This window comes from Helianthus annuus, chromosome 8 (genome assembly GCF_002127325.2).
Source record: "Helianthus annuus cultivar XRQ/B chromosome 8, HanXRQr2.0-SUNRISE, whole genome shotgun sequence".
Taxonomy (NCBI): Eukaryota; Viridiplantae; Streptophyta; class Magnoliopsida; order Asterales; family Asteraceae; genus Helianthus; species Helianthus annuus.
Genome location: NC_035440.2, coordinates 88,489,449 through 88,561,537, shown reverse-complemented (window position 1 = coordinate 88,561,537; position 72,089 = coordinate 88,489,449). Strand labels below are relative to the sequence as shown.

The 72,089-nt window shown below is 38.4% G+C and overlaps 1 protein-coding gene and 1 long non-coding RNA gene across 2 annotated transcripts; one reads left to right on the top strand and one right to left on the bottom strand.

The window, feature by feature from the left end:
• Nucleotides 1–42,528: 42,528 nt before the first annotated feature.
• LOC110873342 lies at nt 42,529–45,919 on the bottom strand. The gene is made up of 4 exons (XR_002555074.2): nt 45,630–45,919; nt 43,536–43,628; nt 43,189–43,330; nt 42,529–42,924 (listed from the first exon to the last, which is right to left on the bottom strand). It is a non-coding gene; the product is annotated as an uncharacterized LOC110873342 (long non-coding RNA).
• An 8,442-nt stretch (nt 45,920–54,361) lies between these two features.
• On the top strand, nt 54,362–60,129 carry LOC110873341 (calcium-transporting ATPase 4, endoplasmic reticulum-type). The gene is made up of 8 exons (XM_022122266.2): nt 54,362–55,818; nt 56,136–56,190; nt 56,290–56,411; nt 56,792–57,073; nt 57,408–57,785; nt 57,912–58,021; nt 58,677–58,905; nt 59,345–60,129. Exons 1-8 carry the CDS (start codon nt 54,430–54,432, stop codon nt 59,921–59,923), a joined length of 3,144 nt encoding a protein of 1,047 aa, XP_021977958.1. The 5' UTR covers nt 54,362–54,429; the 3' UTR covers nt 59,924–60,129.
• The last annotated feature ends 11,960 nt before the right edge of the window (nt 60,130–72,089 follow it).

Genomic DNA, 72,089 nt, shown 5'->3' with positions numbered 1-72,089 from the left:
AAGCATGGCCAAGATCACCACAACCATACTCCATCATTTCGCACTCCCTCACTTCACTCTCTCTCCCTCTCTCGGCCACCCACAACCGGCCACCATACACCACCCACACACCACCCATCTTCTTGCAACTTCAATCCAATCCAAGGTGATAACAAGGTGCTAGGAGGTGAAGTAGGAAGCCCGGTGTGCTTGGAACTCGAAAGACCTCTCTAGATTGCTTTTATCCACCACTTTTACGCCTTTGATCTTCCCTAGCCTCGAGCTAGTAGTAAGTGACTCTAAACCTCTTCTTGATCTTGTCTAGAGTGGTTAATAAGCGTTTTGTCGGATGAATCGTGAACACTAAAAATCAAAACTAAAAAGTCTTGCTAGAGTGATGAACTTGTTGGTTAAAGAGTAAATAATGATGAAACATGGTAATACAAGATAAATCTAAAATATATGAGTATTAGTTTGCTGTAAATAACTTATAACCTGTTGTCAATCATTATTAGAATGAATGGTAATCATATGTGTGCGTTTTAGTAGCCTTTAGACTGATAACAGCTTGCTAATGTGTATTTTCAGCCGCCTTTAACAGGCTGTAAACAGGGCATAAATTCAACAAAAAACCGATATTTTGAATCTAAAATATGTTATTATGAAATACGGTTCTAATGGCACCGGAATCATAATTTTTGGATTCCGTTTACTATTTTTAAAGTGTTAATTTGTAACAGCAACTTAAGCTGAATTTTGACAGCAATAAATGGGTGTTATACTTTCGGTCATAACCTGAGTTTTGTGATGAATCGGACCATGAAATTTGTACAGTAGATGTAACCAATGCATGTGTAATTACCCCACTGGAATTTCGTAAATCGGACACTCGATGAATTTTTAATAAATTGTTCCGTGGACTGTGGTCAGAAATTCATAAATCTGAGTTCAGTCTGGAATATGATTTTTATGGAATATTGGTAGTGAAACGGACCCCGATATTTTTACACAATAAAATATGGAACGTTTAAGACATTCTGTAAAAATTTGGGAATTTTTGGAATAGTTTAACAATTTTATTTAAATGCCCAAAAACAGCCGGTTTTGAATATTAATGCTGAATTGATATAAGTTGTGACTTGCGTGTCTAAATGTCGAGTATGCTATCCGTGAATGATCTAACATATTATATATGTTATGTGCATTATCGTATGTTTGATTTTGAGTGGGGAATGGATGGGAAACTTAGATGGGCATAAACCGTTAAAACGATGCATGGTGTGTGATAGATACGTGTAGGAACTTTGTGTTCTATTTGAAAGCCACTAAATGACTAACTGGTAAATTATATTAGGACGTGATTGACCGACCTTGACTGTTAGCTATATTTGAGAATCTAACCGAGCAAACCGAGGTGAGTTCACACACTTTCTAAGGCATGGGATTCCCGGTGGTTTGGGAATGGGTTAAAGAATTAAAACGGAATCTACATATCTTACTTAGGTAGGATATGTACGGCCATCCTCCTCGGGTAGGATGCCAATATTAATCCTGCGTATTCTCTTTGGGAGAACTACGTATGTTCGTCCTCCTTGTGTAGGACAACAACCTTAAACTTACTAGACAAAACTCTATCATAAGTCCCTCATTTTATATCGACTTAATCGCCGAGGCCAATGGCGAGCGGGTCATTAGTTAATAGCGCTATTAGGTTTAACAAACCTCACACCGTGCCAGTCGGACGGGCGTGTACTAATGGACTATGGCAAACCATCAGTGATGATAGACACTGATGTAGGGCACAACTTACTTGCGTAGTAGTCGATATCATACGGTCTAGTGGTTCACATGGGGAAGCCCCCACTAATCATGAACAGGGTATGGGTAATAAAGAATGAACTGGTTAAACTTTCTTTCAACTACGGGGTAACCCTCACGGCAATTACGCCAACGAAAGACAAACCACGTTTTTTTTTGGAAAACAACTAAAAACTAAACAACCAAACGTGAACTCACTCAACTTTGTTGTTGACTCGTTGTTACGTGCCTTACAGGTCGCTAACTGCTTGGAGCTTGCACGAGGAAGGAGTCGTTGTGGTGTACGGACGGTTATGTCCCGTGTTTAATATATAATCCCTTATGAACTTATTAAACCTATCTGTCGGACTTTAAACTTATGAACTGCGAACTTATGTTTTGTGTTTTATGCTTCCGCTGTCTAAATTAAAACTTGGTTAAATAGCTTTTGGTCACCAATCGTATTGTGGTTGGCTTGATTTACTTAAATACGCTGTTCAGTATGATTGGTGGCTCGATCCTGGTCACGTCACGCCTCCAAGCGGTGGTACTCCAAATGGTGGATTTTGGGGGTATGACAGAAAGATAATTAATTAAGTTATTAATGCATAATGTGGTAGGCCCCTCTTTTGAAGGTAACGTTACCCTCGATTAAGTAGTATGAGTCAGCAGGGATACATTCCTAAGTAGCCGGGTTAAAGTTTTAATAGTAGTTTAACTTATGAGGGGATCAAAGAGTTTGGACCCCCGCCATCCAATACCGTTGGGTATTGAAGGAGGTCCTACTAAATTTGACCCAGGTCCTTTGCAGGATCTATACACTGAACAATGGCAAGACTCTTACCAAACCGTTCCCTTAACCCCCGACCAGGTAGCCAACATACCTCCATATAGACCGTGGAGATATGAATGGTGAAAATCTTTTATTTTATATAGACAGTAAAATAATGCCAAGACACCACGGACAAACGATAAGGAAGAATCACCTTCAACATAAGAAACTAGTAATTAAAGTCATTAATACAAAACCAATTAAAAAGTGCAAAAGATTAAAAATAAAAAGTATTACACTAAACACTTGTCTTCACCAAGTGATGTAGCGTAATGGTGTCCGTGTCACGTCTGGGCGGCATCTTCTTCTGTCAAAAGTTAAGGGGTAGGTTAGACAACATTCCATAATTGTCTATGAGGTACATATTACCACTGGCAAACATGTAATCACCCAATATCACATGCATATATAATCAACAATGTATAAGTAAGAAAACAACCAGTGAGCTTTCATATATGTTTGACAACTCGACTTATTGTTTGTATAAGGGAAAACAAAATGAACTCGAGGTTACACCACCTCGGTCATACAAGTTTCATAATATGAAAGTAGTAGTTATTTTCCTTCTACATTGGTTTTCTTAGGTCTTTAGCTTCACAAGACGGGTATACTTCCCATGAGATGGGGGTTGTACATATAGGGGTGATCGAGAGTGTAACGTCACTGAATCTTTCTCGGGTGTTAGCCATCTTCACTTGCTTAGATATCGGTTCCCAACCAATTCGTATGGGTAGAAGTGTCAAGACACGTAGTGGGTAAAGACAGGTTTCCAACTTTGTGGAGGGTTGATGCGTGTGTAGCGTTATATATATTTAAGTATATTTTTAGCCCTTTTTAACACTTTAGTCAAGTTTTAAATTTATAAAACACGATATTTTACTAACACTAAACACACATATGGGCAAGTGCACCCATCGTGAGCGTAGTATAGCGTTGGTAAGATACCGAGGTCGTCCAAGGACACAAGAGCTTTTAGTACCGGTTTATCCTCAACGTCTAATCACATCAAAAATTTAGGAAAAGGTTTTAAACAAGAAAATGAAAACTAACTAAAAATGCTGAAAATAAAAATAAAAATAAAACAGATAGACAAGATGAATCACTTGGATCCGACTCGCCTTTAGTGTAACCTTTGATGTTTTCCGCACTTTTGCACTTTTTAAGAGATTATCTTAGTTATAGTAGAAGGCCCCTCTTTTGAAGGTGACGTTACCCTCAACCCAGTAGTTTGAGTCAGCAAGGATACAATCCTAAAGGGTTGGATTATTGAAAGATAATTAATTAAGTTATTAATGCGTAATGTGGTAGGCCCCTCTTTTGAAGGTGACGTTACCCTCGGCTAAGTAGTTTTAGTCAGCAAGGATACAATCCTAAGTAGCCGGGTTAATGTATTAATAGTAGTTTACATATGAGGGGATCAAGAAATTCGCACCCCCGCCATCCAATACCAGTGGGTATTGAACGAGGTCCTACTAAGCTTGACCCAGGTCCTTGCAGGATCTATACACTGAACAAGGCAAGAACCTTACCAAACCATTCCCTTAACCCCCGACCAGGTAGCCAACATATCTCCATATAGACCGTGAAAATATGAATGGTGTAAATCTTTTATTTTATATAGACAGTAAAATAACGCCAAGACACCACGGACAAATGATAAGGAAGTTTCACCTTCAACATAAGAAACTAGTTATTAAAGTCATTAATACAAAACCAAATAAAAAGTGCGAAAAGATTAAAAAACAAAAGTATTACACTAAATGCTTGTCTTCACCAAGTGATGTAAGAGACTTAGGCAAACATAGCCTTTGATTGTGAAGAACTCTTACTATCAATCTAGGATCCCGAGACTACTACACACACTCTATGATGGATGGTGGATGATGGTGGTGGATGTGGGTTGTGATGGTGGTGGAGGGTGGGTGAAGTGTGAGAGAGGTGGTTTGTCAAGGGATGCATTTACAATGAACCAAGCACCCCTATTTATAACCTGCACAGAAGCATATCTGTACTATCAAGATTTGCTTGGATTCTTCGAATCTTAGCATTGACCACGGCCCCGTGTCCGCTGGGCGGTGTTGGGAAATAGAAGCTTCTACCACTTTGTCTTTTCTGCAGACACTTGGGCACGCCCCCGTGTTCAATGAGCATGGGGCGTGTTCAGCCTTCTGATGTCTTGTTTTTGCTTGGGAAGATGCTGTCGAGGGGTCGGGCATGCCGCGTTTATTCCTTTTCTTGTATTATTGTTAGATTTGGCTACCTTTTTGCTTCTTTTGTTCATTTATGCTCATTTATCCCTGAAAATACAAAAGGAAGACAAAAGCACACTTTTTCCAACATTAGTACTAAAAAAGGGTTAGTTTTATGCCTCATTTGATGTAATTTATATGTTGCCTTTTACACACATCAAGTGCTAAGGCAACTGTCTAGGTATTGTTCTACCAGATGAAGGTGTGAACACCTAAAGATTATTTTTGGATAGGTGGTGAATATTAGCTTGACCCGTAGAGTCCACCGGGATTTCCATGCACTACAAGTCGTTATTACGTGGGCCCCTGTAATAATAAATTGTCTTGCACAGTCACCTCAACTTTCCCTCGTTCAAAGCAGATGATCCCCCAGAGAGGGGACACTACTATCCTTATACCTCCGACATAGGAAGGACCATTGCGGTGGTCCACGTGCTAACATCCGTTATCGTTACGCGTGAATAGGCACGATGATTAAACGTAATAGGAATAAGGAGAACCTCCTAGTAGTTGGAGGGGCACCTTTAAGGTGAGTACTTCATCTTCCTTGTTTGGTCAAGTGTGTCGTCAATCTGGCTTCACAAAAGCCACAGGGACCTCGTCCTGCTGATAAGGTTGTTATCCAAGGTAGCCTCCTCCGCCTCGCCGTCACTACCGTAGTCAGGCACCTTCGCATTCGAGAGGGAAGAACAACCATCTTCTACGGAAACAGGCTCAGGATCTCGCTTGGCAATCACTCCAGTCATGAGCTTTGCAATAAACGCGAGGTCGATAGTCTCATCGTGCGAGTCAAGAGCAATAATAGGACTCAAAGTCGAAGGTATCTCATTCACGTCAATAATTATTCCGTACACTTATACGCATATATATATATATATATATATATATGTATGTATCAATGGATAAATATGTTACTTAGCATAAACAGGAAAATAAATGTATCATATCACATATAACTCTCGTTTATCCTTTCGGGGGGGGGGGTCATTTTGTCTTTGGCAATTCTATCCCACGTACACTACGCCCAAATTGGCACCTTAATTTGGGGTATCATCCTCCCTACTATTGTTCTTGCCTTGTCTTTTCTTTGAAAAAAAATGTTTGAATCATGGATCTTGACGCTTTCGTGAATGCAATGAAAAACCTTTTGTAAAATGTTTTTGTGAGAGAGTCCTACTGATTGTAGTCTAGACTCGAGAAGGAATCCTAGTTCACTACAATCGAGGCTCTGATACCAAACTGTCACACCCTGACTTTTACGGAAGCGTATGATGTGTGACATGTTTAATACCATTGCATTCAATCATAATTGTTGGTGCACTTGTGTCTGTACTTTGTCTGTATTTTGTAATGATATAAAACGATGTCTTTTGTTAGTCTTGTTTACGTCTTTTGTTGGTTTGTATATGTGTTTTGATGTAAGTTTGACCAAGTCAACCATCCTCCTGGTTTGACTTGGCCAAACAGTTAACACATGGTTTGTAAGTTGTTTGTGTCGAAGGATGAGTCATCGAAGGATTGTTTATATCCTTCGATGAGCTCGAAGGATAACCTTCGATGGATGTAGATGGACCTCGAAGGATATACCATCCTTCGAGGTATATGTGGATCCTTTGGTAGGTGTCTGGTCGATAGATGATCCTTCGATCAGTCTTTCTGATCCTTCGACCAGACAATCTGTTGTGAGTATATATAGTCTTGTAATGGGTTCACTTCACAGATAGACAGTTAGACAGAAAGATAGAAAGTGTGTGTGTGAGTGAACTAAGTCTTGTAGAGAGCATTTTCAGTTTGGTCAAGGGCTGTAACCGTGTCCACTGAAATACAAGAGAAAACTTTGATATCTCGTGTGTCTACCTTTCTCTTTGTAGCTTGTGTTCTCATATAAACTACTGGTTTGCACTCTAGCTTGGATTCCGCACCTGCTAGTGTGTTAAACATAACAAGGATAAGGTTTAACCTCGACCTCCGGGGGACCTACAAGTGGTATCACATTTTATATACGTTAAAAACGGATGATAAATGGTATACTCGCCAGTAAGAGGAACTCTCGTGCATACCTTGATACGGGAATGTGTCGTGAGTGGATGAACACCGGTCGGTAAGTATAAATCATACCTTAAATGTATCTCAATGTATTATGATTACACTTGATCGTTGAGTTTAAGTGGATAACAATATCGGTAATTGTGGTAGAATACTTATCCGCTTCTGTAAAAGAATCTTAAAAGGAAATGTGTTTTGACAAAAGACCGCGAACTGATATGATTCTCTTCGCCAGAAACTCGCAAAAATATTGTTGTGTTTGTACATATTTATTTACTGCTTAACTTTTATTGTCTTATTTTAAACAGTTTTGTCGTTTGGTGCATATCAGCACGACATTAGCGGTGATGTCGTTTGATAACATTCAAAGGATATTAAAATTGTTGTCTTTTATTTTATCAAAATCCAAAAAGATTTTCAATTTAATCTTATTTTTGATTAACTGATGTTGGTGCTCGATACGATACCTGGCAAGCCGAAATACTTCATAAAACTGACCTTTGCAGAACTTCATAACGGGCAATTTTTCAAAATGGTCGTTTCTGAAAACTTTTAAGAATTTGAAGGGTTTGAATTGCAAATTTCCAAAATCCAAAGTGTTGGTGAAAATCTGATCCTTCGAGGAAGCAATGGCCCTCGAAAGATCAGATGGTCAATGAAAGTCAATCCTCATGGTCGAAAGATGAATTGGTCAACGAAGGATTTGACCAATTAGATCCTTCGAGCTGATCAGACTTTTCGAAAGATGGATCAGGTCGAAGGATATCCTTCGAGGATTCCCACAAATATCTGGTATCTTTCGATCCAGATCCACAAATATCTGGTATCTTTCGATCCAGATCTGGATCCTTCGACCCAAAGTCTCATCTTTCGAAACATCTTTTCATCTTTCGAAAGGTCATTGATCCTTCGAGACGGTTCGAGTTTCGAGGTCAGAGTATAAAAGTGGGTCATCTTCTTCATTTCAACATAACAGTTCAAAATTTCATCATACAAAATCCTCTGATCCTACCAAAACTCTGCCAAAATCGAAACAAAAGTTAGGATTCATGGTAGGTTAATCCTAATACCGTTAACAAACACAACATAAACATTTCATGAACATTTCATCTGATCATGTGATCTTATCTTTCTTGTTCTCATTCTTATGAAAATGATGGATGAACTGTGTTATATATGTAATGTGAATGTAGTGTAAGTATGTTAGTGGTAGGTTTTGATGATCATAAGATTTTTATCTTGACTGATGTTAGTGTGTTCTTGGGGTTGATCGGTACATGTGTATGTGTTTAGTTTCCGGGTTAAGATTAGTGTCCGGGGTTGGTTTTGATGTTGATGTTATAAACTGGTTTTGATGTTTGATGTTAAATGGTTTGGAAACCACTTAAAACACAATTAAAAACAACCACCGGAAAACACACCGATGAACAGTGTCACCGGAAAACACGCCGATCTCGAAAGATGATGTTCTTAACCTCGATAGATGGACTGCAAATTATCCTTCAAACTGAGACTCGAAGGATACTAAACTTTTCTAAGGATCATCCTTCGATTGGTCAAATCTTTCGATTGACCAAAATATCTTTCAAAATTTATGATCTTTCGTAAGTTGATCTTTCGATAAGGTCTTTCATCTTTCGAGGAAAATAACATATTTCGATCAAAGTGTCAATCCTTCGATGTCTAAATGGAATCCTTCAAGGAATCAACACTTAGAAATTTTTCAAGAAATTGAAATTTTTCTAAGTGTGAAATCCTTGTTGACTGTTTGACTATTTTCTTATTACGTGTCATTGTTTTCATAAACAGAAATGGCACCGAAAGAGAAGAAGGAACGGGCAAAACCAACTAAGAAAGAAAAGACTGAAGTTGAATCTATGTCCGAGCCAAGACACAACATGGCCGCGTATCTGCAACCGGTAGACAAAGTTAGTCCGGAATACAAGGGGATAATGGAGTATCTTCATCGAGCACGAATCAACTATGCAATTACTACACAACACACCGCTTACCAGTCCCAGATCAAGGAATTCTGGAATTCTGCTGTGGTTGAGACAGTGAATAATCAAGAAGTGATTAGAGGATTCGTTACTGAGAAACCCGTGGTGATCACCGAGAACACCATCAGAGCGCGTTTGCAATTGGGAGTTCAACCAGAAGATTCGACTTCTATTGATTTACAGTGTCAGCGTGGTTTATTGATGAGGCTACGTTATAGCGATAATGTGCTAGCAAATCAGATAAACAAAGGGTTTATGCCGTTACGATACAAGTTCTTATTGCATATTCTTATTCACTGTCTGAGCAACAAACGGTCTGGATACGATTTGTCACCTATTGAATTGACGGGATTGTTTACGGCTTTAATTCTGAACAAGCCGTTCAACATATCACGTTACATCTTTGACAATCTGAAAGAGAATGCCCGCAGGCCACTTCCATCAGCAAATCAACGGACGTCAACCAAGTTCTGGTTATATCCAAGATTCTTGCAAATGATGATAGATGATCAGATTCCGGATCTTCCCAAGGTTGAAGCAGATGTTCTACCAGTTAATCCGATGAACGAGCGTACATTGCTGATCTTCAAGTCTATGTCTAAGTATAAGGAATCCGATCCAGTCAGAAAGCTTATTGGTCACCTCGATGTTCCGACCTACGAGACACCACAGAACAACAAATGGCGTCGAGATGCAAGTGATTCTGATGACGAAGAGCCCAGGTTAATCGCGTTAGCTAACACACAACTCGGGGCTAAGCACGGAATTAAAGCATCGAGCAAGAAGTCTGCTGGAAGTTCCAGTGCTGGAACACATGTTGAAGTTGATGTAAATGTTGCTGCGGAAGAAGTTCAAGGAGTGTTCATCGAATCTGATGTCCGTAGTGATATTGGTGGTACTGTAGTTGGAGATACAGGTGGTGGTGCAGGTGGAGATGGTGGTACTGCAAGTCGGTTAGGCGATGATACGACCGACAAAGGTAAAGGTAAGGTGGACGAGCCGAGGAAGTTGGTGGATGAAAGCAGTTCATCTTCTGATGATGAAGGAGGTTCTGGTAATGATGATTCGTCTTCTGAAGATGATAATCCTCCTCCACCAGGGATGCAAAAGGTTTATGATCAGCGCGGGAATTTTCGTGGCTTTGAACGTATAGAGAAACCGGTTAGAACCGCAGAATCTGACAAAGATGAGGATTATATTCCTGCTGCTCCTGGTTTGATTAGAAAGAGGAAAGCAAGAAGACAGGGTACTCGTACTTCAAAGAAATCAAAGGACGGATCAGGGTCAATGGGTGAAACTGCTGGTGATGCCCCTATACCTGATTCGATCCAGCATTCAACGCCTCCAGAGCATCAGCTACCTCCTGTCAGTGATCAATTAACTACATCAGAGATGCTAGCACTGGTCTCTTCTCCTCAGACGTCTTCTGGGACACGCACGGCGACTGTTGATCAACAGCCGCCTGCAAGTCCCGTCTCAGGTACACACGTACGTCCTCCTCTTGTTATTACTGGTCCAACAGGTACTTCCGGTCCATCTGTTCAGTCTGGCTCCTCAGGACCTGAGCCTTCACGGCCGACTCTAGCAGAAACATTGTCTAGTTTGTCTCAAGCTGAGAAAATTCACTTCCTGATCGAACAAATCAGTGAATTGGGTAACTTAGTCGTTCGGAATACTAGAAAGATTGAAGAGTATCGTGTACAGCGAACTCAGGATGTGGAGGTACACAACAAGCTAGTCTCAATTGTTAGGGCACAGAATCTTAAGATAAAAGAACAAGCTCTAGAGATTGAAAGGCTAAAAGAAGCAAACAGGGCTCGTGATAGGGAAGCTGAGATAATGAAAGGGCGGAGTGATGTGTTAGAGCTTGAGGAAAAAGTGTTAAAGCAGAAGCATGAAGAGCTGTCGGAGCGTTATAAAAATCGTGATGATCGCTTAATAGAAGCCTTCAAGCCTGTTCATGCAAACTTCAAGAAAATTGATCACAAAGTAGGTACGCTTTGGAATGAAAGGTGCAAAGCATTAGGCATCGTTCCCTCAAAGCGTGGCGATGACAAAGACGATGATGCAGCAAATCCTGATCAACCAGCTGCCTCAGGTTCCGGTGCAACTGCATCCGGTGCTGCAGGTGGGTCTGGTACATCTCAAGATGCTCCTACTGCTCCTCCAACAGCTACTACTGGTCCGTCTGAGCAGACTGAAATGTTGGAAGCTTCGGCAGGGCTTGAACATGTTAGTCTTGAACCGGAAGCGTTTGCAGATCTCCCTGAATCCTCAATTGTTCAACAGTATCATCCAGTCACGGGTGAACTATTAGAAGAGGGAGAACATGTTACAGAGATGTCTGATGAACGTGTATTAGCTCTGAAGGAATTGGATGAAGTTGATTTGAAGATGATCGATGCTACTCCGTTAGTTCCGGACGAAACCGATTTCTCTACGATTGAAGAAATCTTCATCGGTTCGGATCCGGAACGTCCTGTTTATGTTGGTCAAGATAATGCGGAGTTTAATGCTCTTGATGATGAGTTTGTGGCAGCAAAGACAACAGAATTTGCTAATCTTTCTTCAGATTCTCCTACAGCTCAAGAAAACCGTGAGAAGACCGTGAACGAATGGCGAGCGGATTTCCTAGCTAGGAATCCTCCTCCGCTCCCTTCGTTGGATCAAGTCAACTACATGAATCTGGAAAAGAATCCGGCTCGGGGTCGTATTATCAGTTGGATGTTCATCAAGGAGCTTCACTGCATGGTTGTGAAGCGAGAATGCGGCCTTCAGTACTTCAGGACTCTTCTCAGCATTCTTTCACTTCCTTATTATGATGTTGCGGTTTTGGCTCAGCTGAATGTTATTAATCGAGTCGAAGACAAGATGGTGGATCTGTTCGCCAAGAAGATCAGGTTGGAATGAAGAAGGGGTTGGAAGGATCCGCTATACAAGCCGCAGTTTCCTCGATACGAGCAGATCAGGTTTACGCTTGATCCAGACACAAATACTGCTCGTTATCGTTTGGTTTATGATCCTCCAAAGTTGATGAAGAAGATACCGTTGTTGAAGATGAAGACAGATTTTCTGGGTAACTTCCGTTGCTGGGTTTATGATGCAGATACTGGAGAAGCGGTGATCGTATTCCAAGACAGTCAGGAGAACTTTTGAATGATAGATCCAATGTGGATTACTAACATGTCCAGGTCGGATATTATTGTTCTTAAGGATCACGAGATCAACTACTTGGTTAGGGATCGGGAACAAGCAATGAAGTTTCAGAAGATGGCTTTGTATTGCTTCAACCTACTTATGAATGCGGGAAGTGCATGGTCAACGCATCACTTAACGGTTGAAAGGACGTCAGAGACGTGAAGACACGAAGATCGAGACAAAGCTACAGCCAAGGGGGAGTTTGTTGGTGCACTTGTGTCTGTACTTTGTCTGTATTTTGTAATGATATAAAACGATGTCTTTTGTTAGTCTTGTTTACGTCTTTTGTTGGTTTGTATATGTGTTTTGATGTAAGTTTGACCAAGTCAACCATCCTCCTGGTTTGACTTGGCCAAACAGTTAACACATGGTTTGTAAGTAGTTTGTGTCGAAGGATGAGTCATCGAAGGATTGTTTATATCCTTCGATGAGCTCGAAGGATAACCTTCGATGGATGTAGATGGACCTCGAAGGATATACCATCCTTCGAGGTATATGTGGATCCTTCGGTAGGTGTCTGGTCGATAGATGATCCTTCGATCAGTCTTTCTGATCCTTCGACCAGACAATCTGTTGTGAGTATATATAGTCTTGTAATGGGTTCACTTCACAGATAGACAGTTAGACAGAAAGATAGAAAGTGTGTGTGTGAGTGAACTAAGTCTTGTAGAGAGCATTTTCAGTTTGGTCAAGGGCTGTAACCGTGTCCACTGAAATACAAGAGAAAACTTTGATATCTCGTGTGTCTACCTTTCTCTTTGTAGCTTGTGTTCTCATATAAACTACCGGTTTGCACTCTAGCTTGGATTCCGCACTTGCTAGTGTGTTAAACATAACAAGGATAAGGTTTAACCTCGACCTCCGGGGGACCTACAATAATAAACAACTATATGATCAAAACGACGTTCATCCATTCATTAAGTTTAAAGTATTACAAACACCATTTATTTAAGTTTCAAACAGCACAACCTTCGACTAAGTTACAGATCAACAAAAGTGGATGACATCTAAACTTGGAATTTACTTCTAGAAACAACACCCGCACCCAAGATCCAACTTGTTACCTGAAATACATGTAATTTTGGAAAACATCAACAAAAGTTGAGCGAATTCATGCGTTTTGTATAAATACTGATAAACTTGTAAACGTTGAGAGACTCCTTTGAAAACAGGTATGAAAAGCATCTATGAACAGATCAAATTAATGTTTTGCAAGGACATTAACGTATGTGAAGGCATAGGGAGCACTCGAAATGAGTAGGCTTATACCCTCGTCGATTCCCTCGACTATGTCGAATTCCCCTTCGACTATGTCAATTTACCTTGACTTTGTCAATTTACATTGACTATGTCAGTTTTACCCTTGACCGTTGTCGATTTACCTTGCTGGGACACCGAAGCACTAAAGTGGTCATATAAGGACCATAATTAAGAGTTAATGGCATTTCAATTTCAAGCTATGCTCACATGATCTATAATTCATTTCATAGCCAATTCATACCATTTAAACGTATGCAACATGTATTCCACCCCCGAGAGTTATAAATCCGAAAACAGTTAAGAGAAAAGGGGGACATGAACTCACGGTTTTGCGTTCTTCAATCCGACGTAACTCAAGCTGCTACTAGTGTGCACGACTGCCTACAACGTACTATGGTCTATTAGACGAGCGGGTCGTGCCTTGACTTAGTATTCATTAGTGTCTTTGAGTTACGTTCCTTTGTGCCCTTAATATTATTCCAAGTTATATAATTATTTGTTAAAATAATAAATATTTTAACTTAAATTATATTTATTAAATTTTGGAATAATTGTTAAAACAATATAATTTAACTTGATACTTTTCAAGTATTTATACGTGTATTTCCTTCCCAAGGATGGGTGTATTTGTATTCGTATCCTTATACTTGTATATTTTTTCCATGTGTTGGGGTCGTATTCTGGAGTGTACTTATACGTACGTGAATACGTATTTTCTTGTGATTGTTAAGTATTCTTATACTTAATTTTGTATTAATTTTTCCGGAATAGTATTTCTAGTAAGAATACATCAATATATTTCCAAAAATATATATTTTGAGGAATATTACTTAAAAAAATTATTTGTAATTTTTCCCTTGGCAAAAATATTTATAATTTCATACAAGTCTCAAAGAAAAAATAATAATATATTTCCATGTCTAACTTAGAAAATATATATAAATCCATCTTTGACCCAAAAATAATATGTCCAAAGTTTATTTAAGAAAATATATATTTTCTCCCCAAAAGTAATATATCTTCTAATAATTCCAAGAAAATATATCTACTTTTACTTACCAAAAATAATATATTTTCTCCTTGTCAAAAATATGATTTATTTTATAATACTCACGAAAATCATATTTTTGTTCTCTTGGTTTCCAAAATACCGTTAGCAAAATATACTTATGACTTTGATTCTGGAATATTTATATAGGTTATATTCCTTGTTCGGTTTCTTCCAATATTTGGATATATTTTGTTTATTCATTCTCTTGGAATTTTGGTAACATTTTAGATTGGAATTTCTTGGTATTTCGGTGAGTTATATTATTTCAAGTCCTAAAATAATATAACTAACACACATAATATACAATTAATCACACATATGGTGACATCTAAATATAAATTTCCTAAATACATATTTAGTCACTTTTATTTATAAAAACCATCCTCCAATATTTATAATCTTGTGACAAAAATTATGGCAAACTTTATATATAAATTCATGGTTAAAAGTATACTTGTGAATATTTGTTTAAAAATATTTTTCTAAGTGTTTAATTTCTAGAAAAAATGTGTCATAGTTTCCCCTTAAAAATTGAGGTTTCTATGCTTTCAAAGCATATCATTTTCTTTTTAAAATCATCATCAATCATTAACAAATCATTCAACACTTACCATGTGCCAAAAATATGAAATTTACACTATGTCATGAACTTGAAACTTTGTAAAAATTTGTAGTAACTTACTAGTGTACTTAGTAAGCTTAGTTACCCTTTAAAGTGTGGTTATTTATTTAAAAATATCATTCTTGAAGAATTTAGATCTTCACAACTTGTGAAGTGATTTTCTAAAAATATTTCTTCTTGAGTTTTTCTTGTTAAATATATATTTCTACACTTGATTAACCACTAAAAATGTGGTTAATTTCTTTAAGAACCAAGTTTATGTAAATCTTGTATTTTTAACTTGGTTTCTTGAAAAAATATCTCTTGTATTCATATGTTTATAAGATTCACATCATACTTTGATCATCATACTTCAAGAAAACATTAAATCATTCAAGTTCATGCTTTACATAAGGATGATCATTATGATTTTCTCAAGATCTATCCTTATACTTGCTAGATCATGTGTTTAATCATCATCTAGGAAGGTCCTTATGATGATCAACATCACAAACACAAGAAATCAACAATCAAGTATACTACATACACTTAAAACAACTTGTTCTTCATGTATTTAAGCTTTATGTTTATGTTCATGATTATTTTTCTTCATGGTCTTCATGTTTAACAACTTATATCATCTTTTAACCAACATAATATGAAGTAGAATGAGACTAGGAAGGTCTTACTACTAGCACAAGTCTAGGGATGATGTTCAAGAAGATGAAGATGACAAATGGGGTGGATAAAATCACTAGAGAGAGGTCCTTCAAGTTCCGTTGCTTGCAACCTTCTTAACTATGCTTGTTACACCTTTGTATAAGCTTAGAATGTGTAGAAGTGAGCTAGAAAATGATGGTTATGGAAGGGTGTTTGAGGTCGTAGCCATGGGAGGAAGAAAAAGAAATTTTTGTGTTGTTTGAAGTGTTGAGATGATGATGAGTTTTAGTCTTGTGGTTTATAAATAAAATCCTCCAACATCTACTAATCCCATGGTTTTTATGTTTCTAAAGTGTATGGCGTATCTAATAAACAATGAAGAAAAATCATGGGTGGGTCCCACTTGTCCATAACTGGTTAGGGGGGGGGGTGTTGTGCTAGTTTGGTTCCAAATATTAGTTAAGTAATTTGGTTGGAAAGTAATGGTATTAGTTAGTGTTTTATGTGTTTAGGGTGTTTAGAGTGTGTTATGACGTTCGGTGACCATTGTCGCACCCAACCGATGGCGGAAACACCAGGGCGTGGCACTGAGCGAAACAGATTGTCTAGAAGTTTCCATAACAACTATAATTACCAATTATTTAAAGCAACATCTCTCATACCATGTCATAAAAGATAAAATAATTATTACAGACAAGATCTAGTTAACTTGTTCTGTTCCGACAACTCAGATTTCAAATACAGACAATTGTTTATTTGTTTCTAGACCTTTCCTAGCCTCGATTTCACAGTAAGCCAAGCATATAAACATCCTAAGCACCTGTCACATACGTTAAAGTAAAAGTCAATACACATAGTGTAAAGGTGAGCATACAAGTTTGATAATAGCATATAGAGTTCGAAATCGTTACGCATAACCAGCACGTACACCGTGTGAAATGAAGCATGTAAGTTATGGATATGAACCTATCAATACCAATGACTGCGGGTTGACTGCCCAAGGCAGCTCGTAATACACACTCACCATTGTGAGCCATGTAACAAATAGTCCTTAACAACCCCTGAGTGAACATGTGCTGAATCCAAACTATCGTACTATCGTTGCTAAGGCAGGTAAACAACATTCTATGTGTAAACATAACAAACAAGCATTCATTAAGTCACTTATAACATGCGGTAACGGTTAGCGTTAAAGTATTGCGTAGTGTGTTCGAGTATACTTACAGCGATTGATGGATTGAAGGGAGCGCTAGAGAGTGAAATTAGCCTGATCAGAATGATAGCATAAACGATAAGCAGCGCGTAAAATGATACAAAGTGTCAGTGGGTCGAACAACAATCCGATCGGGTGGCAATCCGATCGGGTGGCCGGTCGATCGGTTAACAATCCGTTCGAGTGGTCACTCGATTAGATAGTCACCTCGTTTGGGATGGATGTGTTTGTGTATGATGGCTTGTCTTTTGAAGTTTTTGTTGTAGCATTTTGAAAATGTTGAAGTATCTCTACCTTTCAGGTCGGTCGATCGGACGGCAGTCCGATCGAACAGCAATCCGATTAGCGAGGCCTCTCAGGTTTGAGAACAAGTTCACAACAGGATGGTAACTCGATCGGATGGCTATCCGATCGGGTGGCAATCCGTTTGGAGTGAACATGTTGAAAATTGTTAAGTCTCTAAACGTCACATGATCGGACGGCTACTCGATCGGATGGCAATCCGATCGGGGGGTAGTCCATTTCATCATTCAGATCCTTCAATAGATTGAGAAACTGGTTTAAGTGTAAAACCAAGTGCAGCCCAATCGGACAGCCGGTCGATCGGGTGGCAATCCGATCGGACGGTAGTCCATTCCAACGGTCTGATCGTTCTAACACTGGTTTCTGTTTGTAGTGTTGTAGTTCTGAATGAGGCGCTTTGATGTCTTGTTTGTACAACGGAACCCTTATCTCGTCCCAAGTGAGCTGACCGGGCAGGAATCACCCTGGTCCGAACAGTTCCGGTTCGAGTTGGTTGTTCATATTCAAACCCGAAATCAACATCTCGTGGATAGAATCCAGATCTTGAACCAACACATCGACATGAAAGTGTAGAAGGTTAGAACAGGCTCCGATTCTATCGGTTTTAAGTGCATTGAGTGTAAAAGAGCTGAAAGAAAGTTGGAAAACCATCTTTCAATCCTTTTCACCATGAATATGTTCAAATCTATGAAAGATCTTTGTTTATTTGTGTGGAAATCGTTCAGATCTAAGTTGTTTTTGGTGGTTTGAAGCCAAAACATGAAGTTCATAAGAACACCATGATGACATCATCCTAGAACACCTCAAATCTTGTGATTTCTCGGTTAAGAGTTAAGATTCAAAAGATAGAAAGGTGTAGGAGTGCGTGTAGATTAAGAAAGTACAAGATTTAGGTTGAAAACTTACAAGAATCGCGAGAAATATGAAGAAAAGTGGGCAAAAGCACTGGTCGGATGAGAGGTGCAGAAAAAGGTAAGTTTGTGATGTTGACAGGGTATTTATACAGTTTCCATAAAAGGAAAGGGGAGGAGAGGGCTGGTCGATCGGGTGGTAACCCGATCGGGTGACTGCTCGATCGAGTGGCACCTCGATCGAGTGGCAACTCGATCAGCTGGCCACTCGATTGGAGTGAACGGCACGATGGGTTTTGCGATTTCGATTAGATTGATGAGCGTTGCGATGCGATAGAGTTTCCTATTCAAATTACTTATAATCCCAACTACTATATCAACATACAATCATCCTTATTTAACATTCGTTTAGCGTTTGCGATTCGATTGCGATTGAGTTTCGATTGCGTTTTGATTAACACCCCACATAAACATAATTAAACATGCACAAGTAACACATAAGGCACACACATACATTGAATAATATCCGGAACGCGTAATTCGAGTTGCGAGTTCGATTGCGATCAGCGATAAAGCGATAAAACATGCGATAAATATCGAATAGACCTCGATTATTAATAAGTACTCCACATAATACAACTAACGTAAAGCATAAAAGACTATATACAAGTCAAAGAAGTCAAAACAGGATTTGAGCCAGGAGTGACAGATCGCAATCAGCAATCTTGTCTCCCTTTGACTTCAATCTTGACTTTAACTTTGACTTTCGAAACACGTGGTGTTACAGCCTCCCCTAGTTGAGGGAATTTCGTCCCGAAATTAGGCCGAAGCCGTAACAAACAACTGCGGGTACTTCGCCTTCATGTCGCTTTCGAGTTCCCAAGTGAACTTTGCGCCTCGTTTGCCTTCCCATCGGACCTTCACAGCGGGAATGCGCGAGCGCCTGAGCTGCTTGGTTTGGCAATCCATGATTTTAACAGGCTTCTCCACAAAGTGTAATGTTTCGTTTACCTGGAGATCTTCTAGAGGTACAATTAAATCATGCTCAGCCAGGTACTTTCGAAGGTTCGAAACGTGGAAAGTCGGGTGGATGTTATTAAGTTCCTCCGGTAGTTCGAGTCTGTAGGCGACTTTTCCGATCCTTTCCAGAATCTTAAAAGGTCCAACATATCGAGGCGCTAGTTTCTCTTTCTTGCCGAATCTGACCACACCCTTCCAAGGTGATACCTTTAGGAGTACGTAGTCACCAACGTCAAATTCAAGGGGCTTATATCGTCTATCTGCGTAACTTTTCTGACGACTCCGAGCTTTCAGCAGATTGTCTCAAATTTGGAGGACTTTGTCAGTCGTTTCTTGCAATAGCTCAGGACCGGTTAATTGCGAGTGCCCGATCTCGTGCAATACAATAGGCGATCCACATTTTCTTCCATATAAAGCCTCAAACGGTGTCATTTGAATGCTGGAATGATAATTGTTATTATCCGAGAATTCGACTAACGGCAGGTAAGCGTCCCAATTACTAATGAAATCTATGACACATGAACGGAGCATGTCTTCAAGAGTACGAATCGTTCTCTCAGTCTGACCGTCGGTTTGGGGGTGGAATGCGGTACTTATATTTAGCGTAGTACCGAGAGCCGTTTGAAATGTCTCCCACAGGCACGAGGTAAACCGAGCATCACAGTCAGAGATGATGTCGCGAGGCGTCCCATGTCGACAAATGATCTCATCGGTGTAGATTCGGGCTAATCTTTCTACCTTGTAGTCTTCCCGTATTGGCAAAAAGTGAGCAGATTTGGTCAAACGGTCAACGACAACCCAGATGCTATCGTGACTTGATGGCGTGCGCGGAAGTTTCGTTATGAAGTCCATAGCTATACTCTCCCACTTCCACATAGGGATCGGGGGTTGTTCGAGTAAGCCAGAGGGTCTTTGGTGTTCAGCCTTGACTTTCGAGCAAGTCAGGCACTTCCCAACGTAGAGAGCGATATCCCTCTTCATGCCCGGCCACCAATACTTGTAGCGAAGGTCCTGGTACATTTTATCGGCATCGAGATGAATAGAGTACTGGGATTTGTGGGCTTCGTCCATCAATATCTGTCGCAAATTGGTCCGCTTAGGGATCCAAATTCGGTCCAGAAAGTGGAATATCCCATTCGACTTATTCACAAGCTGGGCTCCATCGTGGTAGATTATTTCCTTCTTCAGAGTGCGCTCATTAAAACAGGCATGCTGGGCTTCACGGATGAGGGTTTCGAGATTGTATTGGGCTTGGATATTTCGAATGCTGAGCAGATATCTCTGTCTGCTGAGGGCGTCAGCAACGACATTTGCTTTGCCTGGGTGATAACGGATCTCACAGTCGTAATCATTGAGAGGTTCTACTCATCGGCGTTGACGCATATTAAGTTCCTTCTGGTCAAAGATATGTTGTAGGCTCCTATGATCGGTGAACATCATACACTTGGTACCATACAAGTAGTGTCGTCAAATCTTTAACGCAAAAGCAACTGCGCCTAGCTCGAGATCATGGGTTGTATAGTGCTTCTCGTGGATTTTGAGCTGACGAGATGCGTAAGCAATGACCTTGTCCCGTTGCATGAGGACACAACCAAGACCGAGGTTCGAGGCATCACAATAGACAATAAAGTCGTCGTTTCCGTCAGGTAAAGTGAGAACGGGAGCATTGCAAAGCATATGCTTGAGGGTTTGGAAAGCAGACTCTTGTTCAGTTCCCCAAACAAAAGGCTTGTCTTTATGTGTGAGAGCGGTAAGCGGCAAAGCGATTTTTGAGAACCCTTCGATAAATCGACGATAATAGCCCGCTAGTCCGAGGAAAGAACAAACTTCAGACGGGTTCTTAGGTGTAATCCAACTCTTAACTGCCTCAATCTTCGTGGGATCGACGTGAATACCTTGACTATTGACAATGTGACCGAGGAATTGAACCTCATCCAGCCAGAATTCGCACTTGGAGAACTTGGCATAGAGTCGATTTCCCTGGAGTAGCTCGAGAACCAAACGTAGATGTTGCGCGTGTTCGGCTTTCGATTTAGAATAGATCAAGACATCATCGATGAGCACAATGACGAAGCAGTCGAGATAAGGTTTACACACGCGATTCATCAGATCCATGAAAACCGCAGGTGCATTGGTTAAACCAAAAGGCATAACAACGAACTCATAGTGGCCGTATCGGATGCGAAAAGCGGTTTTGGGTATATCTTTCTCTTGAATGCGCAGATGGTGATAGCCTGAGCGTAGATCGATCTTCGAGAAACATGTAGCACCTTGTAGCTGGTCAAACAAATCATCGATGTGAGGCAGGCGGTAACGATTCTTGATTGTCAACTTATTCAATTCCCGATAGTCGATGCACATCCTGAACCACCCATCCTTCTTTTTGACGAAAAGGACTGGTGCGCCCCATGGAGAGGTGCTCGGGCGAATGAAGCCTTTATCAAGCAGTTCCTGGAGCTGACTCGAGAGTTCACACATTTCGGACGGAGCGAGTCGATAAGGAGCTTTAGCAATGGGGTTTGCTCCAGGAATGAGGTCGATACGAAAGTCGATATCACGACTTGGTGGGAGTCCGGGGAGATCATCAGGAAAGACGTTGGGGAATTCGCAAACAACAGGTACTTGGCTTACCGCCATTTCTTTCTTTTCCTTCTCCGCTACTACGATGTTAGCCAAAAAAGCTCTGTATTCCTTGCGGAGATACTTGCTAGCTTGGACATATGACATGAGCTTGAGACCTTTCGAAGCAGTTTCGCCATAAACACATAGTACATCCCCGTTTGCGAGAGAGAATCGAATCATTTTATCGAAGTACACAACTCAGCATGGTTTTCACGAAGAAAGTTCATGCCTACTATGACGTCAAAACTTCCAAGTTGCATTGGAATAAGGTCGATTGGGAAGATGTAATTGTTGAGCTCAAGTGTACAATCACAAAGAACAGAATTGACGGCGACGGTTCTTTCGGTGGCGGCTTCGACATCGAACGTCGAGGGGAGATGGGAGCGCTTACGGTTAAGGAGCTTCTCGAATTCGAACGACACAAAATAATTATCGGCTCCAGTATCAAACAAACATGAAGCATAAATACCATTCACATGGAACATACCGTTGACCACGTTGTTGTCAGCCTGGGCTTGGCGTGCATTGATGTTGAAAGTTCTCGCGCGGGCGGCCTGTTGAGGCTGTTGCTGCTGTTGTTGCTGTTGCTGAGGCTCTTGTTTCACAACCTTGTTTGGGCACACGTTTGCGAAGTGGGACCGCAGGTGCCTGAGCCGCTTGTTGGCCTTGAGGAGCTGGAAGTAGAGCTTGATGACCAGTAGCTTGAGCTGGTGCTTGTCGAGGACCAGTACGGCAATTAGCAGTGAAGTGGCCGTACATATTGCAGTGCACGCAGAATCGGCAGGCGATACCTACCGGGTGATGATAAGTACATGTCGGGCAGGCAGGGTGGGGACCAGTGTATGCACGCTTTGCAGGCGGTGCATAGGTAACTGGTGCTGGTCGGTGCTGAGACTGCTGCTGAGCCGGTACGGCTTGAAGTGGAGCAGCAGTAGTAGTGACAACATAGTTCTTGTTGCTGGAGCTGCTGTTGTTGTTCTTCTTCTTGCGTCGAGAGGACTTTGATGATTGAGCGGTGGCGGGTTCAGGGGTTGGTGCGGCGGTAGCTTGATGCAAGTTCTTGGTAACTTTATCCCAAAATCCAGCTTTAACTCGTTTGTCGTTGATTTCCGCGGCAAGCAAGTAGGTTTCTTCGATCGTTGCTGGCTTGGCAACATGCACGAAATCTGCAACACAATCTGGCAGAGCTCGGATGTACTTCTTGATGGTCAAGTCAGCAGTCTTGACTTGGTCGGGGGCAGATGATACTGAGCTGCTTGAAGCGAGCAGTCAGGGCAGCGTTTTCACCATCTTTCTGCTTGATGTGCCAGAATTCGTCCTCTAATTTCTGGCGCTCAAGGGGAGGGCAGAACTCTTCAAGCATAACATTCTTCAACTCATCCCATGACAGACCATAAGCTGCGTCATTTCCGCGTTTGTTTCTTTCGGCCGTCCACCAGTCTAGAGCGCGGGACTGGAAGACGCCGGTAGCATTCAAAGTGCGGAGACTGTCAGGACATCCATTCTGACGCAGGGTGACCTTGATCGAGTTGAACCATTGACACAGAGCCGTAGGGCCATCTTCGCCAGTGAACTCTTTCGGTCTGCATGCCTTGAACTATTTGAAGCTGAAAGCAGCTTTAGGAGTCTCGGTCCTGGATTCTTCGGACGATTTGCTCATGTTCTCGTATAGTTCACTCACGATCTGAGGAACAGCCTTTGCCATTTGCTTGGCGACGAGTGTGGCAAGGCATTTGTCTTTCTGGTTTTGGCGAGCAGTGCGCGTGTGATGGGATCCAGATGACGACATTCTCTACAACAGACATCGTCATAGGACTCAGACACAACATAGTCGAATCTCACCTCACATGTCTAATACTACTAAAGCTCATAAACACGTATAATCACGTAGACACATAGGCACATAATCACATATTCACATAAGCACAGAAGCTTGTGAGCACGTAAGGCATAGAAACACAGAAGCACGTAGGCTTGTAATTCACTTAAAAGCACATAGAAGCAGTCAGAATACAGAAACCTATCATTCAAAGTCCACGAGCGTTCGAGATTAGCATCCGCGATTATCATAGCGAGTAGTATAGTATAAGCGAGTATCATAGCAAGCAACATAACGTACGGTGGTTCCTCATGGTAGCAACGATTTGTTAGCAGTTTGAGGTAAGTGAGCAGTGCGAGTCATGTGTGTCGATTAACAATAGCGAAATTCAAATAAATCACCAAAAATTAAAACATATAAACAGGTAAATACACACATAAACACATAAAATCGACGAGTATCAGAGTCAGCAGTTTGCGGGCTCAGAATCGAAACACATATAAATCAAGAATAGATTGTCTGCGGCTGTTTAGACATCGACTAACCAAAGTGGTTCGATTATTTACAAGGACTCTTGGTACACACTTTGGCCTTCGGGACTATGCTCTCGCCTCGAATTTGGGCGATCGGCACGCATCCTTTTAGTCATATCGTGACTTCGAGTCGTTGGAGTCCGTCGAGACTTTGGTGAGAGTTTTGTAAAACCCATAATGAGATTGGAACAAGTCGCCAAGGTTCGGGTTTCATCCCTGACTTAGCAACTTCGTTCCGGTTTTGATAAAAATAAAGAGGATTTATGAGCCAAAGTATGGATTTCACTCCTGATTTGGCACAATGCCTCCGGTTTGTGAAAAAATACGGGTTGAACAAGTAATTTAGTCGAGAGTTTGCGGTTTTCGCACCTAATCTCGACCTAATCGCTCGTTCATTTTCAAAAATTAAAGTGTAGCAATAGTGTAGCGTAGGCTAGAATAGCGAGAAGTAGCAGGTAAGCTCGTACATAATCCCAGGATATGCACAAGTCGGTCTGTTGGTTACTAACTATAGACTAGGTCGTTTCTAACACATCGACCCGGACTAGGTCGAGTCTTGCCTAATTCCCTATAGTAATGGCTCTTATACCAATCTGTCATACCCCAACCGATAGCATAAACATCGGGGCGTGGCACTGAGCGAAATAGATTGTCCAGAAGTTTCCATAACAACTATAATTACCAATTATTTAAAGCAACATGTCCCATACCATGTCATAAAAGATAACATAATTATTACAGACAAGATCTAGTCAAATTGTTCTGTTCCGACAACTCAGATTTCAAACACAGACAATTGTTTATTTGTTTCTAGACCTTTCCTAGCCTCGATTTCACAGCAAGCCAAGCATATAAACATCCTAAGCGCCTGTCATATACTAAAAGTCAATACACATAGTGTAAAGGTAAGCATACAAGTTTGATAATAGCATATAGAGTTCGAAATCGTTACGCATAACCAGCACGTATACAATGTGAAATGAAGCACGTAAGTTATCGACATGAACCTATCAATACCAATGACTGCGGGTTGATTGCCCATGGCAGTTCGTAATACACACTCACCACTGTGAGCCATGTAACAAATTGTCCTTAACAACCCTTGAGTGAACAGGTGTTGAGTCCAAACTATAGTACTATCATTGCTAAGGTAGGTAGACAGCATTCCATGTGTAAACATAATAAACAAGCATTCATTAAGTCACGTATAACATGCGGTAACGGTTAGCGTTAAAGTATTGTGTAGTGTGTGACACTTGTGCACCGTAAACACACATGATGTAGGACACTATCTTTTATCAAAGAAACAATGTGTTCTGGTCTCAAAAATTTGTCTATTTGTGTTTTACACTTTCACATTTTAATTCTAGTTCATTTTCAAGCCTTAAATCGCTTTCTGGAAAGTTAAATGCGAACTGATACGTAAATGTATCCAGTTTAATGCGGCAAACACTATGGAACAGTGACATAGGCTTAACATACCTTAGATAACTTTTATATAACTTAGAAATAGGTTTTGAAAGCTTTGGTGTGTCAAAAACAAGTTTATTCACACTCAGGGACTATTTGCATCAAACTGTGAAAGTCTGCTGATTCACATAGTATCGAACATTTCGGAACTTGATCATAAGTTAAACATGCCCTAAATATTCTTTACATGGCTTAGAAATAGGCTTTGAGGTGTTTAGTGCGCAAAAATAAACTTATTTGATCAATAGGGACTAAAAGTGTCAAAAAGTGCATAAGTTTGCATTTTCGCGCATAACTTACGTTCTAAATACATCCGGACATCCAACAATTTATGTAATCATTAAAATATTTTATTTTAGTGATTGGCTTGATAAAATCTCGTTCGTCGCGTATTTTGGATCGTTTTTCGCAATCGTTCGTATTTCATCGTAATTAACCGAACAACGAGACCGTACGACCAAACAAACCGACATCCGAGATATTTTTGAGCATTTTTCATGTCCCCTATGTTTAGGCATCATTATAGAGCCTTGAAAATGGCTTAACGGGCCTCAAACGCATCGAAAAAGGCCTTAAAAGCATGCAGGGACTGAAATTGTAATTTCTGAAACTTGTTACTAAACTGTGGAGTTCAGGCGGGGTGCGTAAGCCCAAAGGCTTGCCTTACGCGGCCCGTGTAAGCATCTCAGATCAGCAAAACTCAATTTCCAGCTTGTTCCCAGCTGTTCCAGCTGTTTTGTTCACTTGCAGATGGTATTTTAACATTCTATGGGCGCAAGTGTATGGTTGAAAATGAAGCTCGGTTTACGAGGAACGATCTTAACGGTTCTAAAAATCCTATATATACCCATGCTCTTCATTGTTGCAACTCACACAATATGATCTATTTGCTCTAAGTTGGGGCCTAGCACCTTATACCTCAGCAAGTTGGATCTAGATTTCCATTCTTGGACCCGTTGTAAGTATTCCTTCATTCTTTTACGCGCTTTTGGCGTGAAAGTCAAACTTTGTTTGACTTTCTGCATTGACCAGTTTATTGTCAACACGAAGTCCGTTTGAACTTCGCAACGTGAGCGTAATCACGATGGTCATAGTCCCTTGTGACGATACCTACTGATTACCACGTTGATAGGTGTAGTGACGAGTCATAGTTTCGGTCAAAATACGCTTTAGCACGTATTTTGTAACCAAACTACTCTTGGGTATCAAAACCCTTTGTTTTGATACCAAAACTGTTTTCTAACCTCGTTAAACATGTTTTAACATGTTTAGCTCGTCACTTTAGGTTTAGTGCTTATATAGGGTCGTAAGGTAAGCGGTCTAAACAACCGCTTAGACTTTCGAACCCGACCCCTTTGGTCGATCATTAGGATCCGACCAAACATATAATGTGATCATAGTTGTATAGGGAATAACCTTCTGAGGTTATACCTTATGGTCACCTCGTTTAGTTAGTCGTATGATAGATAGTTTATATGCCTTAGGAAAATGACCAAAATGCCCTTTTGAGCATAATTTCATTTTAAACATATGTAACCAATATTTTGACATCTAAACTAATTATATAATATAATTAGATATGTTAAGGCATATAATACTTGTCATAGGACTAGTTAGGCGTCTCAAACGCGTTTTCGCGCGAACTGTGACAACCCTCACCAAATCAGGTATCCATACGGTTTAATTAATAATTGATTACTGCTTAATTACTGTGCTTGCTTGAAATTGCTGATAAACTGCTACTTGATTTCTGATACTTGTACATACCTGCATCATACTTTAATTACCGTCACTACATTATTTACACGCTGAACCTTAGTGACAAACATGATGCACAAAAGCACAGTAGCACTATGAACGGATAACCTATTGAACATGCTGATAAGCCAGCATCAGGCAGATATTGCCTCTAAGGCCTGTATGAGCCAGAAATGATTACTACACTAGTGGTGAGTGTAGGGATACAAGGGTTGTAGAACTGCGTCTCTAGGGATAAGTTACAGTGACTGGATGTGCCTAAAACGTACACTAAGCACAAAATTCAGCACATTAACCAAAAATTCAGCATTTGGTTAGCTAATAAAGTGCCAAAACATGAGAAAAATATTACTAGACACTTTGCAAAGTGTCGGGAATAAGTTGTGTCACTAAAAATGGTATTAACGACACTCTAAAGCTTTGTTAAGCGCTTTAACGGATTACTATCCAACCGAACAACCGGACTATACCCGGAACATGAAAATATTGTCATTAACATTATTTGTCTTTTTCTGAGCCAGTTAGGGTCCCTGAATACCCTAACACCCGCCATAAAGCACAACGCACAACTAACCGGGTTAATACTTAACTAACCTATATTAACCTAACTTTACACTAACTAATAGTTGAAAATGAACTAGACCCCCCCCCCTGGCTGATTTCGGTCACTATGTGACCATAACTTGTACGATTTTTTATTATTATATTATCTTGTGTCCCATATCTAAGTGACATAGAAACCATTGGATCTTAATCTCATCTTTGCCTATAAGTAACTAAAGATTCCACAACATGATCATTACATCCACAACTCAACTCAAATACACCTCTCTCTCTCTCTTAAAAGCTCACGGCCAAGCACCCCTCTTTCAACCCTCCATCATTCAATTTTCTTCTTCACATTCCAAGTCCATTCAAGGGTCAAGGATCCCGTATAAGGAGGCTTGGTGCAAACGGAAGGCGAAGGACCTCACTCTCTTGCTTTTATCCACCCTTTTCGCGTCTAGATTCTTCCCTAGCCTCGAGCTAGTGGTATGTTGCTTAAATCACCTTCTTGAACTATCTTAAAGTGGTTAAAACGATTTGTAATGGTTAAAACTAGTAATCCTACAAGTTGATGCATTAAAGTCTACTAAAAACACTAATAATAATGGATAAAAGCTCATATGTTGTGTAAATGTTGTAGTAATTGATTTGTGTGGTTATTTGGACCCGATCTATGTTGTGGTAGCTCGGATCATCATTTAACCCGGTTTGGTCATGATCATGGATCATGACATAAGGTTGTTTTGAATGTAACAAGGGTTAAAGGGTGAGACTCTACCACACACGAATCATGAACTTGTGTAAAAGCGTTTTTACTTGTGAAATAGTGTTTAGAACTAGCAGATCTACGGATCTACAAGCGGTATTTTCAAGGAACCAAGTATCAAAGAAATCATGTTTTCTAAAAACGGATCTTACACTAACAAGTATGATTTTTAGAAACCACAAGTGTGTAAACACTTGTGTAGCACAAAGTTTCGACAAAATAACAATTTTTGTAAAAGATGACGAGAAGTTGTAAAGACGGAATTTCTTTAAAAGCAAGGTTTTTACGAAACCGGACTAATTTATATAAAGATCCGCTAAAAGTAATGGGATTTACATCATAGTTTTGGAAAAACTACAAGTTCATGAGATTTTTGCGATTTACATATTTATTAACTAGTTGGTTGTGTTGGACGTTGTTTTGATTGAATAAGAAAATTGTTGAATAGATTTGTAAAAGAAAATGATAAGCTTGAAAGCGTGGCCACCTCCAGTTACAGAGGAAACTCTGGCGAAATTTTTCCAAAAACCTAACACTTAGAATTATTTTCACTACAAGTGTTAGAAATACTTTTCGACATGTTTTCAAAATATAAGTTTCGCCACGACTTTATTTACAAATATCGGAGGTGGGATTTTCACAAAATTAAACGTGATAAATATATATTTGGTAAATATATTTTTCACAACGTCACTTATCAACTATTTTGTGAAGTGAATAAATATTATTTTTAGGGTAAAAATAATATTATCGAACGTTAACGAATCCAAAATAATACGAACGCTTTCACGATAAATATATAAGTTACACCGGTAATTATTATTACCACTCGATCGTTAAAACGTAACTTACGCATTTTACGGAAACATTTATGAACGCGTATTTTTGTTAAAGTATTATTTTGGGAAGATTATGTGAAATAAAAATATAATACTTTTGAGAAAAATAATTATATTTTGGAGTTAGGAATAAATATATATTAAGTGAGACTTAATAATATATTTCAAAGATATACGAACGCACATGTATTAAATCCCCCATCCTTGGGAAGGAAAATAACTACCAAGTATATACAGAAAGTAAACACGACATAGTTGTCTAACTATTTCCCGAAGAATTAAACCATAAAGCTAAAGCACGGCCGTCCGTCTAATAGAGTTAGTACATGTAGGTCGTCGCACAGCTGCTTGATTGGAGGTATACTTGGTAGAAACGCACCACTGTGAGTTCATGTCCCCCTTTTCTCTTAACTGTTTTCAGTTTTCTAAGCTGCGGGGGTGAAATACATGTTACTATGATTACAAGTACTTTTTACATGGTATGGATAGCGTAAGGAGGGTTATTACCTAGATCATGTGAATGGGTAGGCTATTATCGTAAGGCCATTAATCCTTGTATAAGGACCGAGAGGCGTGAGTGATAGATCTATCGGGTGTTGCGAGCCCTACGCATGAGCCAGCGTGTGGCTGCATGTGGTGACTATGTCGTTCCGCCGGAAGGACCAGTATGAAATTCGCGTTACAGGTTTGAGTGCTTCCTAGGCCATTTCACTTATTAATGTATTAGCTACACATTAATTGATCTCTTTTTCCTTGTTGCTACATACCAGGAATTTTCATACATACAGACATTTTACAAAGGTTTTACTTACTCACTACACATGAACTCGCTCAACAATTTTTGTTGATTTTTCCAACTTACATGTATTTCAGGGAGCTAAGGATTCTGGCACGGTATGCTATGTTTTCCGCTGCATAAGAGTTTCGAGGTCATCCAAGTTTAGGGGATGTGACTTTTACCTGGACGAGTCATAGTCCTTAAACTGCGTTTATTTCATGTTGGTGTTGTGACTTTCAAACAATGTTTTATGTTATCAGGTTGTAGTGTCCGTTGCATGAGTCAACGCCATAAGACAATGTGGTGTTACTTATATTTTAAAACTTAAATCAATGGATGATCTTGCATGGTTTTATTTTCATATAGCTTGTTATGATTAAGCTATGGTATTAAGAAGTCACACCAAATTAACCACGCTTCCGCAAAGCCAGGGTGTGACACGAACGACGCGTGAAAGTGGCATAAGCTACCTTAGTGGGTCATAATGGGTTGTAAGAACTTAGGATAGGTTTCGTTCTAGAATATAGGCTTTGTTAAACCATATCACATGAGTTCTAACACTCATTTGGTTTACAAGACCTCATTCTACCCGATCTTCCGATTTAGGTATCGATTCCCTAATATAGTATCTGTTACCCTAGGAATCGCTTCAACACTTGAACTCTTGGTCTTTTGAGCTTTGTTATTACCTTTGAACCGGGACTATACGCAACCCCAGGCGAGTACATAGCCCCCCTCTTTTACTGTTTTCAAATGTTTTGGGGTGATTCATATGTGTAATCGATTTGTTTTCAAAATGTGTGGCATATGTGTGTTCACTAAGTGCTTTTATGTGTATTATTCCGATTATGCAAATGTAATGTTTTATCCTTAAGTGATCTACCTATCTTCATAGTTAGATTCATATAGGATATTTGAAGTACAGTCTTAGATCTTCCTATCTTCATAGTGAGATTTTTAAGAAGTACTTTACAACTCAATGGTTGGTTTTTGTGTAGTTTGTTGGTGATTTAGATAAGGAAAGTAGATGATACAATAAGCACATGGTGGATACGCCGCTGGTAGTTCCTATATATAAGTGTGCTTATTGTATTACCTATCGTGGCGTTATCCCGAATCACCATTAGGATTTAGGATTGTTTTGATTCAATAATTCAATATGTCAAGAACCCAAAATCCCTGCAGTATCTATCTATCTTCATAGTTAGACTTATATGGGATGTTTAGAGTACTAATAATGGAGTCCATGTTTGGATTTATTATGTTCTTTAATGCATGTTAGATTAGACAATGTGATAGAACCCGAATCGTTATAGCATCTACCTATCTTCATAGGTTGATTCTTGTAGGATGTTTAAAGTACTGATATTGGAATCCTTTATTGGATTCATTGTGTGCTTTAATGCGTGTTTGCAAGTTGGTACAAGTTGGTTAGTTTATGTGTTATGTGGTAGTTGTGATTTAAATAACGAAACGGGTATAATAAAATAAGAACATGGTGGATACGCCGCTGGTACTTCCTATATATAAGTGTTCTTATTTTATGATTCTTGCAGCGTTATCTGGATCACTTTAGGATTTTGTGTACAATTGTTTCAATGTCTGATTATCATAATCTTTGTAGAATCTCCCATATTTTTGTATGTTAGATTCCTAGAAAGATATATGAAGTATTAGCATAACTCATTGATTTGATTTATATAATACTTATATAAGTTTTAATTTATTTCAAAACAGTTATTATTAATCCTTGATTGGATTCCTAATAACACATTAACAAGTTTTACAATGGTTTAATCGAGATTTCAATATAAGGCATAAAATGACTTAGTAAATATCATATTGCCATATACAAACCTATTTTGTCACGAATTTTCACAATTAAGATTAATACCAAATGTTTTGTCATTTACTTGGCTAATAAAACCTATGTATTTGCCGGCATTTTTATGCTGACTGTTTTCACATATGTTTCAGGTTTTCGACTGTTCAAGCATGCAACTAATAGGACTGCATACGGGCCTTAGACTTCTAAAAAGAACAATTACATGTATTCTTTAATTGTAAAACGATGTTAATGAAATTGAAACAATTTAGTACCAGTAGTTGTGAGCAATTTGTAACGTGACTCCCCGATATTTCCGCCGCGTGTTGTTATATTACGCGATTGGGGTGTTACAGATTGGTATCAGGGCACTGGTTATAGGGAATTAGGTCATTAGCATGCCTTGAACCTAGTCTATAACCTTCCTAGGACCCAAACGTGAGTAGACTTAGGAACTCACTCCTAATCCTCATCCTTATTCGTGCCACAACTGCTCTATGAATTACGAATCATCTAACCTTAGATGATTTATCCTGAAACCCCTAGGTTTTATGCCTTAAGGTATTCCTCAAAAAGTTTTTTTCTCAAAACGTTTTCATTAAAATATTTCGCAAACATGTTTTATCTCAAACGATTTGTATCAAAAGATTTCTTAAATGTTTTCTTCAAACGTTTTTCATCGAAATCTAGGGTTTTAATAATGTGAACACATGCAATCTGGAAGCGTGGATGCCTGTACCCCGAGTTTTCTGTCTAAGTCTAGAGTGTTCGTACAAATTCGCATTTTCGGACCAGTCAATCTTACCTAGGAACTCTTAGGGTGAGTGTCCACTTATAGGCTAAAGCATGTCTTCATGAATCAGTATAAAGACCTATCCATCTTGACCCTACCGATCGATTTCTAAACGACCTTTGTAACCCTACTCATTCATGTTACCCTCGGTAATGTGTTTGCTCTTCATGACAATCGAAGCATCCTTCCTTTCCCAATACCATTTCATCATATTACCTTTGGTGATATGTTTGATTCAATATAGTTGAAATGAATCTCATTTCATTTCACGACTCTACGAGATCCTATTTTATTTTCAAGATACTACCTTTGTCTTTTAAAATTTCAAATTTTTACCATCTGGATGAGAATTTTCAAAATTTCAACACAAAGTTTCTTTATTTTAAAATTTTAATTTAAAAACATTTTGTCTTAAAAGTAATAAAATTTTAAACAGATAAAAGAATTTATGATATAAACCATTAACCCGGTTTGTATTCTCTCATCCAAAAATATTACAAAAATTCATTTTCAGACAACTCTTGATAATGTTACAAACTCATAACAAATTGAATGAATCTAACTTAATTGGTTTTCTCTATAGCTGAATTTTCAAAATGCCTCCTCGATGAGATGCACAACCTCAAACCAATGAAGAAGTCGCAGCCCTTGTCGCTCAGCAAATGGATGCAGTGCTTCCCCGGCGTGGTAACCCAGATTCATCAGATATATAACAACAATGCCCAGTGTAATTTCAAGACCTTTAATTCAGCCAAACCGCTAAAATTTTCTGGGTCTAAAGGAGCAACCGCACTTTTACAATGGTTCGAAAGTATAGAAAGCACATTCCGCCATGTTCAGTGTCCTAATGAGCGAAAGGTAGATTTCGCTTCGAGTGTCTTTCAAAGGAGAGCACTCACTTGGTGGAATGGTATTATGAGGGACCAAGGTGCCAAGGTAGCAATGGAACTGACGTGGGAAGAATTTAAGGATCTTATGAAGAAGGAATTTTGCCCACGAAGTGAAATAAGGGCACTGGAAAATGAGTTCTACTATTTAAAACAGGATAGTGGGGAAAATCGTGCCTACACTGACCGATTTGAATAGTTAAGCCTACTTTGCCCCACTATGGTCACACCTTTGGATCGGGCCATTGAAAAATACATCATTGGTTTACCTGACCCTGTCCAAGACATTGTCACTGGTAACCAACCTGCAACGTTCAGGGAGGCTAAGGAATTAGCTGCTATCTTGACTGACTCGCAGGTTAGAAAAGGTAAGTTATTTCGACAGAAGACAAGAGAAAAGACACCGAATCAGTTAACGAGAATTCAAGAAAATCAAAGGCCGAATCTTCTAAAAGTTCTAGGAAGCGCAAGGCTTCAAAGAATTTTGCAATTCCTGCACCTGCCCCACTGAACTCAGTACCCTTCAAGGGATTTTATCATGGAAAGCAGCCTCGGTGCAATCATTGCAATTATCATCATGCATCAAATTACCCTTGTCGCCAGTGTACAATTTGTGGTTTATTTGGACATCTAGCGGTGACCTGTCGTATCCAGAATCGAGCAGCCCCTACTCAGACTCGCCCAAGAGCATGTTTCAATTGTGGTGACTTAAATCATTTCAAGCGAAACTGCCCCAAGCTTGCCAATGCTAAGGACGAGCATTCAACATCAATGAGGCTCAAGCTAATGATCAAGCGCTTATGATCATTTGAACCTTTAAATTCCTGTTTATTTTCAAGATCAATGTACATATTTTAATTATGTTTGTAATGACAATATAAATTTCAAGAAGTTTATCTTTATCTTTGTTATTCAATTTTCAATTTCAAATTCTATTGTGATTGCACTATGTGTGATTTCAAATTTATGCTGATTTTTGAAGATTCCGTTCTTTAGGAACTAGATCTTATAATTTAGTATAATGTGATTGCACTCTAGTGCATTTGTACAAATTTGGTAACACGTTCAATACAAGTTAATAATGTTTTATGATCATAGCATTATATACATGATTTGTTTATCTAATATGTATAGCACATGATTATAAATTCAATTTGCTTTGTATGTTGATTTAACGTACTTAGTTTGTTAACTTAGCATACCTAGCACATGAATTGAGAACATTTTCTTGATATGCTTACATTATGATGATAATGTATGATTAGTATATGTTGCATTCTACCTGTTTGGTTAATATGAAACATATATATTTGTACTAGAATAAAATACATACTACTAAATTTGTCGTAGGCAAAATAAGTAGTGTTATCATTGCTAGTATGAAATACAATTCAATTTGACGGATGTTATGTTGTGACAATGTTTATTTGATTTAGACGATAGTTCGACCTTGTTACTTGTTTACCCTTGCTTAACAAGACGAGCTATGTGGACCATGTGACGAAACGAGTAATTATGGGTGCACACTTAATTATGAGTTTCGACGCATCAGAATCATAGTATGCCTTGTTAAGTATGGTGGCATAAAATCTAGAATGATTAAGGTAACGAGAGGGGTATGATGCGATAAGAACACGATGGATACGCCGATGGTACTTCCTATATATAAGTGTTCTTATTGTGTTATTCTTCAGAACGTTGTTGAGGTCATTTGGTGATTTTATGTTATCTTGGACCATTATGTGATTATGTGTTTGTTTGTTATTTGAGTGTTCGTTTCTGATAGATAATAGCAAGTACATTCATTAACTCAAATCGAGCTGACCGGGAGTATGATATGGTGTTAAAGGTGACGATCTTGATGCCATAGGTATGTTGACCCGTCTCCTATGCATGAGATGCTCATGGTGCATTGGATGTACCTCGTGGGACGTTAGAAACCGTGTACGTGAAGGGCTTGAATGTACACCCCCTTTGTTTGCTAGGAATTACACTAGGAGATTAGTATAACATAGTGCCATACTTAAATGATTTTTGAACACTAGTCGACTATCACAAGTTTCAAAAGGATTGGATACCTTGAGATACTTTGAATATCCCAAATCACATCTTGAATTCCCTTCCAAATGATGCTCTGCATCTTTGGGATCTAGCAATCTGCTTATCCATTAGTCGTTTCAATTCCACTCGACGGACTCCTTTGAATAAATTTCAGGAGGAAATTTCCTGAAGTAGGGGAGACTATGACACTTGTGCTCCGTAAACACACACGATGTAGGAAACTATCTTTCATCAAAGAAACAATGTGTTTTGGTCTCAAAAATTTGTCTATTTGTGTTTTACACTTTCACATTTTAATTCTAGTTCATTTTTAAGCCTTAAATCGCTTTCTGGAAAGTTAAACGCGAACTGATACGTAAATGTAACCAGTTTAATGCGGAAAACACTCTAGAACAGTGACATAGGCTTAACATACCTTAAATAACTTTTATATAACTTAGAAAAAGGTTTTGAAAGCTTTGGTGTGTCAACAACAAGTCTATTCACACTCAGGGACTATTTGCGTCAACCTGCGAAAGTCAGCTGATTCACATAGTATCGAACATTCCGGAACTTGATCATAAGTTAAACATGCCCTAAATATCCTTTACATAGCTTAGAAATAGGCTTTGAGGTGTTTAGTGCGCAAAAATAAACTTATTTGATCAATAGGGACTAAAAGCGTCAAAAGTGCATAAGTTTGCATTTTCGCGCATAACTTACATTCTGAATACATCCGGACATCCAACAATTTATGTAATCATTAAAATATTTTATTTTAGTGATTAGCTTGATAAAATCTCATTCGTCGCGTAATTTGGATCGTTTTTCGCAACCGTTCGTGTTTCGTCGTCATTAATCGAACAACGCGACCGTACGACCAAACGAACCGACATCCGAGATATTTTTAAGCATGTTTCATGTCTCCTATGTTTAGGCATCATTATAGAACCTTGAAAATGGCTTAACGGGCCTTAAACGCATCGAAAATGGCCTTAAAAGCATGCACAGACTGAAACTGTAATTTCTGAAACTTGTTGCTGAACTGTGGAGTTCAGGCGGGGCGCGTAAGCCCAAAGGCTTACCTTACGCGGCCTGTGTAAGCATGTCAGATCAGTAAAACTCAATTTCCAGCTTGTTCCCAGCTGTTTTGTTCACTTGCACATGGTATTCTAACATTCTATGGGTCATTTTTAGGTGCCCATGGTTTTGCAAAACCATGGGTGCAAGTGTATGGTTGAGATTGATGCTCGGTTTACGAGGAACGATCTTAACGGTTCTAGAAATCCTATATATACCCATGCTCTTCATTGTTGCAACTCACACAATCTGATCTATTTGCTCTAAGTTGGGGCTTAGCACCTCATACCTGAGCAAGTTGGATCTAGATTTCCATTCTTGGACCCGTTGTAAGTATTCCTTCGTTCTTTTACGCGTTTTTAGCGTGAAAGTCAAACTTTGTTTGACTTTCTGCATTGACCAGTTTATGGTCAACACGAAGTTCGTTTGAACTTCGCAACGTGAGCGTAATCACGATGGTCATAGTCACTTGTGACTATACCTACTGATTACCACGTTGATTAGGTGTAGTGACGAGTCGTAGTTTCGGTCAAAATACGCTTTAGCGCATATTTTGTAACCAAACCACTCTTAGGTATCAAAACCCTTTGTTTTGATACCAAACCTGTTTTCTAACCTCGTTAAACATGTTTTAACATGTTTAGCTCGTCACTTTAGGTTTAGTGCTTGTATAGGGTCGTAAGGTAAGTGGTCTAAACAACCGCTTAGACTTTCGAACCCGACCCGTTTGGTCGATCATTAGGATCCGACCAAACATACAATGTGATCATAGTTGTATAGGGAATAACCTTCTGAGGTTATACCTTATGGTCACCTCGTTTAGTTAGTCGTATGATAGATAGTTTATATGCCTTAGGAAAATGACCAAAATGCCCTTTTGCGCATAATTTCATTTTAAACATATGTAACCAATATTTTGACATCTAAACTAATTATATAACATAATTAGATATGTTAAGGCATATAATACTTGTCATAGGACTAGTTAGGCGTCTCGAACGCGTTTTCGCGCGAACGACGCGTTAAAGTGGCGTAAGCTACCTTAGTGGGTCATAATGGGTTGTAAGCACTTAGGATAGGTTTCGTTCTAGAATATAGGCTTTGTTAAACCATATCACATGAGTTCCAACACTCATTTGGTTTACAAGACCTCATTCTACCCGATCTTCCGAGTTAGGTATCGATTCCCTGATATAGTATCTGTTACCTTAGGAATCGCTTCAAAACTTGAACTCTTGGTCTTTTGAGCTTTGTTATAACCTTTGAACCGGGACTATACGCAACCCCAGGCGAGTACATAGCCCCCCTCGTTTACTGTTTTCAAATGTTTTGGGGTGATTCATATGTGTAATCGATCTGTTTTCAAAATGTGTGGCATATGTGTGTTCACTAAGTGCTTTTATGTGTATTATTCCGATTATGCAAATGTAATGTTTTATCCTTAAGTGATCTACCTATCTTCATAGTTAGATTCAAATAGGATATTTGAAGTACAGTCTTAGATCTTCCTATCTTCATAGTGAGATTTTTAAGAAGTACTTTACAACTCAATGGTTGGTTTTTGTGTAGTTTGTTGGTGATTTAGATAAGGAAAGTAGATGATACAATAAGCACATGGTGTATACGCCGCTGGTACTTCCTATATATAAGTGTGCTTATTGTATTACCTTTCGTGGCGTTATCCCGAATCACCATTAGGATTTAGGATTGTTTTGATTCAATAATTCAATATGTCAAGAACCCAAAATCCCTGCAGTATTTATCTATCTTCATAGTTAGACTTATATGGGATGTTTAGAGTACTAATAATGGAGTCCATGTTTGGATTTATTATGTTCTTTAATGTATGTTAGATTAGACAATGTGATAGAACCCGAATCCTTATAGCATCTACCTATCTTCATAGGTTGATTCTTGTAGGATGTTTAAAGTACTGATATTGGAATCCTTGATTGGATTCATTGTGTGCTTTAATGCGTGTTTGCAAGTTGGTACAATTTGGTTAGTTTATGTGTTATGTGGTAGTTGTGATTTCAATAACGAAATGGGTATAATAAAATAAGAACATGGTGGATACGCCGCTGGTACTTCCTATATATAAGTGTTCTTATTTTATTATTCTTGTAGCGTTATCTGGATCACTTTAGGTTTTTGTGTACAATTGTTTTAATGTCTGATTATAACAATCTTTGTAGAATCTCCCATATTTTTGTATGTTAGATTCCTACAAAGATATCTGAAGTATTATCATAACTCATTGATTTGATTTATATAATACTTATATAAGTTTTGATTTATTTCAAAACAGTTATTATTAATCCTTGATTGGATTCCTAATAACACATTAACAAGTTTTTACAATGGTTTAATCGAGATTTCAATATAAGGCATAAAATGACTTAGTAAACATTATATTGCCATATACAAACCTATTTTGTCACGAATTTTCACAATTAAGATTAATACCAAATGTTTTGCCATTTATTTGGCTAATAAAACCTATGTATTCGCTGGCATTTTTATGCTGACTGTTTTCGCATATGTTTCAGGTTTTCGACTGTTCAAGCGTGCAACGCATAGGACTGCATACGGGCATTAGACTTCTAAAAAGAACAATTACATGTATTCTTTGTTTGTAAAACGATGTTAATGAAATTGAAACAATTTAGTACCAGTAGTTGTGAGCAATTTGTAACGTGACTCCCTGATATTTCCGCCTCGTGTTGTTATATTACGCGATTGGGGTGTTACATAGTGTGTTCGATGTGATTTAGTATAAATAACGTATGTAACACCCAAAAGTGCATAAAGCAAAAAGGGGTTCAGTATACTCACAGCGATTGATGGATTGAAGGGAGCGCTAGAGAGTGAGATTAGCCTGATCTGAATGATACCATAAACGATAAGCGGCGCGTAAAACGATACAAAGTGTCAGTGGGTCGAACAGCAATCCGATCGGGTGGCCGGTCGATCGGTTGACAATCCGTTCGGGTGGTCACTCGATTGGATAGTCACCTCGTTTGGGATGGATGTGTTTGTGTATGATGGCTTGTCTTTTGAAGTTTTCGTTGTAGCATTTTGAAAATGGAGAAGTATCTCTACCTTTCACGTCGGTCGATCGGACGGCAGTCCGATCGGACAACAATCCAATTGGCGAGGCTTCTCAGGTTTGAGAACAAATTCACAGCAGGACGGTCACTCGATCGGATGGCTATTCGATCGGGTGGCAATCCGTTCGGAGTGAACATGTTGAAAATTGTTAAGTCTCTAAACGTCACACAATCGGACGGCTACTCGATCGGATGGCAATCCGATCGGGTGGTAGTCCGTTTCAGCGTTCAGATCCTTCAATAAATTGAGAAAATGGTTTAAGTGTAGAACCAAGTGCAGCCCGATCGGAAAGCCGGTCGATCGGGTGGCAATCCGATCGAACGGACTTGTACAACGGAACCCCTATCTCGTCCCAAGTGAGCTGACCGGACACGAATCACCCTGGTCTGAACAGTTCCCGGTTCTAGTTGGTTGTTCATATTCAAACCTGAAATCAACATCTCGTGGATAGAATCTAGATCTTGAACCAACGCATCGACATGAAAGTGTAGAAGGTTAGAACAGGCTCCGATTCTATCGGTTTTGAGTGCATTGAGTGTAAAAGAGTTGAAAGAAAGTTGGAAAACCATCTTTCAATCCTTTTCACCATGAATATGTTCAGATCTATGAAAGATCTTTGTTTATTTGTGTGGAAATCGTTCAGATCTAAGTTGTTCTTGGTGGTTTGAAGCCAAAACATGAAGTTCATAGGAACACCATGATGACATCATCCTAGAACACCTCAAATCTAGTGATTTCTCGGTTAAAAGTTAAGATTCAAAAGATAGAAAGGTGTAGGAGTGCGTGTAGATTAAGAAAGTACAAGATTTAGGTTGAAAACTTACAAGAATCGCGAGAAATCTGAAGAAAGTGGGCAAAAGCGCTGGTCGGACGAGAGGTGCAGAAAAAGGTAAGTTTGTGACGTTGACAGAGGTGCATAAAAGGAAAGGGGAGGAGAGGGCTGGTCGATCGGGGGGTAACCCGATCGGGTGACTACTCGATCGAGTGGCACCTCGATCGAGTGGCAACTCGATCGGTTGGCCACTCGATTGGAGTGAACGGCGCGATGGGTTTTGCGATTTCGATTCGATTGCTGAGCGTTGCGATGTGATAGAGTTTCCTATTCAAATTACTTTTAATCCCAACTACTATATCAACATACAATCATCCTTATTTAACATTCGTTTAGCGTTTGCGATTCGACTGCGATTGAGTTTCAATTGCGTTTTGATTAATCACCCCACATAAACATAATTAAACATGCACAAGTAACACATAAGGCATACACACACATAGAATAATATCCGGAATGCGTAATTCGAGTTGCGAGTGCGATTGCGATCAGCGATAAAGCGATAAAACATGCGATAAATATCGAATAGACCTTGATTATTAATAAGTACTCCACATAATACAACTAACATAAAGCATAAAAGACTATATACAAGTCAAAGAAGTCAAAACAGGATTTAAGCAAGGAGTGACAGATCGCAATCAGCAATCTTGTCTCCCTTTGACTTCAATCTTGACTTTGACTTTGACTTTCGAAACACGGGGTGTTACAACCACAACTAGCTTTGTAACACTAAAACAATGCTTCTAGTGAAAATTTGGTATTTCGGGTATTGTCCGGTTGTTCGGTTGGTTACCGGTTCGTTAAAGTGCTAAATTGCGCAGTTTAGTGTGCTTTATGTAGTCTTTTATGACAGTTTTGATTCCCGACACTTAGGAAGGTATTCTGGACCATTAAACCACTTTTCTGCATTATATTTAGATGTTAAAAGCTGATTTATTGCTGAATTTGTTTATTTTCTGCAGAATTCTGCAGTTTCAGTGTGTTTCTGGCACTTTCCGGTACCTATGTCTTCACTAGGAAGGCAGTTTTGTAATCCCTACTTTCCTACACACTATCTTAGTGTATCACTTGGTTCTGGGGCTCATTCTGTGTCTTAATATCACGTCTGTCTAAGTACTGAACTCCCGTCAGTGCTTCTAGTTTGTCTGATAACTGTGCTAACTTTGTTTTGTGCATTAATAGAACTATATTGTGTTGCATGTAGTGATGATAAAAGTCTTGCAACATGAAATGCCATTGTAAATAACAGTAATCAGAATTTCATTCGTCCTGTAAACTAAATCATGCACGGTTATTAAAGCACAGATCACTATTTAATTATTGTACGGAATGCATGGAAAAATGACAGTTGTCACAATAAATTAGTTGGTGCATAGATAGGTTTAATATTTATATATCTTTAGTATATAATAATAAATAATAGATTGACAATGATAATTAAATTGCAAGTCTAAATAAGTAAATAACAAAAATTAAAGGAGTTAGTACTTTTATATATTTTTAGTATGTAATAATAACTAGGTTTATATCCGCCCGCGCGTTGCGGCGGGAAAACCGTATGTACAAAAAGCGTTCGATAAACCACATCCGACATCGTTTGGTATTGCTGAAGAAAAAAACATGCAGCTATGCTTGAGTTGTTCACATTGTTTAAGTTTATTGGATATCTTATTCATAATTAATTTAAAAAAAAATCTGGTCTCATGCTTTGGACCTATAAGTTTGCGCAATAAAAAATAAAGCAAAGCGCCAAACACACTTACAGAGACGGTAAAATTGTGCTTTTAACACCATTTTTTTGGTCATTTGAAACAACATAAGAATTGGACCACTTTAGTAAAAGGAAATGAGTTGTTGATTGATTCTACAAACATATGATCCCCTCAAAACTCCCTTTCTTCCTTACAAAACATCCTAAAACAACAATAAAGAATACCTCTTGCTCCTCGATGTCGGCGTGCACGCCTTTGTTTCCTCAGCATTCGTCGAACGACAAACGACTCTATGATGTATCCAAACGCCTGTTATCACTATCTTTGTCCTTGCTAGAAAACATCTTGATAAATATTGGTTTTGATATCACCGCCCCTTCGCTTTATTGTATTTTCGCCATCTTTCTCCACCTCTCTTTTCAATGCCTTGAGCTCCTCACCTGTAGCAAACTTTAACAATGAAGTATTCAGTTCGTTTGCGATTTCAGCAAGGTAACCATTGATGATCTTGGACACGCTGACTTTCGCATCTGTGTCAACAGGCGTGACTTCCAAGAACTCATTGTGTCACCAAACCAATTCATGTAATACATATATTACTCAACATAGCTAACAATTTTCATATGAGCATTATTACACATACATAACACACACCAAAATCAGCGGCAATTCTATAAATCAATCAAACTAATAGAAAAAACCAAAGAAATGTACCATTTGTTCAGGTGGAGTAATTGTGCTTTGACCTGGAATGCATAATTCCCAGCAGCAACAACAGAAGTGGTTATCACCTCTGGTACTATTTTAAAGAAATCGGATCCAATAATCTTCATTAATTTCTCTCTTAACGAAGCATCTGTAAAGATAAAGAGCCAGTAAGTATCAAGTCACTTACAAAGCCCGAGTAATTGGTCAAATTATAATTCATTCTTACAGTAGAATTCAAATCAATAAGTTTTTCAGAATCGGCAAGCTACAACGCATTCTGATGCAACTATTTTTTCATTAAAAACTAATAATTTGTCATTTTTTTATTGAAGAGATGTAATAAATTTTAGTACCTGGCAGGTGATGTACTCTTCTATCGGGGCACGTTTTTTAAAGCCACGTGTATACCTTATGTCAGTCACACTTGCCACATGTCTGCAACGTGTCTACACTACTGTAGAATTAGAATTATATAACAAATCCTATTTCAGAAAGCAAAAAAGAAGATAAAAAAGCATATGAAAATCCTATTTCCCTTCATAGTTTCGTCACCACTACGCTGTAATCAGATCTACTGTTACAAATAAGGCAATTTAGAAAGCAAAAAGGATATCAAAAAGCATATAATGAATCATATCGCTCTTCTCGAAAACATGATAACCAAATCAAGACCGGCCGAACCAAATGGTTAAACCGAGATTGTTGTTGATTCAGTTATCAGCTAACGACCCAGGCGGCCTCTAATCTAAACAAAGCGGTGAAAAGTAAAATAAAACCGATGCAAAACCACGCATGCATTACACATGTCGATTGCTCAGTTTCAAACTGACAATGAACAAACTGGCCCGTTTTTAAAACATTGGTCATAACATTGTATTCATAGAATCTCAACTGCATAAGTATATATTACTCTTGTAATCCAATGAAATCATTTGGGCCCTACCTATGAGAGTAATTGAGTTCAAGAGCAACGGTTTCAATATTATTTTATGACATGTAATTGATGCCATGGTAGTCTTCGGCATTAGCATGTTACCAGCTTCACAAGATTTCTCATCGCTTTCACTTGTAATGTATATACTTGTAGTATAATTGACCCGCATGTGTAAAGTGGGTTCTCGGTCCCTTCCACTCTTGGTTTTAAAAAGCGAGAGGCGCACAAAAGCGACGAGGTCTAAAATTGAGGCGTGAAGCGCAAAGCGCAAAAGCGGTGGGCTTTTAGTACTCGAGGCGCAAGATGTTTATATAATTTTTTTATATATCCCATACATATCCCATAGATTTTTAGCTTCCTTTAACCAAGATATAGCTATAAGTAAGGCTTTTATCCCATTTTCATAACATGTACAAGTCAAAAAACCCAAGGTACAACATTTTTATGCAGTAAAACGCCAAAGTTACATGAGGCGCGCCTCAGGCCAAAAAGCCCACAAAAAAACATCAAAAAATGCGCCTTTTGGTCGCTTCCTGTAATTACACAAGGCGAGAAGCAAAAAAGCCCCAGGCCCTACGCCTTGTTGCGCCTTGCGCCCTGACTCATTATTTTGAGTTAGCAAATATAACTAATCCAAATTCAATTTATATCAAAGGAAAAATATTTTTCAAAGGATATAAAACAATTTCTCTACATTGTTATGTAGATACAGGGGCAAGTCTTTGTTTGGCAAGCAAACATGTAATTCCTGATGATCTATGGGAAAATGCTCCCAAAGATATTAAGGCAATTATTGCCAACAGCCTAGGGCGCACTTTTTAAAACCAAGCTTCCACCTGTCAATCTTTTTCATTCATGTATATGTTGATACTTGATAGCAATCTCAAATATGGTTATCTTTAACAATTAAGAATCTTCTATCTTAAATGAGAATACATGCTCACTGGGTAAAGATCCTACTGATCATAATTTTTTTTCCCAGTAGTAGTAACTTTGCTAGTTTTTAAGCATTACTTCAACTTTTATGGGCCCAATGAGTGATGTAGTTGGTTTCAGATTTACAGTTTCTTCTTGTAAGGCTTTATATTTAGAAACCTTGTCGAGTTTGAATGGCATATTTTTACAAATAACTTAGACACCAGAACATATCAATTATTCAAACCCAAAAGTCACCCTATAGTAGCAATGTTTTAAGCTTAATTGATACATACAACTTAGAGAGAACACCCAAAAGCATATTACAACCACACCATCAACAATGAGAAGACCAAGTTGAAAAAAAAAAAGATAGACAAACTATCAAACACCTGGCGTGCAGAATTTAAACAACCCTAAAAACATGGTTAAAGACCACCCAATCTCAAAAATCATCATTCTAATTTACTGTGGAGGAAAACCAAATCACTAATGAACACAACACATTATAGATAGTAAATACACATGCAATCAATCTAAACCAAACAATTCACCTAGAATTAGCCCAAAACATTTAGCTCTAAAGAAAAGATAATACCTAGGGTTTTCAGCATACACTACGAACGGACGTAGCCGGAAACAACCGTCGTCGGCACCTCACCGAAACCCTAGCGAGGGTGGTGGCTGAGTAAACCGTCGTGTTGATCTGAGAGGGTTGCGGCGGTAAGGCGATGACTGGTGAGAGAAAAAGAAGAGACGTTGATGAGATATGCCCCTCTTTTGGAACACGTGGTTGAAGATTGCTGATGAGGCCATCACCCCCAAAAGAGCCCAATAACTCCTCTCCACCACACTTTCGTCCATTGAATAGGTGCCAGACACCAGTTTGGCACTATTCATTTTGTTTCTCTTTTATCATATATAGATAAATTAAAAAATTGGTAATAATGATCTAATTGTAGGACTAAATAAGTAAATGACAAAATTAAAAGAGTTAGTAGTTTTATATATTTTTAATATGTAATAATAATTAATGAATTGGTAATAATGACGTAGTTGTAAGACTATATAATTAAATGGAAAAAATCAAAAGAGTTAATAGTATGATTAGAAGAGCTAGTAGTTAATAGAATGATTAAAAGAGTTAGTATGAGTTAGTAATGTTAGACATGATAATAATATGTTAGTTAATAATATTATGTAGGTTAGGCATGAATAATAATAATAATAATAATAATAATAATAATAATAATAATAATAATAATAAGTTAGATAATATAAGAGTAATTAGTAATGGGTTAGTAATATAATGACCATGATCATGTTATAGAGGTAGGATAAATGTTATCCATTGTCCCCCTTTGTTACACCAAGAATCATCTAACTTAGGTGATAATCTTGGTTGGTCATGTATAATGAAAGATTAAAAGTTACAAAATAAAACCCAAGATTGGTCCTTATTTTGATGATGCACCACCTTTGTTCACCATGGTGAATATTGGGTGACATTCAATGGAGGTTTTTCCAATGTGAGTGAAGTATGGAAAACAAAAGAAAAACAAGGAAGAAGGTGAAAGGAGATGAGTCTCACTTTCAAAAGTAGGAGAATTCTTGAGAAGATGCAAAAGAAAAAAAAAAAGATAGTGGAATGAGTGTGGTATTTATAGGTGATAGATTAGGGTTAGAAGTGGTGGAAAAGATGGAAACTTGGAGAAAATTGGCCCATTAATATATTTTTTTTGTTATTTTTGGCCCCCCGAGATTGTTTTTTCTATTCATTTCTCTTTTATTATTTGTATAAATTTAAGTTTCTAACATAATGTATAAGAACAATATAACACAATAGTTGGTTGATTGTGTCTCGAATATCGAATTTACATAACGTAAGTCGGTTTTTGAATGATTTAAACGTGTCTTGATAATTACATAAGTAACACATATATTTGTTTGAACAATTATTAAAATAAAATAAATTCCATTATAATCATAAGTCTCGGATTAAAATCACTGGATACTAAATACACGAAAACGATGAATGTTACAAAATATCTGTCTCATATGCATTTTGTGATGGAAGGAGACAAAATGTTTTTTTAGATAATATTTAAATTGTTATAAACCAGACATTTTAGGCCCAACCCATTACTTATGGGCTTTAGGGTTTCTAGCTATATTTATCTCTATATATTGTAATGTTGAATATTGTCAAGAATTGAATAAAGTTTATCCCTATTTCACTTTGGTTTTTATCACGTTATCAGCACGAGACTCTAACCAACTGAGATTTATCGAAAATCTGAGATCAATCACAAGAATTTGTAGTTGTTTCCGTCGCCAGTCAACAACACATATTCATCACTCTGTTTCTGTTTTGTGATTCTGAACATCTTCTGCTCATACATCCAGGTACACGTCATCATAATTTTCAATGTGTTTTCCAAGTTTTTATACCGTAAATATCCAAAAGATGCAAATAAATTGAGGTTTTACAAACCGGTAATCGGTAAAGGATTTTTTTTTTTCATATATTGCAACATTCTTTTTCACATACAAACAGAAAGAGACAGAAAGGATACTAACATTTTTTTAAGATGATTTTCGAATTAAATTATAAATCTAATCCTTTGGAACAAAAGACTTACGTTTTTTCGATATGGGTTTTTCGAATACCCAGAACATGTGTTTTTTTTCTTTCAACCACAACTGTCATTCTGGACTTTAGAACAAAATTGGTATAAGTTTTTCCTTTGATCCGTTCTTACCAATACAAATTTAGACTAACAAGTGGTCACTGCCGCCATAAACAACACAACTGAAAAGTAAAAACCAACATCCCATGATACATAAAACTTCTGACCTGAAAATCTCTCTCCGGCGATTATCCTCAACCGCCAACTGTTAAAATAAAATCAAAGACGACAGTGCGGAAGAGAACGGTTTACCGGCGGCGTGGTTCGGAACGGTTTAAAGGCGGTGTTTTCCCTCGATGACGGAGTCGCCGGAAATCCGGTGGTTCGGAACGGTGTTTTCCCCCGATATAGCAGTGTTTTCCCCCGATGACGGAGTCGCCGGAAATCCGGTGGTTCGGAACGGTTTAACGGCGGTTGCGGTTCCTCCGATCTCCGACTGTGATGACAGTTTTTTATAGAGGGCGATAAAGCATAAAATAGAATCGTCGGAGTCACCCGGCGGTTGATGTAACATCAATATTTTTTTCATTCCTCTTAATTATAGAATAGGGAACAGCTGTACTATAACATATAATATTGCATAAATATACTACCTCCGTCCCACTAAAAGTGTCCTATTTTGAATTTTCAAAGTCTTTATTTATAAACTTTGACCTTAATTATATATTTTTGTGTTATATAAAACTTGATGAAAATTAACCCGATAAAAACACTTGTAAATGACACTCAAATCATATAACTTTCATCAAGTATTATCTAACACAAATAAAATTATTTAGGGTCAAAGTTTATAAATAAAGACTTTGAAAATTCAAAATAGGACACTTTTAGTGGGACGGAGGAAGTAATTTATATTTAATATAATATAACAAATGGAATACAGCTGTTGACGTAAATTTAATATATTTTAATAATTCCTTTTCAAGCAATACAGATTAATATCCTCTATATTTCAAGAAAAGATTCCATAATGCATATTATAATTTGGTGTATATCATGATTCACGACATCAAATTTTTATAATTCACATATATTTTAGGCAATATTCTAATTAAATTATCAAAACACAATTTACAATAGGAAATCATACAAGAGTTTCTAATTTCCTACTCTATTATTAAAACGACGTAAATTTAGAACCTGCAGTTCTAGCAAAAGAGACCCCGAAGTTCTCATGCAATATACATTTCATTTGAAGACTTGTTTTCAAAATGCCTTATTCTTTCATTTGTAGAAAATATGTCGAACTTATCAAAGCTTGAATTCACCGCACTTGACATCTCGGGCTATAACTACCTCCCGTGGACTCTTGATGCTAAAATCCATTTGACGGCAAATAATTTGGGGGAGACAATTAATGTTGATAATCAGACCTCACCTCAAAATAAAACGAAAGCTATGATATTCCTTCGCCATCATCTTCACGAAGATCTAAAGCGGGAATATCTAACTGTTGAGTACCCTCTTGAATTATGGACAAACATCAAAGAACGTTTTGACCACCAGAAGTTGGTCTTACTCCCCAAAGCTCGCTATGAATGACTTCATTTACGACTATAGGATTTTAAGACCGTCAGTGAGTATAATTCTGCTCTGTTCCGCTTTTTCTCTGAACTTAAATTATGTGGTGAGAAAATTACTGATGAAGACATGCTTGAAAAAACTTTCTCAACGTTCCATGCCTCAAATATGCTCCTGTCGCAGCATTACAGGGAACGTTAATTTACTAAGTATTCTGAATTGATATCATGTCTTCTGGTCGCGGAGCAAAACAACAAGCTCCTATTACAAAATCATCAATCGTGACCTGCCGGTGCAAGCCCATTCCCTGAAGTGAATGTGGCCAATTATCAAAGCGGACGAGGTAGAGGTAGAGGTAGAGGCCGCGGCCCCAGCAGAGGTCGTGGTCGTGGTCAAGGACGGGAATATACACGGCATTGAGAGTCCCAGAACACTACAAAATAGCGGTGGTGAATCGAGTCGACATAATACGGGGCAACCTTCAAAAGGGAAAAATAGTGGGAACCAAAGCAACACTTGTTATAAATGTGGGATGTCAAATCATTGGTCCCGCACATGTCGCACCCCTAAACACCTCATTGAGGCATCTCAACGCATAATGAAAAAAAAAGAATGCTGAAACTAATCTGATTGAAGATAATGTACCTTTTATGCTTTACTTTTCATACTGTGACCTTTGTATTTTGAAACTCTTGCAATGTTTCATTTTACTTCTTTGCATTAACTTTTATTTATTTTTATTTCCTGAAGAAATATGTATACTAGCTCCAGTAGAGCTATTATTGGTGATGAATGTCTGGTAGATAGCGGTAGTACTAACACTATTCTCAAAGATATGAAATTTTTCTCTGAGTTGTCTCCTGCAGAGACACCGATTAGTACTATATCTGGTGTCAGTAACCTTATCGAAGGCTCCGGCAGAGCACACATAACATTATCTTCGGGTACCAAATTAACTATTGATAATGCATTATATTCTAGTAAATCCAGAAGAAATTTACTTAGCTTTAAAGATATTCGAAAAAACGGTTATCATCTAAAAACAATATCTGAAAATGGTATTGAATATCTTCAAATTACTTCCAGCAAAAATGGCAAAGATACAATTGTTGAACAATTAGAAGCCTTATCCTCTGGGTTATATTGTACTAATATCAATCCTATCGAATCATACATGGTGAGTAACCAAAAGCTGTTAGATAAAGACACATTCAATATATGGCATGACCGTCTAGGTCACCCTGGTAACATAATGATGAGACGAATAATCAAAAGTGCAACCGGGCACCCTCTCAAAAACTTAAAAGTTATGCTACCACAAGACTTATTATGTGCAGCATGCTCTCTGGGCAAACTTATAACTCGGCCCTCACAATCTAAATTGATACATGAAACCCCCTCATTTTTGGAAAGAATCCAAGGGGATATTTGTGGGCCTATTCATCCTCCGTGTGGACCATTCCGCTATTTTTTGGTTTTAATAGACGCATCCTCCAGGTGGTCACATGTGAGCCTTTTAGCTACTCAAAATGTAGCATTTGCCCGACTTTTAGCTCAAATCACACAATTGAGAGCCAATTTCCCCGACAATCAAATTAAAAACATCCGGATGGATAATGCGGGAGAGTTCACATCTCAAGCTTTTAATGACTATTGTATGTCAATTGGGGTCAATGTTGAACATTCAGTACCTCATGTTCACACACAAAACGGTTTAGTTGAATCTCTGATCAAACGATTACAAATAATCGCTAGACCACTCTTAATGAGATGTAAATTACAATCTTCTGCATGGGGTCATGCTATTTTGCATGCCGCTGCACTGATTAGATTAAGACCAACTGCTGATCACGAATACTCCCCATTGCAACTGGTCTCCGGACGAGAACCAAGTTTGTCCCACCTTAGAATTTTTGGTTGTGCGGTATATGTACCAATGCCGCCACCACAACGTACTACAATGGGACCCCAAAGAAGACTGGGTATCTATATTGGTTTTAACTCCCCGTCCATAATTAAATATTTAGAACCAATGACGGGAGACATGTTTACAGCACGGTATGCTGACTGTCATTTTGATGAAACAATGTTCCCAGTCTTAGGGGGAGATAAGGACAAAGAAAGACTGGTAACACAAGAAATAACGTTGAATGCATCATCGCTATCAAATCTCGACCCCCGAAGTGGTCAATGTGAATATGAAGTCCAAAAGATCGTACATTTGCAAAGAATAGCGAATGAATTACCGGATGCATTCACAGACACAAATAGAGTGACAAAGTCACATGTACCAGCATCAAATGCACCTGCTCGAATAGAAGTAATCCCAGAAGCGATTACTATACAACGAAAGCGTGGGAGACCAATCGGTTCCAAAGACAAAAACCCACGGAAACGAAAAGAGCGAAGTAACGCAGTTGGTGAAAACTCACAAAAGGTTATAAATGAAACCCCGGTAGAGGTAAATGTCCCAGAAGAGACAACTATGAATCCAGAGGAAAATGAAGTTTCAGAAGAAACACCGGTACCGAATGAAAATGAGATCTCTATTAATTATGTACAAGATAGTACAATGTGGAACCTGAATAAAACACGTGTTGATGATATATTCGCATATGCTATAGCAACGGATGTAATCAATGAAAATGATTACGTACCTAAAACTTTAGAAGAGTGCATGCACAGAAATGATTGGCCAAGATGGCAAGAAGCCATAAACGCCGAATTGAATTCGCTCGAAAAGCGACATGTTTTCGGACCTGTAGTCCGAACGCCCATAGACGTCAAACCAGTAGGTTATAAATGGGTGTTTGCAATAAAGAGAAATGAAAAAAATGAGATTGTACGATATAAGGCTCGACTTGTAGCACAAGGGTTTTCCCAAATCCCAGGAGTTGATTATGAGGAAACGTATTCCCCTGTAGTGGATGCGATAACTCTTAGGTTCCTAATCGGCCTCACAATCTCTGAAGGACTTCATATGAGACTAATGGATGTCGTCACCGCATACTTATACGGGACACTTGAAAATGACATCTACATGAAAATCCCTAAAGGATTAAAATTGCCTGAAGCATTAAAATCAACACCTCGAGATATGTGTTCTATAAAGCTCCAGAGATCTTTATATGGTCTCAAACAATCTGGTCGTATGTGGTACAATCGACTTAGTGAATATCTCGAAAAGGAAGGATACAAGTCTGATGTAATCAGTCCATGTGTCTTTATAAAACGATCACTCTCAAATTTCACTATAATAGCAGTCTATGTTGATGATATCAACATCATCGGATCTCCTGAAGAGATAGAGAAAGCTGCTCAGTTGCTAAAGAAAGAATTTGAGATGAAAGACCTTGGTATGACAAAAGTATGCATTGGACTACAATTTGAGTATCTGTGCAATGGCACATTTGTCCATCAATCAAACTACATCCAGAAGATGTTAGTACGTTTCAATATGGATAAAGCACATCCGTTTAGTGTACCTATGGTTGTCCGACCGCTAGATCCACACAAGGATCCTTATCGCCCTCAAGAAGAAGGCGAAGATGTACTTGGTCCAGAAGTACCGTACTTAAGCGCGATCGGTGCCCTTATGTATCTCGCAAATAACACAAGACCTGACATTGCATTTGCGGTACATGTACTAGCGAGATACAACTCGAACCCAACACGTAGACACTGGAATGGTGTAAAACATATATTCCGGTATATTTGCGGGACACAAGACTTAGGTTTTTCTATCAGAAAGATCAAAAGTCCCAGCTTGTTGGGTATGCTGATGCTGGATATCTATCAGATCCTCACAAAGCAAAATCTCAGACAGGTTATGTATTCACATATGGTGGCACAGCAATTTCTTGGAAGTCAACTAAGCAAACACTTACAGCAACATCATCAAATCATGCCGAATTAATAGCACTATATGATGCTGGTAGAGAATGTGTGTGGTTGAGATCAATGATTAATCACATACAAGAAGCATGCGGATTAGAACAGATCAAGAAGGAGCCAACGATTATTTATGAAGACAATGCTGCTTGCATAGCTCAGATCAGAGAAGGTTACATCAAGGGTGATCGAACAAAGCACATCTCACCAAAGTTTTTCTCAACATATGACTTGCAAAAAGAAAGGGAAATTGATGTTCGCCAGATCAAGTCAAATGAAAATTTAGCTGACCTGTTCACGAAATCTTTACCTAGAAGCAGTTTCGAGCAGCTATCACACAAGATCGGTCTTCGTAGATTAAAAGATGTTTGTTGAATTCAGGGGGAGAATTATACACGCTGTACTCTTTTTCCCTTAACTAAGTTTTGTCCCACTGGGTTTTCTTAGTAAGGTTTTTAATGAGGCAGCATAGCTGATCCAGTAGTATCAGTTTATTTATTCAGGTCCTGAAGTACCTATTTAACATCATCCTGAAGTATGTTGTTAAACTGTGTTTAATTCTAAATGTCTGAGGGGGAGTGTTATAAACCAGAGGCCCAACCCATTACTTATGGGCTTTAGGGTTTCTAGCTATATTTATCTCTATATATTGTAATGTTGAATATTATCAAGAATTGAATAAAGTTTATTCCTATTTCACTTTGGTTTTTATCATAAATCACATTATAGTTTTTACCCATCAAGAATCGTTGATTTAGGATCCTGACTTTTTATTCGTTTCAAAAGTTCAAAACATTTCATTAAATCAGATGACACCGAATACTTACTTATGATAAACAAAAATATATAAAATATATCACTTCTGAGATTTGGAAATATTTTTCATATCCTTCACCCGATCTCACTTTCAGACGTTCGAATATTGCTTCATTTTCAGGTAATCTGTAACGCATTTGATCGTCATCACATAATGCATTCATGTTTCTATAATATATCCGAATTTTTTATATATATATTGTTGATACACTGGTAATCTAATGCATGCACAGAGAATATGTTTCATAATAATTTAATTACAATACGTTTTTGTTAATATTTCGGTTAACGTAATTAGATCATTAGATTATATATCGTAACGTTGATTTATCGCGATTTTTGGCGTTTATTGGTTAAAAATTCATTGTGTTTTCTGTTTGATTACAGGTGAAATATTGGTGAAATTATATTATATATTAATAATTTCATTGATATTGTTTATATTGATGATTGATTGATAAAGGAGCCATAATATTAGGAATGAAAGACAGTAAAAGCAATTTGTCATCAAATGAACACATTGTTTATGCATCATGGGCAAAGGGTGTGGTGGAATGTGAAGAGAAGTATCAAGTGAAGAGAGAATACGGTTTATCCGACGATGAAGTTGCGAAACGGTTAAAGATTTATGGGAAGAATGAGTTCGAGAAACACGAAGGGCAGTCTATTCTACGACTGGTTTTGGATCAGTTTAACGACACGCTAGTCAAGATTTTGTTAGCTGCCGCTGTGATTTCTTTTGTTTTGGCGTGGTATGATGGAGACGAAGGCGAGGAAATGGAGGTTACCGCTTTTATCGAGCCTTTGGTTATTTTTTTGATACTGATTGTTAATGCAATGGTTGGTGTTTGGCAAGAAAGTAGCGCGGAGAAAGCGCTAGAAGCGCTTAAAGATATTCAATCGGAGCAAGCGACTGTGATACGTAATGGGAAAAAGGCGTCAATCGTTCCTGCGAAAGAACTTGTTCCGGGGGATATAGTGGAGCTTCGGGTGGGCGATAAAATCCCGGCTGATATGAGGGTTTTGCAGCTAGTTAGTTCCACGCTTCGGGTTGAACAAGGTTCGTTAACCGGAGAGAGTGAAGCGGTTAGTAAAAGTACAAAGTCGGTCGCGTTTGATTGCGATATTCAAGGGAAAAAGTGTATTGTGTTTTCCGGGACGACGGTTGTGAATGGGAATTGTGTGTGTTTGGTTACGGCTACGGGGATGGATACCGAGATAGGGAAAGTGCATTCTCAGATTCATGACGCGTCACAGTACGAAGAAGACACGCCGTTGAAGAAGAAATTGAATGAGTTTGGCGAAGTTTTAACGATGCTAATCGGGTGCATATGTGTACTGGTTTGGCTTATTAACTTGAAGTATTTTCTCGACTGGGAGTATGTTGACGGCTGGCCGAAGAACTACAAGTTTTCGTTCGAAAAATGCACGTATTATTTCAAAATCGCGGTTGCATTAGCAGTTGCCGCAATTCCAGAAGGTTTACCAGCTGTAATTACCACTTGTTTGGCCCTTGGGACACGTAAAATGGCGCAAAAGAACGCTCTTGTTAGAAAACTACCAAGCGTTGAGACGCTTGGGTGTACAACCGTTATCTGTTCGGATAAAACGGGTACTTTGACCACTAACAATATGGCTGTGACTAAACTTGTTGCTATGGGTCAAAAATCGAGTGTTCTTAGACCGTTTATTGTAGAAGGGACGAGTTATGATCCGTCCGATGGAAAAATCCAGCATTGGCCCGCTGGCAAAATGGACGTTAATCTTCAAACAATTGCGAAAATCGCTTCGTTGGCTAATGATGCTGGCATTGAACAATCTGAAAAAGGTTATGTTGCAATTGGGATGCCCACTGAAGCAGCATTGAAGGTATGGCTTATAACTTGAGTTTATTTTAGGGTAAATTGCATTTTACGTCCTTTAAAAATTTCAGGCGATGTCCTTTAACTAACCAAATTACAACGGATGTCCTTTATGTTTTAATTTCTTTACGGACTGTAATTTCGTTAGTTAAAGGACAGCGCTTGAAATTAGAACACCGCCTGTAAAGAAATTACAACATAAAGGACATCTGCTGTAATTTCGTTAGTTAAAGGACATCGCCTGAAATTTTGCTGAAACTTATAGGACGTAAAATTCAATTTACCCTTCATTTGTATGGTTTATTAACCGGCTTTTTATTTCAGGTTCTTGTTGAGAAAATGGGACTTCCTGCTGGAATGAATCCTGGTTCATCTACAGGTGAAAGTGACTTGTAGCCAATTCACTTTTTTTATCAGATATTTTTCTTTGTTATTTATAATTTTTAACATTTTTTTTTTGTATTTATGTAAAATGCAGGTTGTTCCGAGGCATGGAATAAACTTGAAGGAAGGATCGCCACCCTCGAGTTTGACCGCGATAGGAAATCTATGAGTGTCCTTGTTTCTTCTGACTCTGGAAAAAAGTCGCTACTTGTAAAGGTAAGCGCGTCTCATCATTTTTTTCAAACCGAATAGGCTGGACCGGTTTCAAAAATCAGATAGCGTTATAAATAATTTAAAATAAAATATGTAACTAATTTATCTTTTGGTGTGTATATGCAATGTTACCGAATTATTAGCCTTAAATAAACAAAATATGGAGCCTGAAGTAGAAATGAGATTTCGCAAGAAAAATATAAAAACAATTTGAAACTCGTCTGTTAAACCGGTAATCGGCTGAGTCAATACACAACCAGACCGGTTATGTAGTCGGTTCCAGTTTGGCGCGGTTATGAAGACAGTGCCTATCATTATATAACGTAATTGTTGACTCGTGAAGAGATTTGCATTGACTGAAGTTCTTCTATGCAATGTATCAGGGTGCAGTAGAAAATTTGTTGGAGAGAAGCTCATTCATCCAGTTGCTTGATGGGTCAACTGTTGCATTAGACCAAAAGGCAAAAGAAGTTATCTTAGAAAACCTTAATGCAATGTCGAAAGGTGCACTACGCGTTTTGGGCTTTGCATACAAAGAGGAGCCTGAACAGTTTAAGACGTATAATGGCAATGAATACCATCCTGCTCATAGTCTTCTACTTGATCCAGCTAATTACTCTTCTATTGAGAGTAACATGGTATTTGCTGGCATGGTTGGCCTTCATGTGAGTGGTTAAAACGGTTTTATAGTTGTTTTGATTTATTATCCGTTTAGAGCATACGTGACAACCTATTTTGCCCCGTACTATATTGACCCGTTACTAGGCGTGTTATTTTTTTAATTTTTTTTATTTATATACATTTATGCTCATTTAATATATTTATATTATAAATTTTATATATAACATAATATATACTATTTAATTATTTTTTTATTATAATTTTATATGTAATAGTTATTACATAAACATATATTTCATATAATAAATAAAAATTATACAAATGATAGGCTCGTATCAAAAAGTGTTCAACTCATCGTTAGCTAATCGATATGTGAAGGATCCACCTCGGAAAGAGGTTAGGCAAGCCATTGAAGACTGCAGAGCAGCCGGAATTCAAGTAATGGTAATAACAGGAGATAACAAGAACACAGCCGAAGCAATCTGTCGTGAAATAGGCGTGTTTGGAACAACCGAAGACATCAGATCCAAAAGCATAACAGGAAAAGATTTTATGGAACATAATGATCCAAAAGGCCACTTAACACAAAAGGGAGGCCTTCTGTTCTCTCGCGCTGAACCGCGCCACAAGCAAGAAATAGTCAGATTGCTTAAAGATATAGGTGAAGTTGTCGCAATGACAGGTGATGGTGTCAACGATGCACCTGCTTTGAAACTGGCTGATATTGGTATTGCAATGGGCATTGCTGGGACTGAGGTATTTTCGACGTTTGTTACTGTATACAATGTTAGTTAGTTAGTTAGTTAGTTAGTTAGTTAGTTCGGAAGTTAGTTAAGAATCAGATCGAAATAACGAGATTGATTCGACTTTTTTTTTCTACAGGTTGCGAAACAAGCTTCTGATATGGTGTTGGCAGATGATAATTTTAGTACAATTGTGGCTGCAGTTGGAGAAGGAAGATCTATTTATAACAACATGAAAGCCTTTATCAGGTTGGTTTATTTCCCTTCTCATATTTTTAAAATTTTTTTATTACACTTAACACTCACTATAGGGGTTGAAGGTCGAAACTAGTCGGACCTCCTAAACCGATGCAACTTGGCTGGTTCAGACGGTTCGAGAATTGGTTAGGTGTTTGACGGATTATTTGTCTGGTGAACAGTTGAAACTTGGAACCGGCTATGTAACCGAACTGGCCATTTAGCTTTTTGTTTGTATTTTTTTTCATATTTTAAATATGTAGTTAGGCATATGTAATATGTATTATATTAATAAAATAGTTTTGAAAAAAAAAACCATTTTATTCGGTTACTAGTCGTTCGCCAGGTAAACTGAACCGGTTCTTTAACTTTTATTACTTATTATTTTTTAGTTTTGTAATATACAGTTGTGTATATATCATATTAGTGAACCATATTTATTATTCCAAAATTTAACACATTTTGATAATTTTGAAAAAAAAATGGCTAGCAAAAACCGCTAAACCAACGTGTTCCTACCATGCAACCCAGCCTGTTTAATTTATCGTTTTTGTAGTTAGCGATGCAGCTCATAATTCTATCAAAATCGACTGAACCAGACCGTAGAAACACTCATTTTTTTTTAATATACAGATTAATTGGTGTTAAAAAAATATTTTGGACACAGGTATATGATATCTTCAAATATTGGTGAGGTTGCATGCATATTTTTGACTGCTGCTATGGGGATTCCAGAAGGTTTAATTCCGGTTCAGCTTCTTTGGGTCAATCTCGTGACTGATGGACCACCCGCGACTGCCTTGGGTTTTAACCCACCCGACAAATACATTATGAAAAAGCCCCCTCGTAGAAGCGATGATTCCTTGATTAATGCTTGGATTTTATTTCGCTATCTGGTACGCCTTTTAAATATGAAATTCTCATGACTCGTGTCAATTAATGTTTGTATAACCAGATGGGTCATCGACCTGACTGTCTCACTTGTCCACTGGTCGGACCGGTTATAAAAACTAGATAACATTATAAATAATTTAAATATTAATATAACAAAGCCTTAGATATACAAAATATGTTGTTTAAAGCAAAGTGTGAAACCTTAAATCTACAAATTATGTAGTTTTTATGAAAAAATATTTTTTTAGAACGAAACAAATATTGTTTATTGAAATTAGTAAATGAGATTTAAAAAATAATTTTAATCCGGCCATTAAAGAAATTAGTTTATTATTTATGCCAAAATCCTGGTCGCCACCCTTATAGTATTGTTAATCCTCCGGTCGCACCTTCAGAAAATAAATTTTGGGTCCTCCACTGATCATGTGAATTGTGATGCAGGTGATTGGAACTTATGTTGGAATCGCAACCGTTGGAATTTTCATCATCTGGTTCACTCGTGATTCGTTTTGTGGAATCGACCTCAGTGGAGACGGTCACAGCCTCGTGACCTACTACCAACTTTCACATTGGGATGAATGCAGATCTTGGAAGAGTTTCTCCGTGTCGCCTTTTACAGCTGGCACACACGTGTACAAATTCGATTCTGACCCGTGTGATTACTTTCGTGGCGGGAAAATAAAAGCCATGACCCTTTCATTATCGGTATTGGTAGCGATCGAGATGTTTAATTCCTTAAATGCCCTTTCGGAAGACGAGAGCTTGTTGACCATGCCACCTTGGGTCAACCCATGGTTACTTGTCGCAATGTCGGTATCTTTTGGGCTTCATTTTCTGATCTTATACGTTCCGTTCCTTGCTAAAATATTCGGGGTTGTTCCGTTAAGCATGAACGAGTGGCTTCTCGTGTTGGCGGTCGCCTTTCCCGTGATATTAATCGACGAAATCCTTAAGTTTGTGGGTAGGCGGAATAATGCGGCTCGATCGGTTTCGAGGTCTTCTAAGTACAAGTCAGAATAAGAGGATGGTTCATGAGTATCTCAATGGGTTAATTTTGAAAAAAAAAATATAGCATTTCTTTTTTAAGAGTAGGAGCCTTTTATTCAGTTTTTATAGTTTGAACTTTCATTTAAATAAACTAAAATAGGATTTGAGATATAACACATGTTTGGGCTTTGGCATTTGGGTAAGCCAAGACTAAAGCCAACCAAATAAAGTAGTCAAAAGGAGAGTTGGTTATATTTTGTTGTACTTGCATTTACATACTTTTCTATTTTTTTCTTCCAACATTATACAAACATAACAAGAAAAGCTTTTCAAGTCATAATATCTAAGCTGTTAATAAAATGGGTTATGTTTGGTTGATTTTTTTAACCTGTTTAATTAAAGAGATCGACCTATTAACACATATTTGACTCGTTGAACCCATAATTGCATAGTTAACACGTTTACAACTTGAATATTACCCATCAACCCATTTGACACGTTTAGATAAATGGTTAAGCGACATAGGTTCAGGTTACATGATTATACGTGTGTGCGAGTTAGGGTGGTGGTTTTTTTTACCAGAATCAAAACATAGATCGTGTTCGAGTTAGGACATTTCAACCTTTCAACCTGAAATCCATCGACTAGGTAACCTGATACAATTGACTCCCCTAGTCAAACATTTTTTTGTTGTTATTCCCCCTTTCATGTTGCTGATATTTAACTTTGAAGAAATGCCATTTGGCCAACTAATTTGCTTTAACCTTGGGTAAGTTGGTTTATGAAAGATGTAAATAAAATGATATGCTTTTCATATTTCTTTGTGTGACTAAATAGTCAAGCAAAAACTTAATTAATCTAGATAGTTAGGGTAAGTTGGGTATCATATTCACGAGCACGATGTGGTCACTATTCAAGTTTCATTCGATTATTTATACTAAAACTTACTTAAAAACTGAAATATGAATTTGATTGATTTCAATAACTAGAACTAAAATAACAAAGCTAGTTAATCTATAAATGATAATTAGAACATGATCACCCCTAAGTTTCAGGTTGAAAAACTTGAAATATAACCTAAGTTGATTACCGAATTGGAAAGTTACATAGACATAACAGTCACACCCCCAAAAATACCACATGCGGAAACCCCTGCAAGGCGTGTGGCGTACCAGGATCTAGCCACCAATCATATTGAATTCATAACAAGATTTCAAATAAAAACTTTCATTCATTAACATAAAGTGTTACAAAACATTAAATGTAATTCATCGTGTTCAGCGGAAGCATAAATCATTAGTTAAGTGTTTCATAAACCATATTTATGAAAACCATTAGACTTGTCTCGCGATTCCATGTATCTCGAACCATGACCACTCTAGCCTCCCAGACAGCAAGCTCCACATCACACACATATATAACCTGCGAGCATGCAAACAAGTGTATCAGAAAATGCTAGTGAGTTCACAGTTTTATGAAAATGTTTGGTTACCAAGTGTTTATTCCATTTTAAGAACAATTCCGAAAGTAATGTTGATAATAACTCGAGTATCGTACAAGATGGCTTCCAGATTGTTTTGCCCGTCCCCAATGCCCCCTATCTAAGCATTGGTCATGATTAAGGTCATTAGTTCACGTCCGTCCTCTCAGGTACGATGTGAGGTTTCCAAGCCTAATAGCGCTATCAACTTATACCCTGTTACCTCTCAGGTAACTAATTCGGTATAAGATGGGACTTAAAGTGATAGGAAATGAGTGTATTATCTAACATCCCCGTTTTTACCCAAAAGACTTATTCCTCTCAGGAATACCCATTTGATTGTCCCACCCACAGGGACGCATGCTCCAGAGAAGTGAACTCACCTTAGATTGCTCGGTATGTTATATTACCCATTCCAAGTTGGTCAACCATACCCTACCGTGGTTACCAAGAATAGTCAGTATAATGCTCACATATATCACGTATCCAACGTACACGTTACACAAGTGGCATACAAGTAAGACACACGTCCTTATACGAGTCGTAACTGTTAATCATGCAACCCATTGATCCATAACGTTTGTCGTAAAGTCACATAACAAGTGTATGGGTTTCGTATGCAAATCAATCACTTAACAGTACATATATTTTCACAGATTGCATTTGCTGCTAAGATCACAGTTTATCACATAACAAGTATTCAGTTCTCAAACAAGTCTACATCCCATGTGCATGACACATAACAACATTTACAAATGTATTGTCCACTCACACAAGTTAAGTCAAGGTCCTCATTTCTGGTTAACATTATTATCATGTAACAGATAGAATTTTATAATCCAACTACCCAATATCATGTTCATCACATCTGTTTCACTGTCTGACCATTAGCCTTCACGGCGAAGAATCCTTCTAACGAAGGTCTATTCTTCGCCGGGAATAAATGCGACGAAGAATCTAGTGGTTCGTCAAACACCAGACGACGAAGAACTATATTCTTCGTGAGAATGAATGCGACGAAGTTGTGACAACCGTCACTTTTCCGTACATTCCGTACACTAAATGAACAGTGATCTGTGCCTTAATGAACATACATGATCTAGTTTACAAGAGAAATAAGTTTCTGAATTCCATACAAGTGAATTCATGTACGTTTTATACTACAAAATATTGCTTTATGCAAAAACGAGAGCGTTGCGTCAAAAATATTAGTAAACTCACCGGTAAGACACACTGTGTCAACGGAACTGCAGAAAGCAGTCAGACAATAAAATTGGAGCCTAGGTGTAGGTCCAATAACAAGAATACATTAAAACCCAAGAGTACATACAAGGGTTTAATATATATGCTATATGAAAGCAAAAATAAGCACTAAAAAGCACCCGAAACACACTTTAAGAGCAGAACTAATTGCGACAAAACTGCGAAACGAACGTTGATGGCCGCCCGGATAATATTTAATCCCACAAATATTCTGTTATGATTAAAATTTTATTTTAATCAGGTTCGTGTTGAAAAATAAATTAAAACGCTTAAAAACGTTATTTTCAAGTTTAAGCACGTACCGTGTGTTCCTACGCGACACAGTGCTTACACTGCAAAACGCAGACAACGCAGAAAACCTAGGAATATTCCAGGAATATGCTAGGAATATGCTAAGAATATTCCAGGAATATGCTAGGAATATGCTAGGAATATTCCAAGAATATGCTAGGAATATGCTAAGAATATTCCAAAGAATATGCTAGGAATATGCTAGGAATATTCCAGGAATATGCCAGGAATATGCCAGGAATATGCTAGGAATATTCCAGGAATATACCAGGAATATGCTAGGAATATTCCAGGAATATGCCAGGAATATGCTAGGAATATGCCATATGGAATGTCTATAAATACCTTGAGATGACACACTAGACAATTCACCACCCAACACCACAAAACTACTCTCTCCTCTCCCTCAAAAACTTTCGGCCGAACACCCCTTGATCATCCATCATATTTTTCGATTTTGTTCTTCACATTCCAACATCATACAAGTGTCAAGTGTCACGCATAAGAAGGCTTGGTGCACTCGGAGCTCGAAGGACCTCTTTCTCTAGCTTTTATCCACCACATTCGCGTCTAGATACTTCCCTAGCCTCGAGCTAGTGGTATGTTGTTTAAAACACATTCTTGAGCTATTTTGAAGTGGTTAATATGATGTGTAATGATTAAAACTCGAAATCTTACAAAAAGGTGCATTAAAGTCTACTAAAAACATGAAAATGATGGTTAAAAGCTCACTAGTTGTGTAAATGTTGTAGTAATTGAAATTTGTGATTATTTAGGCCCGATCTACGTTGTGGTAGCTCGGATCATCATTTAACCCTGTTTGGTTAAGATCATGGATCTTGACATAAGCTTGTTTGAAATGGTGCAAGGGTTAAAAGGTGAAACTCTACCACACAAGAAACATGAACTTGTGTAAAAGTATTTTTACTTATGAAATAGTGTCTAAAACTAGCCGATCTATGTGTCCACAAGTGGTATTTTCAAAAGACCAAGCGTCAAAAGAAATCACATGTTCTAATCCGGATCTTACACAAACAAAAGTGATTTTTTTTGTGATCAAACAAGTGTGCGAACACTAGTGTAACAAAAGTTTTAACAAAGAAATAATTTTCGTAAAAACCGACTAGAAGTTGTGGAACTTCATATTCTTTAAAAAATAAAGTTTTTTTTTTTTTTTTTAAGAAATTAAACTTATTTTTAAAGATAACAAGACTTACTAAATGTGCTAGTAAATTACTACACATTTTTGTAAATATGCAAGTTCATGAAATGGGGAAAATTAGTGATTGTTGTTGATGATTATTGTTGATAATTGTTGTTGATGATTATTGTTGATAATTGTTGTTGATGATTATTGTTGATAATTGTTGTTGATGATTGTTGACGATTTAAAAGAAAATAAACACATGTTTTGAAAACATGGGAAACCTCCATTTTTAGGGGAAACTCTGTCAAAATTTTTATAAATTTTGACACTTAGAAAAATATAAGTTTTTGAAGAACTTATTCCCTAAAAATGTATTTAAAGGTATTACCAAGGTTTCCCTAATTTTTGGTGATAACAAATGAGGATTTCTTCAAAAATAAAAGTGGATATAAATATGTATATTTTTTAGAGAAAAATATATATTATTTTATCACCAACTTTTGTACTAAGTGTATATAGTATGTGTTATACGTGCTAGCGTATTGAGACGTAAAGATACACTAAATACTCATGAGGAGTATAAACATGAAAATACACATACAACATGCTTAGACACATACAAGAGGATATATTTATGAAAATATATTACTTAGACAAAATACATAATTCGGGTGCAAAATACAAGATACGTATATCTATTTTTGAGAAAATGATATAAGACAAATAGTTAAAAATATAAATATTTTTAACACAAGAACAGAAATACAAAAGATAGTGACTTGCACTTGTGCGATACAAGTCTAGTGACTAACGTTAATAAAACGCGTTTAGGTCACGACGCTAGATAAGCAACTCCGGTGAAGTTTACGACGCAGGAACGCAAAGTTGTGAGTTCATGCTCCCCCTTTTCTTTAACTGTTTTTGGTTTTATAACTCTCGGGGGTGAAATACATGTTACAAATGTTATAATTTTTTTACAAGTGAAGAAGCACTCTTGGTGAGAACGAGTACCGAGTGCAATACGAATCGAGAATACAAAAATACGAGAAGCACACTTGGTGAGAACGAGAACCAAGTATGATGTGCTTTAAGAAATGCCTAGAAATTACTAGATCATGTGAGCATAGACTTAATACTAAAAATGCCATAAAGTCTTGGTGAAAACTAGTACCAAGCCATTAAAAACATTCAGTAATTAGGGACGAGGGTTAGATCTAACGGGTACGGCCGAGCCCCACTCATGGTCCTTATGTGACCTCTTGAGTGCTTCGGTGTCCCAGTCGAGGTAAATCGACACAGTCGAGGTAAATCGACACAGTCGAGGGTAATCGACACAGTCAAGGGAAATTGACACAGTCGAGGTTAATCGACACAGTCGAGGGTAATCGACATAGTTAAAGGAGCCAACACTAATGCTCCATAAGTCCTCACATGCCTTAAAGGAGCCAACACTAATGCTCCATATGTCCTCACATGCCGAAATGTCTTTGTACAAACATTCAATTAGTACGTGGTGTACACAAGAAAACTTGATTTTTGCAAGAATACTTTATTTATACAAGATACATACCATGTTTTCATACTCGGTATGCAAAACGCATGAACTCGCTCAACTTTATGTTGATGTTTTCCAAAATTACATGTATTTCAGGTGACAGGATGGATCTTGGGCGCAAGTGTTGTAACTAGAAGTAGACTACAAGTTTAGATGTCATCCACTTTTGTTGAATTGTAACCTAGATGAAGGTTGTGTTTTAAAACTTAAATGACAAGTGTTTGTGATCCTCAAAATTTTCCGAATGGATGAACATCGTTTTAAATCATGTAGTTGTTTATTATGATCGAATGCAATGATAACAAGCTAGTCACACATCATACGCTTCCGCAAAAGACAGGGTGTGACAGTTTGGTATCAGAGCTTCGATTGTAGTGAACTGGGATTCCTTCTCGAGTCTAGACTACAATCACTAAAGTGCTTTCACAAAAACATTTTACAAAATGGTTTTCATTGCATTCACGAAAGCGCCAAGATCCACGAGTCAGACACTTTTCAAAGAAAAGACAAGGCAAGGACATTAGTGAGGAATACCCATAGAGTAAGGTGCCAACCAAGGCATAGTCTACAAAAGTTAGACTTGACAAAATGACCCCCCCCCCCAAAACGAGAGTTATACGTGGTATAATGCATTAAGTTACTTGATTATGCTAAGTAGCATATTTGTTATTTGTATTCATGCATACGAATAAGTGTACGGAATGATTATTGACGTGAATAAAATTCTTTCGACTCCGACTCCTATTACGGTACGTGACTCGCACGATGAAGCTATCGACCTCGCGTCCTTTGCAAAGCTCGTGGCTGGGAGTGATTACCAGACAAGACTCTGAGCTTACTTCCGTAGGAGATGGCTGCTCTTCCCTCTCGAACGTGAAGATGCCAAACTACGGTGGTGATGACGAGGCAGAGGCGGCGACCTTGAACGAACTCTTAATCAACGGGACGAGATCCCTCCGGATTATGTGAAGCAAAATTGACAACATACTTGACTAGAAAAGGAAGATGAAGTATTCATCACGAAGGTGCCCCTCCAACTACTAGGAATTCTCTCCATTCCTATTCCATCTAATCATCGTGCCTATACGCGCATAACAGTAACGAATGTTAGCGCATGGACCTCCGCAATGGTCCTTTCCATGGCAAGGAGTGTAAGGACAGTCGTGTCCCCTCCTAGATCAATCATCTGCTTGGACGAGAGAAAATTGGGGTAACTGTGCAAGACAATTTATTATTACGGGGGCCCACGTAATAACGACTTGTAGTGCACAGAAATCCTGGTGGACTCTACGGGACGAGCTAATGAAAACCACACCAAATTCAATGTATAGGTGTCCTCACCTTCATCTGGTAGAACATCACATAGATCAGTGCTTTAGCACGTAAGAAAGTAGGAAGCCTGTCTCAGCCTACTCCGTGACTGACACTTCTACCTGCGTACGAGACGTTTGAGGAAAACGACATTTAAGCAAGTGAAGATGAGAAACATTCAAGAGATTCAGCGACTTTGCACTCTCTATCACCCATACACGAGCAACCCCCTCTAAGGGAAAATGTACGCCCCAGTAAAGCCAAAAACCTAAGAAAACCAATGTAGCGGGAAATAACTGAAACCTAAATGACCAAGGCAATGTAACCTCAAGTTCGTTTTAAGCCAAGTTGGCAAGCCTAAGTGAAGGCTCAGTAACTGTTTCCCGCTCATACATTGAGTATTTATGTATACATGTGAAATTGGGTGATTACATAATGGCTTATGGTGCTATGTACCTCATAGACACCTGGAATGTTGCCTAACCTACTTCATACCGTTTTGGCAGAAGGGAATGCCGCCCAGGCGAGACACAAACACCAGTACGCTACCAAGAACAGAAGCCGAGCTGCAAGAATGCATCTCGCAGGCAATTGCACGACATGAAGCCCTCCGCTCTAAGCACATCAATGGCACGACTGAGAATAACCCTCCAACTGGCTGCACCTATAAACAGTTCCTGGACTGCAAGCCTTTGAATTTTGATGGCACAGGAGGTGCCGTTGCATTTGTTCGTTGGACAGAAAAGACGGACTCAGTTCTAAGAATGAGTAACTGTTCACCCCAACAAAGCGTTACCTATATCTCAGGGTTATTTCTGGATGGCGCACTCTCATGGTGGAACCTTCAGGTTCAGACCCTTGGTGCAGATGCTGCTTATGCACTGAGCTGGGACGAGCTCAAGGAAATGATGGAAAAGAAATACTGTTCTAGGACTGAAATCCAGAAGCTTGAGGTGGAGTTCTGGAATTTGAAAATGGACGGACCGAAGATTCCTGAATACGTCCAGCGATTTCACGACTTGTCTAGGGTCGTCCCCTACCTAGTCAAACCGGAATTCAAGAGGATAGAACGATTCATTTGGGGACTTGCACCCCAGATTAGGGGCATGGTTACTACCTCAAAACCCTCAACCATCGCAGAGGCTATCGATATGAGTGTCACCCTTACTGAAGAGGCTCTACGTGCGGGAAAATTTTCGGAATCTGAGGATAACAAGAAAAAGACTCATGTGGAGTCGTCAAGCAACAAGAAGAGGAAGTCCTCAAACCTAAAGATGAGCACCCAACTCAACTATGGAAGCTCTAAAGCAAACAAAAGAAAGAAAGTGAATTCACCACATGGCAGGAGCACTGATGGAGCCATTAATAGGGCAGGTGGTAATGTTTACTCGGGGACTAAGCCGAGGTGCAGAGAATGCACTTTTCACCATAAAGGTCGATGTCTGAAGCCTAGGTGTGGAAAGTGTGGAAAAGAAGGGCACAACAGGGACGCCTGTTGGGCGAAGGACTCAGATGGAAGAAATAAGAGAATACCCGGTTGCTACAAATGTGGTGAAGCAGGGCACTTTAGGAAAGATTGCCCAAAGAAGAAACAAGCAAGGAAGGGTTTTCACGATCGAACTCGTGAACCACGCTAGGATCCAGATGCGGTTACGGGTACGTTCCCTATTAACCACCCTTATGCATCTATTTCTAATACTGGCATCAACCTTAACCTTGCATGCTTAGAACTTAAGAAACTTCTTGGCCTAGTCTCAAGTAAGATAGACGTCCCGTATTCTTTAGAAATGGGCATATAGAAGGATAGCTTAAACAGTCGAAGCGATTAAGGATCGTGATTAGGCACTCAGAGGGCCGTAACCTTCTGTTACCATTGACTCGTGAGGTCATAATAATCAGCATGGATCGGAAATCCAAGTATGCAGCTGAAGTCGTCAATACGAGAAAATCAGACGCATCCCTCGTGCGAATGATGAAACCCAACTTTACTGTAATAGGCGCAAGGATGCTAGACCCCATAAGGCGGCATATCTACGACATCCTTCATTGGTCGAAGAGGCATAGAAATGCCTCTGAGTAGACTGCAGAACCTGGGAACATCCCCGCGATGGAAGAAGTTCTAGTAGCCTTTTCAAAAGACTTGCCAGAAATGCCCCTTCGCAGCGTTAAGAGAAGTTTAGGATAAACCACGTGCCAAGAGCAGCACCAGTGTCGAATAATGTCTTACCGACTAACTTCGTCCGTAAAGCATGAGCTCCGGACGTAACTGCAAGAGCTACCAGACAGAGGAAGTTAAGGACATGACGCCTTTAGTTAGGGATATGAGGAGAAAGTTGGCAGTTCCATTTTGCGTAAATTCCTGAGAATTGAGAATCAGAATCCTTTGCCAACGACTGGCAACATAAACAGACAAAATCATAAGATCCTAGTTGCCACCCAAGGATCAACTTGAGGATAGGATGTCCATGACTGTGTATACCAGAAGGAAGTGTCCCTGAAACGACCTTTAGGACTCGCTTTGGAAGTTACGAGTTCCTTGTCGTACCATTTGGCCTAACACATGCATCGACAATATTCATGGACCTCATGAAATCGAACGTGTAAGCCATACCTAGATAAGCCATATACTTATTGACTACATTCTCATATGGCCAATGACCAAGGAAGGTCGTGAGCAACAACTGCAATTTACCTTGCAACTCTTAGAGAAAGAACAGTTAAGCGCTATGATGACGAAAAGCGGATTTCGAATTCGCGAAGTGAGAACTTTCAGATCCATGATGGATAAGAACGAGATTCATGCCAACCCTGCAACCAAGAGCTAAGGAGCTAGAGTTGCAATTATGTGACGCCTCTCGACAAAGTCTCGATTGTACGCCGATGCAACAAGACCACGACATTACATACGTGGCACATTGATTAAGGAATCATGAGAAGAACCCTTGAGATAGGTACAGTCATTGCGCGCATCAAACTGGGCGTTATTACCTGAAAGAAAACGTTGCACGATCTTTACTGATCGCAAGGGATTGCAGCACACCGATGATCGTAAGAACTCGAATATGAACTGAGCTGTTGAACGATGCAGACTGTATGAACAAGATGCGTGCTTGTGTGATAAACTTTGATAAAAAGTTGGAACACTCACTTACCCTTAGTAGAGTCTTCCTACAACAGTATTTATCACGCCGCCGTCTAAACCGCTTTGTGTAAAGCTTTAGATGGAACGTAATGAGTCAATTCCCGTTGTGTTGAACGGAGACCGGGAATAATGGATCAACTGGCCGAGATGGTCCAGGAAAAATCTAGAGGCAAGGTCGTTCATATATGCGATTATATCAAGACAGCCCGCAGAACACAGAAAGATTACGCCGATGAGAGGCAGAAATCGTAAGAATTTGAGACAAGAAGCACGACTAAATTGAGAGCCGCGCCTAGAAAGGGCGTAGTGTGAATTGGAAAACGAAAAGATTGAATCCCCGGTGTAGGGATCGGAACCATTGTTCACAAGATGAAGCTTCCAGAAAAAGATCAGTAGTGATCGCGACACATTCATGTGTCTAGTCTTTAGAGGAGTCTGACGCAAGGAACAGTCATAGTTCCCACAAATAAGATTCACGTCAATGATATACTATACAACCTGTTGAGGTTTCGGACCAAGAGTCCACAAAATGCAGAAAAGACATGATTGATTTACTTGAGCATGATAAAATACATGACATGAGAACACAAAGACGTGTTTCAAATATAAGTGACCATATTGGTTTCACAACTCCCCTGTGACCGATGGCATCGCTTGAATTTCGGGACGAAATTCTTTTAACGGGGGGAGACTGTGACAACCGTCACTTTTCCGTACATTCCGTACACTAAATGAACAGTGATCTGTGCCTTAATGAACATACATGATCTAGTTTACAAGAGAAATAAGTTTCTGAATTCCATACAAGTGAATTCATGTACGTTTTATACTACAAAATATTGCTTTATGCAAAAACGAGAGCGTTGCGTCAAAAATATTAGTAAACTCACCGGTAAGACACACTGTGTCAACGGAACTGCAGAAAGCAGTCAGACAATAAAATTGGAGCCTAGGTGTAGGTCCAATAACAAGAATACATTAAAACCCAAGAGTACATACAAGGGTTTAATATATATGCTATATGAAAGCAAAAATAAGCACTAAAAAGCACCCGAAACACACTTTAAGAGCAGAACTAATTGCGACAAAACTGCGAAACGAACGTTGATGGCCGCCCGGATAATATTTAATCCCACAAATATTCTGTTATGATTAAAATTTTATTTTAATCAGGTTCGTGTTGAAAAATAAATTAAAACGCTTAAAACGTTATTTTCAAGTTTAAGCACGTACCGTGTGTTCCTACGCGACACAGTGCTTACACTGCAAAACGCAGACAACGCAGAAAACCTAGGAATATTCCAGGAATATGCTAGGAATATGCTAAGAATATTCCAGGAATATGCTAGGAATATGCTAGGAATATTCCAAGAATATGCTAGGAATATGCTAAGAATATTCCAAAGAATATGCTAGGAATATGCTAGGAATATTCCAGGAATATGCCAGGAATATGCCAGGAATATGCTAGGAATATTCCAGGAATATACCAGGAATATGCTAGGAATATTCCAGGAATATGCCAGGAATATGCTAGGAATATGCCATATGGAATGTCTATAAATACCTTGAGATGACACACTAGACAATTCACCACCCAACACCACAAAACTACTCTCTCCTCTCCCTCAAAAACTTTCGGCCGAACACCCCTTGATCATCCATCATATTTTTCGATTTTGTTCTTCACATTCCAACATCATACAAGTGTCAAGTGTCACGCATAAGAAGGCTTGGTGCACTCGGAGCTCGAAGGACCTCTTTCTCTAGCTTTTATCCACCACATTCGCGTCTAGATACTTCCCTAGCCTCGAGCTAGTGGTATGTTGTTTAAAACACATTCTTGAGCTATTTTGAAGTGGTTAATATGATGTGTAATGATTAAAACTCGAAATCTTACAAAAAGGTGCATTAAAGTCTACTAAAAACATGAAAATGATGGTTAAAAGCTCACTAGTTGTGTAAATGTTGTAGTAATTGAAATTTGTGATTATTTAGGCCCGATCTACG

Excerpts from the sequence above, each read along its gene's own strand:
- LOC110873341 (XM_022122266.2), top strand. The coding sequence starts at position 54,430 with ATGAAAGACAGTAAAAGCAATTTGTCATCAAATGAACACATTGTTTAT. Across the intron at positions 56,191-56,289 it reads GAATCCTGGTTCATCTACAG|GTTGTTCCGAGGCATGGAAT; the intron begins GTGAAAGTGACT and ends TGTAAAATGCAG. Across the intron at positions 58,906-59,344 it reads GGATTTTATTTCGCTATCTG|GTGATTGGAACTTATGTTGG; the intron begins GTACGCCTTTTA and ends ATTGTGATGCAG.